We start from the raw sequence: 72,089 nt of genomic DNA, 5'->3' as shown, positions 1-72,089 counted from the left end.
TGGAAAACGCTGATTGTTTGACAGTGGTGCTTTCTGGGGTTCAAACACACCACTGCAATGTTTTTATGTTAAAATTACAACTTACAACTACTAAGATACGATTGATTTACTACGTTTTAAGAATCAAGATGCAGGGTTGAAAATGAACTATCTAGTGACCATAAAATGGTACGTGACATATTTATGTTTAACTGGGAAAGCAAAACCAGATGTTAAAAGCAAGCTTTATTGAGGACTGACTTGCCATCAATCACTTTAGACCTTTTCTCAGGTATATGTTAAAAAACAGGTCATTCAGGCCTTAAGCCAATGAAGACACTTGTTGGAGTTGTTTTACATGTAGAATAATCGTACAGTACTGAATGAAGGATAAAACATGTTATGAATGAACTAATTGTTGGTAAATAAAATACAAATAATCATACTGAATGTTTAATTACCAAAAAACTAAGCTCAATGTATTAAACTTCTATTTGTCTGTTTCTCTTACCCTGTGGGGTGTGTGTGTGTGTGTGTGTCAGTCTGTATCTCTTATCCTGTGGGGTGTGAAAAGAGGAGCTGGCCGAAAAGGTGGGGTTGAAGTTTGAAGTTACCCATAACAGACTTCAAGAAAAGACCAGATATTTGTATCCACAAGCTGTCTTTCACAAACACCTGCATTAATACATTTAGGTTTAATCATTAATAGGTCTCATTATTAAAAAGTAATAGTCATCTATTTGCATTTAGTCCATTATTTGTGCTACAGTACGTGACATAGACCTTTTCAAAGAAAGCTTGGCAACAGGTTGTTCCTTTTTTAAGATAATGCTTATTTGATTATAATTCCATTAAGAGTTATAAATGAGGTTTATGAAGACAAATTATTATTTGGAAAGGGGTTTTCTGATCTAAGCTTTGCTGTGGGTGTAATGGGGTTGCAAATATTTAGTGGTAATTATCATATGTAGAAGTGCTTGTTGAGCCTTATATAAGTTTGTATATTCTTTAATTGCAAGGTAGTTATTGAATGCTTAATAAATCTAAGTTTATGGTGTACTTAGTAATTATATCACTTATTAAAGGAAACTTAGTGGTGTGAATTTTATTGCATGTTAAGGTTTGATTTCTCTGAAGATGGCAAATTCACTTTGGGTTTTATTTGTATTGACTGTGGTAATATAGCGGCCTATAAACAGAGGAAAACAGGAGAGAAGTATTTTAAAAAAGTGTAAGTTGGGAACATATTAAGCTATTATTATGCCAAACATGGGCACTGAAGGCATTGCAAAAATATCAGAAACATTTTATAAGGGATGGCCTGACATAGACCAACCATGGCCAGTAGAGGGGACACTTAACCCAGATGTAATTAAAACGATGGAGGTACTTGTATCAACATACAGACAGAAGAAAGGGCATCAAGGAGAAAAGCGAAAGGAAAAAAAGAGAAATGGAGCTTGGTATTCTCCAGTTATTTGAACAAGAGAGTCAGAAACTGATAAAGGTGGCAAAGGAAAAGAGGGAGAAAGGTGCAGAGGCAATAAAACAGCATGAAAAACAAATGGCAGAAGTTAATGTGCCTTTTCCACATGTGGACACAGTTAAGACATCACCACCTTAGGAGAAGGAAGTGAAAACTGAGGAAGTCTACCCTCAACTTCCAGTGATCACATTCAAGATGAAGATGAATGCATCATTGAAACAGGACAAGCAGAGACAACGATAAAACTGTATCCGAGTTCCAAAAGCAAGACGAGAACTCGACGTCTGCAGACTAGAGGTGACCTGAGAATGAGAAGGAGGACCGTTGGAGATGAGGATCTGAGCGACCAGGAGGAGGCCATGGGTGGATAAGACCCAGCCATCAGACGAATACTGGCTAAAGCAGAAAAAAGAGGAGATGTGAGTAGAAGGAAAGAGGACTCAAGAGAAGTTCTGATGAAACAGAGAATGAAGACAGTGATGATGGATGGAAGAGTAAGGGATCCTCTGAAATTCTTTAAGGATGCTGAACAATCAGATGCAAAACAGTGGTTGAGTCATCAACCAAAACAAGTTGAATTACGCTCATGTTCCATAATTTTGGGACCACAAGCAGCTGCTATGAAGATAGACAAAATGATTATTTTCATAAAGAGTTTGAATCCTTTGAATGAAGAAGCAATCCAAGGGATCGAACCACAAATTGAAGGTCTTGTGAAATCCGCAGAGAAATACACCTTTGTTGCCTTCGCCGGCGGCCTGAGAGGACCCTAGAGCCCCACTCCGTGCTCGCCTGAGTCTGGCTTCGCTCTGCTTGCCTTTGGCATGCTCAGGGTGCTCTTGGCTTCGGAGAACCATTTTGAGTCTGACCCTACTCTTCTTTCGGGGGATTGGCCCCTCTGGCCTCAAAGGAGCAGAGAACTAGATAAATTTGGGCTGTCCAGTTTGCCTCACCCACTCAAAAAAGCAGAACGTGTCAACAGTGGGTAGTCCTACTGGACCCGCCCACACTGGGCAGAGCTTAGATCACGCAAGTCAGAAAACTCTCCCAAATCACACCGAGGTCCTATTTAAGACACTGAATTCAAATGGCCAACAGAGGTCGCTCTCTGGCCTGGAGTGCCTAGTCAAATTGTGGGTGTGTCTACAGGAGTCACGTGATAATGCTGAAAGGTGTTTTTTTTTTTTTTTTTCTTTTTGCCACACTGGGCGGAGCTTATATCACGCAAGTCAGAAAACTCTCCCAAATCACACTCTGAGAAAGAGACAGATTGTTTTTCGGCCAGGTTTAATATGATAACATGTCCTATGAAATGACTAAAGTTCTCAAGAATGATGAAGAACACGTGCAAGCTCTAATTCCTGCCTTTTTTATTTTATTTACCATGAATTAAAACACTGAATTCAAATGGCCAGCAGAGGTCGCTCTCTGGCCTAGAGTGTCTTGTCAAGTTGTTGGTGTGTCTACAGAAGTCATGTGATAATGCTGAGAGGTTTTTTGTTTCATTTATTAATTTATTAATTTAAATTATATTGTATTTCACAGGGTCACGGGGCCCTAGTGTCTGTGTTTCTGTGTGAGAATGGGACAGGGATTGAGGTGGAATTGGCCCTTTTTTACACCAGAGGGCATCTGAACTCCAAAACTGGGTCCATCTGGTTCTACAGGTTGGAATCCATCTTTGACACAGATCCCAGTGTTGCCATAGACCAGAACATAGCTCTTCAGAATCCAATAACATTGGATTCATGTGTGTGTGTGTGTGTGTGTGTGTGTGAGAGAGAGAGAGAGAGAGAGAGAGAGAGAGAGAGAGAGAGAGAGAGAGAGAGAGAGAATGGGACAGGGGTTGAGGTGGAATTGGCCCTTTTTTACACCAGAGGGCATCTGAACTCCAAAACTGGGTCCATCTGGTTCTACAGGTTGGAATCCATCTTTGAGACAGATCCCAGTGTTGCCATAGACCAGAACATAGCTCTTCAGAATCCAATAACATTGGATTCATGTGTGTGTGTGTGTTTATGTGCTTTACAAGGACTCAACACCAGGTTATTGACCAGCATTACAAGGACATCCCGGTATACAGGGATTCTCCAAGTGTCCCCGTAATTCCGAGAGCATGAGTGTTGTTTTCTGACTCAAATAAAATCCCCCATGAATTTTTTGGAGTTTCCAAAACATGACCTTGTATACCATAATGTGCAATGTGTGTGGAATACAATGATGTCCTCGTAAACCACTGGATGGTATGGAACATCTATACAATTTGGCGGGAATTTTACAACCCCTGTGAAAAAGTCACACGTTATTTTCCTGTGAAAGAGATTGGAGTTGTCTGTTCACAGGGCGGCAGAATCAATATTTCAAAGTAGGTCATTTATATTTGTATAACTTATATACTATTTAAGTTTAATTAACTGTTTTATTTGGAATGTGTGTATACTTTAAACAATCGTATGTGCATAACTAGACTAGCGGCTGCCTGCAAAAATCAGCTGTTTCCATCCGTCAGTATATCTGATGTATTATAGGTCTAATATAGACAGTTAAGGCGTTATATTAAAGCTTTTTATTAATTGTACAATTTTATATTTAATTCCACTCTAAAAATAAGTATTTTGGCTGAAATATACCTTGCCAGGATATTAGCGACAGTATGATTATTCTTTTTTTTTCTTTCTTTTTTTTTAAACTGAGCCATATTTGAGTCTATTACTCAAATTCTTACAATAAAAATGCATAAGAAATATACTCTGTGTACCTGAGAACATGTTCTTCAAGGCAGTGGTGGAGTGTTCTGGTAACAGTTTGATTTAACCCCTTTAAAAGCACTCAAAATATTGCAATATGCATCATATTTATGAGTTTGAAATTAAATTTCTCCAAATTCCTACAGTAAAAATGTATGAAAATTATACTGTGGGTACCTCAGAACATGTTCTTGTTCTCAGAACAAGGCAGCACTGGGGTGGTCTGGTAACAGTTTGATTTAACCATTTTATGGCCTTCAGCATTCTGTAATTTATGGAATTGGGTTGTTATTCTTATAAAGTTTGTAATGCTATTACTCCACATTTTTACAGTAACATGTATGAACATTAGAATCTGGGTACTCTAGAACATGTTCTTTAAGGCTGCAGTGGAATGGTCTGGTAACAGTTTGATTTAACCCTTTAATAGCACTCACAATTTTGCAATATGTGCAAATTAAACAAATTTTACTGACATGTGCAATGCTATTATTCCAAATTCTTACATTAAACATGTATGAATATTATACCCTGTGGACATGAGAACATGTTCTTCAAAGCTGCAGTGGAGTGGTCTGGTAACAGTTTGATTTATCCCTTTTATGGAATTTAATATCTGAGCTGTTTTAACCATATTAATCTTAATTCCTACAGTAAATACACATAAATGTTATACCCTGTGAACATAGTTTTCAAATCAACAGTGGAATCTTCTGGTAACAGTTTGATTTTTAAGTTTAATTTCAGTGAAACTTAACTCAATTTTATGGACCTTTCTGGACTTTTTAAGGGTTGCAAAACATTATTTTAGCCAGCCAGGCCTGTTTTTGTTATTAACTGTAGTGAATTTTGTGAAATTATGTTTTGATTGTCATTTCTTATGGATTTTCACTGTCTGCGCTTTTCTGAGAGTTCCCCCTCCCTCTCACACGTTCGACTATAAACTGCAATGTAGACGCACATGGGAAATCCTAGTGTAGATGGCGTGATTGCGTTTTCGCAAAGTGCTGATTGTGTGACCTCGGTCACACAAACATGTAGTTATTTAGTTAGCATCAAAGACTAACCAGCTAGCTATCATCAATTTAGTAAGCTAGCTTAACTAGCTAACTATGTATCACGATATAGATTAAGGTTACGCATTAAATCTAGATAAAATGGATATAGATTATGGTAGTTAGTCGACTTTTTAAACTGGAAAAGTGCAAAAGACTACTCAAAGATATGAGATAGACAACCTATAAATAATGAGTAGCTGATGGATATGAGATAGATAACATAAGAATAGTGAGTAACTGATAGATATTAGATAGATAACCTATAAATAGTGAGTAACAGAAACATGTGAGATTGTTAACCTATGAATAGTGAGTAGTTGATATAGAATGAATAGCAATAACAGGATGCATGTAATTAATTTATAGGTGTTTATGACTACCTAGATTGTATTCATACTGTTCACTCATGGCTTAGAAGACCAACATTTATCATACATTTGTGGATGATTTATCCTTGTGCATGACCTATGTGTGTAGATAGTTATGGTTGAAAGGGACATTATTAGGTACAGCAGGATGTATATTTAGTGCATTGGTGTATGTTCATGACATCATTTATGTGTACATTCCATTATGGTTTAGAATGACATGATTCGATATGTCAGGACATACGTATTTAGTGACTTGGTACTGGTTCGTGATTGTCATATCTGTGTATATTCAGTGATGGTTCAGAGGGACATGATTCGTTATGTCAGGACATACGTATTTAGTGTTTTGGTATTGTTTCGTAACTCTCATATCTGTGTATATTCAGTTATGGTTTAGAGGGACCTGATTCGCTATGTCAGGACATACATATTTAGTGTCTTGGTATTTGTTTGTGACTGTCATATCTGTGTATATTCAATCATGGTTTAGAGGGACATGATTCGGTATGTCAGGACATACGTATTTAGTGTCTTGGTATAGTTTCGTAACTGTCATATCTGTGTATATTCAGTTATGGTTTAGAGGGACATGATTGGCTATGTCAGGACATACGTATTTAGTGTTTTGGTATTGTTTCGTGACCCTCATATCTGTGTATATTCAGTCATGGTTTAGAGGGACATGACTCGGTATGTCAGGACATAGTTATTTAGTGTCTTGGTATTGTATCGTGACAGTCAATCATGTCCCTCTAAACCATAACTGAATATACACAGATATGACAATGTCAGGACATACGTATTTAGCGTCTTGGTATTGTTTCGTGATTGTCATATCTGTGTTTATTCAGTTATGGTTTAGAGGGACATGGTTTGGTATGTAAGGACATACGTATTTAGTGTCTTGGTATTGTTTCGTGACTGTCATATCTGTGTATATTATTCAGTTATAGTTTATTGGGACATGATTCGCTATGTCAGTACATACATATTTAGTGTCTTGGTATTTGTTCATGACTGTACTATCTGTGTATATTCAGTGATCATTCAGAGGGACATGATTCGCTATGTCAGGACATACTTATTTAGTGTCTTGGTACTGGTTCGTGACTGTCATATCTGTGTATATTCAGTTATGATTCAGAAGGACATGATTCGGTATATCAGGACGTACGTATTTATTCATTCATTCATTCATTCATTATCTGTAACCCTTATCCAGTTCAGGGTCACGGTGGGTCCAGAGCCTACCTGGAATCATTGGGCGCAAGGTGGGAATACACCCTGGAGGGGGCCATATGTATTTAGTGTCTTGGTATTTGTTCGTGATTGTCATATCTGTGTATATTCAGTTATAGTTTAGAGGGACATGATTCGCTATGTCAGGACATATGTATTTAGTGTCTTGGTATTTATTCTTGACTGTCATATCTGTGTATTTGTTCACTTCATGTCCTATCAGTGTACGTTTAGTTATGGTTTAGAGTAGTGGTCACCAACCAGTCAATCACAATCGACAGGTCGATCTACAAGTCAATCGTGATAAATCATGGCTGGTTCAGTTATGGAGTTTCAGTTAATATAGTCTCTTCATTACGCAGGTTTGTTCTAGGTTAACAGGAACAAATAAAGCTGCAGTCACATGGGGCTTTGATTCCCTGAAAAAACGTTCTACTGCTCTGTCTCTGCCCTCTCTGAGCCAACATGATGGAGGGCTGGCGGTTTCAGTTTCTAAGACATTACAGAAATATTTCACACAGATTACAAATTACACACTGTATTCTGGTGTTCTGTCGTCTTGTGTTACTTGTGGAAATGTGTGATCGTAGTGTACTTTTTTACGTGCAGCTGTCTAAATAAAAGGTAGGATATTTTGATAGGCTAAAAGAAGTTCATCAGAAAATACTCCCAAAAGAAAGAGACATGCACAGTCTAAATCCCTGTAAAAGGGCAAAAATAAGGTAATTAAAGGGAAGTTCATTGATAATGCATTGTGTATAAATGTATAATTTTGATTTTGTTAATTTGATTGAGCATGTATGTTTTTGGAATGCTGAAGCAAATTACAGTAAGCTAAGACTGTATAATGCACCTAAGAAAAACAGATTTCCCCTGAAAAAAATTTGTGTCTGAGCATGCTCAGAGCTGCTGTAGGATAGGTATCTATAGGTAGCACAACTTGTCAGAACACCTGTTTAGTTCTTACAGACAGCCTCAGAGACCACTACATCCAACACTCAGCTGTACATTAATGAAGTAAGTAAAAGTTTCATCTTATGTTATTGTTTAATTCAATAAAGTTCAAGTTTCAAAAGGTGATCTTGTATGTAAAAAGGTTGGTGACCACTGGTTTAGAGGGACATTTCCTATGTCAGGATATACGTATTTAGTGTCTTAGTATGTGTTTGTGACTGTCATATTTACAATAATTAAATAATTGTCATATTTACAATTACACATGTTTTATTATACACATGCTTATTTATTTTGTGTGTATTGGAACAACACAAAAAAAAAAGCCAAAATTGATATAAGTTCATGCAAAATTTAAAAAAAAATAGGGCGCACATAGTTATTGGTACCCTCAACATTATATTTGTTTTCACACCCTTTGAAAAAAATAACCAAAATCAATCACTTACTACAACAACAACAATAATAATATTCATTCATTCATTCATTCATTGTCTGTAACCCTTATCCAGTTCAGGGTCGCAGTGGGTCCAGAGCCTACCCAGAATCATTGGGCGCAAGGCAGGAATACACCGTGGAGGGGGCGCCAGTCCTTCACAGGGCAACACAGACACACACACACATTCACTCACACACTCACACCTACGGACACTTTTGAGTCGCCAATCCAATATGTTTTTGGACTGTGGGAGGAAACTGGAGCACCCGGAGGAAACCCTTACGGACACGGGGAGAACACACCAACTCCTCACAGAGAGTCACCCGGAGCAGGAATCGAACCCACAACTTCCAGGCTCCTGGAGCTGTGTGACTGCGACACCTACCTTCTGCGCCACTGTGCCGCCCCAATAATAATATGAATAATAAAAATTAATTTTATTTGTTGGTGCTTTTCATGACACTCAAGGTCACCTCAACTAAAACCTATAACCATCAACAAGCTTCTTACACCTCTCAACTTGAATTTTGGACCAGCAATTTTAAGATCCCTCCACAGGTGTTCAATGGGATTTAGATCCGGCCTCATTGCTGGACATTTCAGAACTCTCCATTGTTTTGCTTTTTGAAGTATGTTCAGGGTCATTGTCCTGCTGGAAGACACTTTCTGACACTGGGCCCTACATTGCGACCCAAAATCCTCCTTTAGATTTCATGATGCCCAGTGCCAGAGGCAGCAAAACAACCTCAAAATATCTTACCTCCACCATATTTGACTGTAGGTACTATGTTCCATTCCGTTTTCGGTAAACAGTAGAATAATGTGCTTTACCAAAAAGCTCTATCTTATTCTCATCTGTCCACAAGATGTTTTCCCAGAAGGATTTTGGCTTACTCACATATTTTGGCAAACTGCAGCCTAAGATTTTGATGTCTCTATCAGGAGTGGGGTCCCCTTGGGTCTTCTGCCATGCAGTTTAATTTCATTCAAATGTCAATGGATAGTTCGCGCTGACACAGATGCACCCTGAATCTGCAGGACAGCACAAATGTCTTTGGAACTTGATTGGGGCCGCTTATCCATCATCTGAACTATCCTGAGTTGCAACCTTTCATCAATTTTTCTATACTGCCCACGTCCAGAGAAATTAGCTACAGTGCCATTTGTTGTAAACTTTATATATATATATTGCCCACACCTATTACTTGCCAGAGCTGAGTTTAAACAAGCATCACATGCTTGAAACTAATTATTTACCCATGATTTTGAAAAGGTGCCAATAATTTTGTCAAGTTTTCAAGATTTGCATGAAATGATATACATTTTGGCTGATTTTTCCTCTGTTTTTTGAAGGAAAAGCAAATAAACATGTATAACAAAGCATTTGTAATTGCAAAATCAAACAATTGCAAAATTAATTTATGAAATTTACTGATTAGATAAAAACATTGGTGCAGGCTTTTGTTGCTGAGAATAAAGGTATGATTTTTATGTTCACTCTTCTTTAACTGTATTTGCATTATATATTTATTATGAATTCTGTTTCATCACAGCATTTCTTAATGATTGAATGTGCAATTTGTGAAAGTAAGAAGGTTTTCATTTGTCCCTTACATTCGCAAACTGAGTTCGCTGAGGTGAAGAAAAATGTCTGCCATTTACACTAGCTTTGGGAACCATTCCTCATCTCCTAGCTGATCTGCATATTCAGATTTCTCCATAGTTAGGAATGTCTTCAGTTCCTCTCATAGTTCATAAACACGTGACAGAAGTTTTCCATGAGATAGCCATTTGACATCTGTATGTAACAGCAAGGTTTGATGGTCTGCCCCATCTCTTCACACAGTACGGCACAAAGGCAGCTTTTCCGTGGTCTTGCCTTTACAAAGTTTACGATGCGCACTGCGCTATCCAACACATCTGAAAACGTTTTTGGCAAAGTTTTAGCAACAAGCATCTCGCAATAGGGTGGAGTTATATTACCATCAAGGCCGTCCGAATTTGAAAAAAATACAGTGTATACATAATGCATAATACATATAGGATGATGGTGATTTGAGCAGATTTCAGCCCTTTTTCCATGGAAACGTACAGTTTCATAGCACAACCTATTTTAATTATAAACGTAGAATATTTTTGTGGTGAAAAAAAAACCATGTATGTCTGAAATTTTCACAGCACACCTTCCTAAATATTATACCAATGTATAACTGATGTTATTTGTTTCTGACATAAAATTAATTTTTAAAGTTTAAAGTTACAAATAGCATATTTAAATAGTCAAAACTGATGTTGTAATAAACTTTTACATAAGCAGTCTAACTGTGATCACAAATAAATGTTCATTCATTTATTCATTTTCTGTAAACGCTCATCCAACTTAGGGTCACGGTGGGACCGGAGCCTACCCGGAATCACTGGGTGCAAAGCAGGAACACACCCTGGAGGGGGCATCAGTCCTTCACAGGGTGACACATACTCACACACATGGGCACTTTTGAGTCACTAATCCACCTAATAACATGTGGTTTTAGATGGTGGGAGGAAACCCACATGGACACAGGGAGAACACACCACACACCTCACAGACAGTCACCTGGAGTGGGAATAGAACCCACAACCTCCAGGTCCCTGGAGCTGTGACAGAGGCACTACCTGCTGCAACACCGTGCCGCCCCAAAAATAAATGTCTTCTCAAATAAAAATAGTATGTTTTAATTCCATGTGTTTCAAATACTTAGGAGGTAAACAATATTAAAATGCATAGAGGTAGTTTTTTTATTAATTAAACCAATATAAAATGGGAAAAATGATTAAAAATAACAAAAAAATAGTCTGTACATGAATTTAATTATTAAAAAACATTTTAAAGAATTCCACTATAAGGGTCAATGACGTGACACTAATTTTTTTGTGTACATTTGGGTTAGATACATTTAAAATTTAAAATAATTTGACAAATTATTTTCAAACATCATTTTCATCAAACCCTAATCTTAAAGTTTTGGATTTATTCCATTTTGAGAGTGTATTAAGTGAATTAAATAGAAATGTCAAATGGTGTAACTGGTTAAACCATTTGACTTTTTTCTGTTTGAGACCACTTTGATCATATTCAGGGTCAAGTGTAATTTATGATGCCAATTATACTATTTTTATAACTTAAATAGTGACTAACTGTTTAGCATGAACAGTTTTAATAGGGTTATATTAAGATTTTTTATTTTAAATCTAAACTTCCATAATACATTTTTTATATTTTATTATGATGCATGTAAACTATGTTTAAATTATAAATAAATAATATAAATACATTTGTTATAAATAAAGTGTACTTCTCGTCCCCGAGTCGATGCCACTTACAAGTGGCTGGCCACAGAATGCGAGTGAACGCAGATCTTGCTGCAAGGGGAAATTACCTGGCCAAAAGATGGGAAAGGTGCACATGCAACAAAATACAACAAAAGATGAGGGAAATTCGGAAGCAGTACCAAAGACAGTATATAGAGAATAAAATTGTACTGATGTTTTAAACCTTACTCTTCTATTGATTAACACTTCCGAAGATGACCAGCATATTGGCCAGTAACCCATAGTTAACCCTCATGATCATGACTATGTGCAGCCAAATGTCGAGGTACCACAGGCATCCTCAACCCCTTTAATAATTCAAGTCTTAAGGTTCTGACACGCTGTTTCCTTTATATTGTTGTGCTAATGTGAAACAATTGTTTCAGGTCTCATCAAATGACATGAACTCACACTGATGGTTGTCAGTTTTTAAAAATGTAATCAAAACAGTTTAGTGATGAAAGAAATGAAAAGTAAATGTCTGATACTCTCTCACTAACAATCTCTCTCTTCTTCATTCACTCACTCTCTCTGAAAACAGTGGCTGTCATTTTACGAACTGAAATTGTATGAGAACTGAACTGAAATCAGAATCAAACACAAGTTAATCCTGTTTCTTCATTGATGTTATGAAATTGTTTTTGAAATGGAATAAGATGAATGACATAAATATATACTGAAATATCCAATTCTGTTTACCTTAATGACTATTTCCTGTGTCAATTTCTTGTTCTTTTGCTGTAGAAGGTTTGTGGTCAGTTGGTGTAACCAGTATCTTGTCTAAAATACTAATATTGTACAAAAAAAGTCAATATGGATTATAATTTAATACTCTACTACACTGTAATAATGGGTGTTTAAACCATTTTTACTCAAATGGTCAAAGAATATAAGTAAAACAAGATGTTAACGGCACATGGTCTCACAAAATCCCATATAATCAAAATTTAGAAAAAATATAATAAAACATTATGGGATATTATAAAATAAATGACTAATTTTATGAGAGCAATTGCATGAACTCTAGGAGGTGTGAAACATTAGATATTTGTCTTACACCATTTGACAATTTATATCGTATAGTATAAATATATAGTATAGTATAATAGTATAAATATCATATTAAATAATATGTATACACTACAAAAGTACAGAAATATACAATTAGAGTATATTGTAGTACAAAATATACACTTTCACAAACATCAAAGGCATGTTTTGTTTTAAAGTTTTAAACATATTTTTGAATTGATCATCTTCCCAAACCTTATCTGTCACTGACCCATAAACACTTTTTTGACATAGTCCTAGTAAACCATGCCAGTCCTTGTAAACTACATTAAAGTTTGTGTTTGTGTGTTTTACATAAACATTCCTCAAACCTGTGTGTCCCTACAAACCATGTTTTGTTGAGTCCCCTCAAACCTGTAAAAAGTCAGATGATACTTTCCCATGATTTTTGGATCCAAATCAAAATTTAAAGTGTGATGTATCTTAATGAAACCTGAGACCTGAGAAATCTCTTCAAGAGGATCACACTGGCCACAGACTGGAACCAAGCCCTTTCAGATGTGAGTGGATTGAATGGAAAGTCTCTTTTTTAACTTCAGACGGATTCAGTTATTGCCCCTTACTGAATGGAACTGGGGCAAAATAAAAGCCCTTTCAAACAACAAAGACCTGCAAGTCTCCAAACAGAACCCAACAGATTCCACAGAATAAAACCTAACAAAAACAGCACATTTCATCATAACAGAAAACTACAAATCTCCAATGAAACTAAAAACAATTCATAAAGAGCTAATGAAGTTTACAATCTACAAACAACCCTTGTTTACAGCATTCATTGTGTCAAGCTGGTAAATCAATCAAGCAATGAATAAAACAGAAAACTCTAAAACGCATTTACCCAAGAGAACCCAAATTCAGCCTCATCTAAAGACAACCGCCAAAATAACAACAAAATAAAGTCCTATTTTCAGAAAGCAACAAGACTGCTGGGAAATCTGCTGAACTGAACCAAACCAAGACAACACGGCTGACTCCAATTAGTACTCATTCAAGTCCCAGACAGGTGGAGGCTGTTTTGAAGCTTCATCCTGATTGGCCAGAAGATTTAAAGGCTTAAAACAGTGACATCTGGTGGTTTGCAGAAATCACAACAGCCATACTCTCCAGACTGAGCACACACAGACCCAGGATCAGTGTTTACCATTTAGCTGTGAGACAAAGAATAGTAAATTTTTCATAACGTATTTCAGTTTTTCTTTGAAAAACAAGACATAAAATCATTTTCAAGAGCTAAGGAAAGTATTAAATGCTTTCAAACGTCTTTGTACACCTTTGTTTAACGTGTAATTAAAAATTCAAACACTCCTGAATTCAGTGATGAATTCTTCTCGCTCACCATTTTCAAACTACTCAATTTTTGTTGAAAAAAATGACAAAGGAGCAGGAGAATGTTTAAACTTTGAATTAAGATTATATGCTGCACACACACACATATACACACACACACACACACACACACACACACACACACAAAACCACACAAAGAAAACACTTTAAAACCTCTAATACATGTCTAATCCGTATTTAACTGAAATACACCTACTGTAGAAGTACACCTACGACCCCATGACCTCATTTGTTTCTACCGCCACCCGAATCATACCTGCTCTCTGGTGGGCCTGACCGCTGGAGAATAAGATAACGTAACTAAGTATGTAGAGCAATAGATGGACTACAACCTGTGATTGTTGAACTACTAAGTGCTCTTGTGTGGTCAGTGGAGCTGATAAAATGGACACAGTGTAGAAACAATGATGTCATAATGTTGTGGCTGGTGCAGAAATAAATCATTACACATTTGTCTAGATTTCTCCATCAAATATAAAGTAAAATCAGGGAAAGTGCACATCAGAGTCTCTGTGAACCAGCTGCAGATAAACTGCCAATAAGAGGCTCTATAGGCGTTTGGACCACTAGAGGGCATCTGAACTCCAAAACTGGGTCCAGCTGGTTCTACAGGTTGGAATCCATCTTTGAGACAGATCCCAGTGTTGCCACAGACCAAAACATAGCCCTTCAGAATTCAATAATATTGGATTTGTGTGTGTGTGTGTGTGTGTGTGTGTGTGTGTGTGTGTGTATGCGAGTGTGTGTGTATGGGAATGGGACGGGGATTGGGATAGAATTTGCCCTTTTTTTTACACTGGGGCCATCTGAACTCCAAAACTGGATATCTGTCGGGAACCGAAGGTCGTCCTACCATTGCTCCATTTACCAAGCCAAGTCTGAGCCTCTCTGCAATCTGTCAGTGACCTTTCTTTTTTTTAATTGTTGGTTGTTTTTGTGTGTGTTTCACTTAGATTGCTTCTGTTTCACCCTAAGGCAGAAAGACATATTCCAGTCAGAGTAAGCACTCTGATTTGGACAGTCCTAGGCCATCGGTTGGTAGGGGAAGGGGCACATTAACACCCATACCATTTTCTGTTGATGGCTCAGTTAGTAATATTGATCCACTCGATCTTGAAGAAGTGCCTGTGGCAGACAGTAAAGGTATACTTCCTGCATCTCACCAAATTTGTGTCTCTCAAACTTCACATCCTGTCACTGCATCTACGCCGAATTGCACACATGATCCATCTAGTTTGGTTGATCAAATGAGCAGCATAGTACAAACCGGATTCCAACAAAAGTTGGGACACTAAACAAACTGTGAATAAATTGATAAGTGGCCAGTATCATGCTGAAACAAGCTTCACATCCTCTGCTCCTGTGTAGACTGAGAAAAAAAAGCGGAATCACTGTGAACAAAGCAGAGGTGTGTCCTAGCCCAGTTGCTACTTCCAGCAGTCAAGTGGCGCAGCTACCGTCTAGCTCTGACCATAGTAGTTTAGCTTGTGTTGTGGAGATGCTGGAGAAAATATTGCTGCGTGATGCTGGAGCAGTACAGTCTGGCTTTCGGAGAGGAACTTCTAATAAGCTGTGCAGAATTGAAAGCTTTGACAACACACCTTGCTCTATCTGAAATAATGTCGCTCAGTCTGCTCTTTCTCACTGCCGTGAGAAGAAACTGTGTTTTCAGTGCCATTCAGCTGGTCACATGCCACAACTGCACTGAGAGGACAAATCTTTCCCCTTAGCACCAGGGAAACTAGCCAGTCTGCACTTTGGGGAGGGCAGCGCAGATGAGCATGCTGAGCCTCCCAACGAGAAAATAGGAGATGACATTCACAATAGTGAGTCCTTTTATGAATCTTACACTTCCCGTATGTCTTTGTCCAAAACATTAATTTTTCTTGGTTCTCAGAGAATCGCAACAGCTGACAGCTTGTTCTATGCCTCAGTAGATGTCCATGATGGTCTTACTCTCAGAGCAATGATAGACAATGTATTGATGGCTTGCACCCTAAGTGAAGCTGCAGAAGAAAGCATTTTGCTGCACTGTCGTGGCTATATGAGGAAAGAAGTTGAAAACATTGTTATTGTTGGATGTGGTGGTAATCATATTACTCCTAAGGGCTTGTATGACCTTAATGTCACGGTCTATGGGTGTAAGATGATCATTCCAGCACTGGTTGTGCCAGGCCAAACAGAGCAGATGATCTTGGGGAGTAATGCAATCACGCACCTGTTAGCGTCGCTGAAAAGCATCGACAATTATTGGAAGTTGATGTCCTTACCTTGCAGGGCTCAGCATGATGAGCTCCATCAATTCATGTCACTGTTGTCCAATACTGAGAGATGGAAAGGTGAATCTGTTCCTGATAAAGTGGGCACAGGTTAAAGGGTTAAAAGAAAAGGTTACAGAGTACAGGTTAAAAGATGTGTGATTCTTGAGCCAAGATTCTTGTATGGGGCAAGTTACCTGATTCGTCATCTATGTCAGCAGGCAGCACAATGCTTGTGAAGCCTACACAATCAAGAGCCAGGTCAAAGCACATCCTTGTTGGAAGAGTCATCGCTCTTTTGTGGAGTAATGGGTGGGTGCCAGTCAAAGTAATCAATCCCTCCAGTCATGCTGTTGTATTGAAAAAGAATGCAAAGATCGCGGATGTTTCTCTCTGCATTGCGGTGGAGGATCTGTCCACTCCTAATGTGGTCCATTGTGCCATGCAATGCACTCAAATTGCACGATCACAGTCCAGATCAGATGAAGACATGACACAGGTCTTAGAGACTCTAGGATTAATGGATCTAGACTTAAAATCTTGTGAGGTGTCACTGGAATGGAAGGACAAGCTGTTGCGACTTATTGAGCAGTATGAGTCTGTGTTTTCTCGACACAAAATGGACTGTGGTGAAGCTAAAGGCTTTGTGCTTCGCATTCACTTAGTCAACAGTAAGCCTTTCCGGTTACCCTACTGGCGTATTTGTCCAAATCATTATAAGCAACTGAGGACTGCTTTGAATGAAATGGAAGAAAAGGCCATTATACAGAAGTCATGCAGTGAATATGCATCACCGCTTGTGTTGTGTGGAAGAAAAACGGTGATCTTAGGATTTGCACCGACTTTAGATGGCTCAATGCTAGAACCGTGAATGATGCATATCCATTACCTCACCAAGCTGATACTCTGGCAGCACTTGGTGGCAATACATTCTTCTCCACCATGGACCTCACGTCAGATTTTTATAACATCCCTCTCCATGAGGAAGACAGGAAATACACTGCCTTTTCATCACTTTTTGGGCTTCATAAATATACTCATCTTCCTCGGGGGTTATGTAACAGTCCTGCCACGTTCATGCGTATGAAAATGTCTATATTTGGTGACCAGAACTTTTCAAGCCTACTTTGCTACTTGGATGATCTTCTGGTATTCGCTCCTACTGAAGAGGTCGCCCTTCTGTGGATGGAAATGGTGTTCTCCTGACTTGCAGAAAACAATCTTAAGCTCTCACCTAAAAAATGCTCCTTCGTTCAGAGGTCTGTGAAGTTTCTTGGCCACATCATATGTGAGGAAGGTTTTCAAATTGATCCAGAGAATCAAAGTCATCAGTGACATCCAGGCGACAGACCTCAGGGAGGATGACAAAAAGTCACCATGTGCAATGAAGATCAGGTCATTTTTAGGTATGATCATGTATTATCAGCATTTTCATTGAGAGGTGCTCTGCAAAGGCCAAACCCCTATTTAAGCTCACTGCTGAGCCTGGCATACGGCAATTTGGGAAGAGAGGAAGCAGAACCCCCAAGAGGGCAGCACATACCAAACTGTCTCCATCTGACTGGTCCGCTGAATTCCAACAACTGTCATGAGGTTCAGAACCAGAGTGATAATTAAGTTAGAAGAGGGGTGTCAAACCAAATCCACGGAGGGCCATGTGGGTGCAGGTGTTCTTTTCAACCACGCAAAAGCCCCACACTACTGAAAGTCAAGATCCTATGGAGCCTATGGAACTTGTCTGCATCGTAGATGTCCTTGTCATCAGAGATCACTTTACAAAGATGGCACACGCTTTTCCTAGTAAAGACCAATCTGCTAAGCACGTAGCACAGCGTCTTTGGAATGACTTCTTTCTTATTTACGGATTTCCAAAGCATATCCATTTGGACCAGGGTGCTAGTTTCGAAAGCAGACTCATCAAAGAACTTCTTCAGATGGTTGGAGTGCAAAAGTCACATACCACCCCCTATCATCCAATGGGGAATGGTGTCACAGAAATATTTAACAGAACTCTTGGCAACATTATTAGATCATTGCCTCCACAGTCCAAGCAAAGTGGCCTAACATGCTATGGTTTTTGACCTTTTGTTATAATTGTACAGAACATGAGACCACTGGATTTGTGCCTTTATATCTCATGTTTGGGAGAATTCCAATAGGCTCCCTATAGATGACCTGTTCCAGCATGCTGTCAACAATGAGGCCAATGTGGTCAGTCATGGGGTGGTAAGGGGGCGCAGCAGGTAGTGTCGCAGTCACACAGCTCCAGGCACCTGGAGGTTGTGGGTTTGTTTCCCGCTCTGGGTGACTGTCTGTGAGGAGTTTGTGTGTTCTCCCCGTGTCCACGTGGGTTTCCACCGGGTGACTGTCTGTGAGGAGTTTGTGTGTTCTCCCCGTGTCCGCGTAGTTTCCTCTGGGTGACTGTCTGTGAGGAGTTTGTGTGTTCTCCCCGTGTCCGCGTGGGTTTCCTCCAGGTGACTGTCTGTGAAGAGTGCGGTGTGTTGGTGTTTTTTTGTAACATTCCATATTATAACATTGTGAGTGTTTGTGTCTGTCCTATATTTCTGCGTGAATATAATTTAATCTAACATCTGAACTCAACTGAAACAATCCAATAATAAAAAAAACTCTAATACGCTCCTAGAATTATTGAATTATGGTAAAAAGCTGTGGCCAAATTTTGTAAAATGATTAATGTGTTACATTTTTCAGATTAAACACATGCTTTAACGTGTTAATGTTGACAGCAGCATAACACTGACTACAACTAACACAGAGGCCTAAACTTTATCAACAGGTAGCATTAATAAACGGTGATGTCATGTAATACGTTAAATAACGTAAATGATGAACAATCTTTGAAGTGATTATTATATATATTTGTTATTCACATAAATCTGTATTTTTCCTTGAATAATAGTCACACCATTTCACTTTATTGCCTGTACTAATGTGTATATATAAAAAAAGAATAAGAAATGCAGTAATATCCGTCAATATGCTTTATTTCTTCTATATTTGAATTAAACAATTTACTTAAAAAAAAAAGTTTAGACAAAATCCTATGCGACTGACTGCTGTATATTTGGCTGCTCCCTGGAAATGGCCTCCTTCAAACAGACCATGGTTTACAACATGTTCAGTAACTGAGCCCTTTCACTGAAGAACCACATTTAGTAGCTCTACTTGCTCATCCAGTCGTAGCAGTGGAGATGGACAGTTTTTCAGAATTAGCCTATGTTTAAATGGAAAACTATGGTTTGGTTATTTGGCTCTTACATCATCAGAGACTAGCACTCTGGGTTTATGTCTCGTTTGTCCTCCATGCATGGTGTCTCATCCTGGCACTTGTTCTTCTTCCTTAATCCATGTTTCCAAGCAAAACCATTTTTAAGGGTTTCCCTTTTTCATGTTTTGTAAAAAGAGTTTAAAATAAGACACCTTCAGCTGTGTTTGGAAAGATTATAATCCCACCAAGGGTGGCACAGCAGCGACCTGGAGGTTGTGGGTTCGATTCCCGCTCCGGGTGGCTTTCTGTGAGGAGTGTGGTGTGTTCTCCCTGTGTCTGCGTGGGTTTCCTCCGGGTGACTGTCTGTGAGGAGTGTGGTGTGTTCTCCCCGTGTCTGCGTGGGTTTCTTCCAGGTGACTGTGAGGAGTGTGGTGTGTTCTACCCGTGTCTGCATGGGTTTTCTCTGGGTGACTGTCTGTGAGGAGTGTGGTGTGTTCTCCCCGTGTCTGCGTGGGTTTCTTCCAGGTGACTGTGAGGAGTGTGGTGTGTTCTACCCGTGTCTGCATGGGTTTTCTCTGGGTGACTGTCTGTGAGGAGTGTGGTGTGTTCACCCTGTGCCTGCGTGGGTTTCCTCCGGGTGACTGTCTGTGAGGAGTGTCGTGTGTTCTCCCCGTGTCTGCGTGGGTTTCCTCCGGGTGACTGTCTGTGAGGAGTGTGGTGTGTTCTCCCCGTGTCTGTGTGGGTTTCCTCTGGGTGACTGTCTGTGAGGAGTGTGGTGTGTTCTCCCCGTGTCTGCGTGGGTTTCCTCCGGGTGACTGTCTGTGAGGAGTGTGGTGTGTTCTCCCTGTGTCCGCGTGGGTTTCCTCCGAGTGATCCGGTTTCCTCCCACAGTCCAAAAACACACGTTGGTAGGTGGATTGGCGACTCAAAAGTGTCCATAGGTGTGAGTGTGTGTGTCTATGTTGCCCTGTGAAGGACTGGCGCCCCCTCCAGGGTGTATCCTGGGCTTCCTGACTGGGAGACCTCAGTCAGTCCGGATTGGTAGGAACAGCTCCAGCACCATCACACTGAACACTGGAGCCCCCCAGGGCTGCGTGCTCAGTCCACTGCTGTTCACATTGCTGACCCATGACTGTGCAGCGATGCACAGCTCAAATCATATCATCAAGTTCGCTGATGACACGACTGTGGTGGGTCCCATCAGTAAGAACGACGAGACAGCATACAGAGAGGAGGTGCAGTGGCTAACTGACGTCTCTGAACGTGGACAAAACCAAAGAGATGGTTGTAGACTTCAGAAAAACAAGGGGTGAGCACTCGCCGCTGAACATCAACAACTCTGCTTAGGAGATTGTCAGGAATACCAAATTCCTTGGTGTTCACCTAGCGGATGATCTCACCTGGTCCACTAACACCAGTAACATCAAAAAGAAAGCCCAGCAACGCCTCTACTTTCTGCAAAGGCTGAAGAAGGCTCATCTCCCCCCTCCAATTCTCACCACTTTCTACAGAGGAGTCATGGAGAGCATCATGACCAGCTGCATCACTGTCTGGTTTGGAAACTGCACTGCGGCAGATCGCAAGTCCCTCCAGCGGATCGTGAGGACAGCTGAGAAGATTATCGGTGTGTCTCTTCCCTCCATTACAGACATCTACACCACTCGCTGCACCCGCAAAGCACTCAGCATTGTGGGAGATCACACAGACCCTTCACACACACTCTTCATCCTACTGCCGTCTGGAAAAAGGTATCGAAGCATTCGAGCCCTCACATCCAGACTCCGTAACAGCTTCTTCCCACATGCTATCAGACTCTTAAACACCTAGAGACTGAGACTGGACTGAAGAAACACACACACACACACACACTTCTTCACACAAACACTGGTCTGTTGGACTGAAAATGAGTGAACTGTTTACACATATCCTGTTTACGTCATGGTTACATCCAGTTACCGTTTACAGCACAAATACACTTTAAATTGCAGTGTCTCTCTTCCTCAACCCCTCCGTACTTATGGTTTTGTATTGTCTTGTATTGCATTGTATTGTACTGTATGGACAGTTTTGTATTTTCTTAGCTAATCTTTTGCACTTTAATATGTGTGCACTGTTTTATGTTGCACTAGATTTGTACTAGTTGCACTTTAATGTTGTGTATTGTTTTGTGTTCTATGTCTTTTGCACTTTAATGTGTGTGCACTGTTTTATGTTTGCACTAGTGGCACTTTAATGTTGTGTATTGTCTTATGTAGCACCTTGGTCCTGGAGGAACGCTGTTTCGTTTCACTGTGTACTGTAAACACTGTATACTGCTGAAATGACAAACTTCTTGAACTTGAACTTGTATTCCCGCCTTGCGCCCAATGATTCCAGGTAGGCTCTAGACCCACCGCTACCCTGAACTGGATAAGCACTTACAGAAAATGAATGAATGAAAACCAAAGCATTAAAGCATTCATACTTCAGTCAGAAGAAGCTTTTATTGAATCTGCATCTGGAAGTGTACAATGTCCCTCTTTGGATTAATAATAAACCACTGTCATGGTCTTTCCGTCAAAACAAAAGAAAAAACAAAGGTAAATTAGCATAGATGTAACATCATTCTCAACAATAATAACAAAGGAAAAGCATAACTTAAAAGTGTGTTATGCAAAAAGTGATAAATATCCACACACTATACACTTCCCTGTGTTTGTGAAAAAGAAAACAAGAAAACGAAGAGGATTTCCCTTCACACTTACATATACATGAATGTGCAAAGCCTCTTCCTTTTTACTACATTGCATAGCTACGTTTCACCATCATAGATAGCATAACGAATCTTAAAACACCAGCGAGAACAGCTTTCTCTTAAATCAGATAAAGGTTAATGCTGTGACTCTTTCAAAGTATTTACTGATGACATGCAGACACCAACAAAAGTATTTATGAATGTCAGCAAATGGTCAGTACCCTGGGGGAAAATTTATATTATTATAATCTTATATTATTATCATAGCTATAATGATTATTTATAATTATTGCTCACATATTTTAAAGTCAATGTGTACAAAATTGAAGAAAAAAAAACAAGTTAATGTCAAACACAAATCTGAAAGTGTGAATTCTTTAATATTTATCATTCTGGCAAAAATTTATATGGGCAGGGCATGGTCAAGGGCATCTGTGGACACTGTCCCACAGCCAGCTCACATGTTTTTGAACTGTTGTAGGACAACAGGGCAATTTAGATATAGTGATGTTGTTAGGATACATTTGTAGATATGAATTTTTGGTGACTGTAAGTAAACTACATTAAATACAATGAAAATCATAGAAGTATTAGTTACATGGCCTACATTTATTGCATTTTTCAAGGTTTGGCAAATTTTTGAGGTAGCACTTTTGGTTTTCAACAAAACGAAGCCACAATTTTCAGCCTTGAAAATATTCTTCATTTTGCAGTAACGTTTAACATACCACCGTCAATGCATTCTAACACGCACTGTAAGATGTGCAGTATTATTGTCGTTGTCACCTCCAGGAGTGCTACAGTCACAGAGGAGAACAACATTTACTATGACCTACAAACCACAGTACAGTTTAGTGATAACAGAAAATAACATGCTGCATTCTAAGGTGCTCTTCTCCATATTTAATTCTTTAATATTAAAGATATAATTTGACATTCTTTCATTCATATCTTACCTCTGACAACGATATAAAACGCTACGCTCATTTTATATCAAAACATACTTGGTTCTCGATTGTTCTCTGTAATATTGTTGTAACATGGTTTTATCCAATTACTTTCAAAAGACAAACATTTAAGTGCAAAAAAAAAGGAGTTATATCAAAGGTGCATATGTAAGGTAAACCGGCTTATGCAGGGAAGCACGACATGCTAAAACAGGCTACAGACAGCCACAAGTCGGTTAACAGCCTATTTAAGGTAGCAATAAAGAAAATAACAATATTATGAGAGAGTTTTTACAATAACATACGTAAATCTAGGTCTAAGCTGGGAATATCAACATCATGGCGAATTTAGAAGCTTTCTCTTTTTACAGAAGCGCTTCACACACAAGGTTTAAACGCATTAGCATTAGAAGGGGTTTAAGTGGGAAAAGAGTGAACGTGACCCCAGTCTGGATCAGTGCGCTCTGAACGCTGATGGTCCCAATACTCAGTCCTTAAACTTGCTCTCAATGAAGTCCTGGATCTTATTTATCTTCTCCTCCTGCTGGTCCAGTAGATCCAGTATGACTCCCATCGGTGTCTTCTTTAGTCCCACGCCTTCAATCTTATTCTCCAACTTGTTCTTCATGCTGCGCAGTCTCAGGGAGGCGTGTATCAGGATTACTTTAGAAAAAAACAAAAACAAACAAGGGTTAATCATCTATGCTTTATTCTCTCAGGTACAACAGCTATAACAGCTACAGTGTCTATGATAGTGCTGTCAGTGCCCCCTTGTGGAGGATCTTCACCCAGCTAAATGTGAGTTAAACATGACAGGAAAGTATGTACATGTTTAATAAAGACGTAGCCTGTGAAAAAACAAAATGCCCAAACAGTGAGTGCTGAAGAGGCACTGGGGATCTGTGAAAAGGCTGCAGCAGTGTCTGCTATATTTCACATCACTGGCATATTACTCTACAGTATTTTTTTAAATTGTTTTTCGATCCACGGATTGTTGGTTCTGTGCATGCAGAACCTGTGGAAATGGAGGGTTGACAGTATAATTATTTTCTGTTTCAAGAAACTGAATTTAAAAAAATCCTTGTAGAGAACAAAAATGCATGGTAAGCTGCATATGTCGACTTAAATTACGCCTCATCACAAAACTTCAGTGCCAATTCCTCAGAAAGCCCAGTAAACGGAGTAGTATCGAGTAATGCTAGCAGCCTTAAATGTGATTCTATTCCATGTAATCATGTTTTATTTAAATGCTCATTTTAAAGTCAATGGTGGAATGAACAGATGGCTGTATCAGAAAGACAGAAAGCCTGCCCCTTTAACTCTGAGCATGAGGTTTTTCATTTTAACTGCAGGCCCTGCCAGGTGTCAGTTGAGCTTTTGCCAGAAAATTCTAAAAACGGATGTAGTGAAACGATAGATCCTTTTCAACCACCGTACACTGGCCGCGGTTTCTCACCCATAGCAACGTCAAACAAACACACACAAACGTCTGAGGAATGCGTTTGCTTGGAGGAAACCCACAGTTTTGAATAGTCCCGATGTGACTCATTCTTTCTCTACAGTGTTTTTGAGGGCTGCGTATGTTACAGGCAGCTTGTAAATTTATCACATTAAAACAACCAAATATTTGATAACTGAATGAAAAATGAAAGGGTTAGGCATTAAAAAAAATGCAGAAATGTATGTTCTTTCACCATTTGTACCGCTTCATGTCATTCAGGAGTGTCCATATTTGAAGAGGTCACTGTACACCACCACTTGAATGGACCAAAGATACAGTTACAATTTTGTAACGTTGATGAAAGTTGTGTTTTTTCAGCCATTTAAGCCTTTCAGGATAAGACAAGACTTAAGACTTACATTACAGTTTTTTTTTCTATTGCTAACATTCATTGGTCAAAATACTTCACACAGTGAACGAAGCGGAAGTCTGTGCAACCAAACTGTGAATCACTTTTGTCTGTTTCATGCAAAATGCATTTAGTGATCAGGGGAAATGTTTTTCTCATTTGTTTTCCACCACCTTCACAACATCATATATTTACAAAACATGCTCCAAATGCTAGAACGTAGTTTTCAAAACTGTTGGTGCCAATGTCGTACATCTATACAGAAAGCATAATGTAACATATAATCTAAACAAAATATTTGTGGTGGGATTATTCATTCATTCATTGTCTGTAACCCTTATCCAGTTCAGACAGGGAGAACACACCACACTCCTCACAGACAGTCACCCAGAGGAAACCCACGCAGACACTGGGAGAACACACCACACTCCTCACAGACAGTCACCCAGAGGAAACCCACGCAGACACAGGGAGAACACACCACACTCCTCACAGACAGTCACCCAGAGGAAACCCACGCAGACACAGGGAGAACACACCACACTCCTCACAGACAGTCACCCGGAGTAAACCCACGCAGACACAGGGAGAACACACCACACTCCTCACAGACAATCACCCGGAGGAAACCCACGCAGACACAGGGAGAACACACCACACTCCTCACAGACAGTCACCTGGAGGAAACCCACGCAGACACAGGGAGAACACACCACACTCCTCACAGACAGTCACCCGGAGGAAACCCACGCAGACACAGGGAGAACACACCACACTCCTCACAGACAGTCACCCGGAGGAAACCCACGCACACACAGGGAGAACACACCACACTCCTCACAGACAGTCACCCGGAGGAAACCCACGCACACACAGGGAGAACACACCACACTCCTCACAGACAGTCACCCGGAGCGGGAATCGAACCCACAACCTCCAGGACCCTGCCGTGCCACCCTTGGTGGGATTATAATCTTTCCAAATACAGCTTAAGGTGTCTTTTTTTAAACTCTTGTTACAAAACAGGAAAAAGGGAAACCCTTAAAAATGGTTTTGCTTGGAAACATGGATTAAGGAAGAAGAAAAAGTGCCAGGATGAGACACCATGCATGGAGGACAAACGAGACATAAACCCAGAGCGCTAGTCTCTGATGATGTAAGAGCCAAATAACCAAACCATAGTTTTCCATTTAAACATAGGCTAATTCTGAAAAACTGTCTATCTCCACTGCTACGACTGGATGAGCAAGTAGAGCTACTAAATGTGGTTCTTCAGTGAAAGGGCTCAGTTACTGAACATGTTGTAAACCATGGTCTGGTTGAAGGAGGCCATTTCCAGGGAGCAACCAAATTTACAGCAGTCAGTCGCATAGGATTTTGTCTAAACTTTTTTTTTTAAGTAAATTGTTTAATTCAAATATAGAAGAAATAAAGCATATTGACGGATATTACTGCATTTCTTATTCTTTTTTTATATATACACATTAGTACAGGCAATAAAGTGAAATGGTGTGACTATTATTCAAGGAAAAATAAAGATTTATGTAAATAACAAAGATATATAATAATCACTTCAAAGATTGTTCATCATTTACGTTATTTAACGTATTACATGACATCACCGTTTATTAACGCTACCTGTTGTTAAAGTTTAGGTCTCTGTGTTAGTTGTAGTCAGTGTTATGCTGCTGTCAACATTAACACGTTAAAGCATGTGTTTAATCTGAAAAATGTAACACATTAATCATTTTACAAAATTTGGCCACAGCTTTTTACCATAATTCAATAATTCTAGGGGCGTATTAGAGTTTTTTTTTATTATTGGATTGTTACAGTTGAGTTCAGAAGTTAGATTAAATTATATTCACGCAGAAATATAGCACAGACACAAACACAAACACTCACAATGCTATAATATGGAATGTTACAAAAAAACAAAATGGCTTCCTTTAAATAGTTTATCATGCAGACAACTCTACACAATTGTTTTATTTATTCAGTCATTCATTCATTCATCTGTAACCTCTCGTCCAGTTCAGGGTTGAGGTACATTTGCTTAATCTCTTCCAAAAAACAAAAAAGTAAATAGTATCATTTTAATTTGTGATTAATCATCATTAATCACAGCATGTCTGTTAATGACATTAACTCGAGTGCATTTTTTAATCAATTAACATCACTAATATAAACATAAACAAACACACACACACACACACACACACACACACACACACACGTGTTGTCTATTGATAAAAAATATTATAATGTAAATCACAACAATATTCCGTGATTAATCACAAGCTAAAATGCTTGTACGTCCATCTAGTTTTGGGCGGGAGATAAAACAAAAATGTAGAGTGGTGTTCGTGACAACTTGGCTCTACAGGAAGTAGATTTAATGGATATTTTAATTAAAATTAGCTGAGTAAATGATTCAGGGAAACTTTACCAGAGAAGATGAAGGCTACTGCTGCACAGTTCACGACTCAAACAGTAAAAACCTCACTATTCAAGCTTCAAAATGTTCTTAAGAGATGAATGTGTAGATTAAGTGAGATAGGTGTGTGTGTGTGTGTGTGTGTGTGTGTGTGTGTGTGTGTGTGTGAGAGAGAGAGAATGTGACAGAGAGAGAGAGAGAGAGAGAGAGAGAGGAGTGAGAGTGCAAGTGTAAATTGTGCGATTTAAAACATTTTAAGAAAAAAACTATTATAAAACATACGTACATATCGAGTAGCAATAAAGTGTTCACAGCACAGAATGAAACCACAACGAGTACTCACAGAGCAAAGGGAAGGTGATGCCAAAAATAAAAACCATCACTCCTCCACACAGAGAGAGCAGGAAGTAGCTGGTCCCCAACACAGCAATAACAAACAGGCTGGGGTTCTTCTTCTTGAAGTTCTTAATCACGGCCTTGTTCTCTCCGGCCCACACAGAGCCCATGAAGACCAGGGTGACCACCGCCCCACCGAGGAACATCCCCAGAGGATTCATAAATCTGAAATACACAGTATATGCATTTACATTACACAATACAGTACAGGGCGTTTATTCTGCACATCTCTCCAAGCAAAGATGTTTCTCCGGTTTCGACCCGAGGAGGATGGGTTCCCCGTATGAGTCTTGGTTTCTTCCAAGGTTTCTTCCTCGTGTACTGAGGGAGTTTTTCCTTGCCACTGTTGCCCCTGGCTCGCTCACAGGAGGCTTGGACCCGGATTTCTGTAAAGCTGCTTTGTGACGACTTTTTGTTGTGAAAAGCGCTATATAAATAAAATTTGATTGATTGATTGAAAAGAAAATATCATGTTTAATGTGTAATGAGCGAAAAATCCACATAAATTACAACAGTAACGCTTCCACAACACCTGCACACATAGATCCACTGAAGCTAAGCAAGTTTGGGCCAGGCCAAGGTGTTGGGGCCAACAGGAGGCAGTGTCACAGTTTTCAGTGTGTATCCCGACTCCCGATTGCAGGAACGGTAACGGGATACTGTACTGAATAAATGGTGCCGTCCTTTGCATGAGATGAACTGGCTTGGTCACACATTAGCCGGCGTGTGGTGAGTGGACTGGAGTGGATTTTCAAGGAGGAGGCTGCACATCGGTGGAGATTGAGCCAACTGCTTATTGTCCTAAAGAATGTAAAGCGTTTGGGGGTCTAGAAAACACTGTATAATTTTAACTAATAGTCATTCATTCAGCACAGCGTCACCGAACAGCTCCAAACGCTTGGAGGAGAACACTAACTGTGGATGGCTGTGGCGTCTCCAGGAGTCAGACTCACTCTAGCACTATTTGGACAGGGTTAGTTTTACTTGGGGAGTTGGGATTATTGTCATTTTACCACAAACTATCCACATGAGTGACTGTGTGAGCGACTGGGTGAGTGTGTGATGTCCTGTGATGGACTGACACACTGTCCAGGGCGTAATGAGTCGGTTGTAATCAGGTCAAAAGGGTCACAGAGCATGAATGAACAAATGAATGAATTAGTGAATCGAGTCTCATCCATGCATCTGTAATGTTTATCCTCACACTCCACAGCCTAGACCTCCTTCTGGATTGTATCTAGATTAATACAATACTGTGGAGATGTGGCTGCAGCCCGAGACACTGGGGGCTCCACTCAGATAATAATGTACCATCAGTTTGGAGTTGCCCTTCAGATCTAAACATAGTGCAAATGACTCAGTGACTCCGCACGGCTGAGACAGCTGCTGAAGCTTAATGACCACTAGTCTGCATTGAATCAAACAGAGATGATCAGAAAACTATTTCACACAGACTGATTCATCCATGTGGTGTTCCCTAAGAATATATTTTCCATTTCACATCACGGCAGCTGGCTGTAGCTCTTCACTGAGAGGTGGACAGTGAGAAGACAATCTGACCCTTTCGTGTTTAACTCCTACTTTAAGTAGAATAGACATAAATGTCACTGAACTTGTTCTGTCTGGTCTAAATTATAAAGACTCGTTTGGTTACACCTTGGACAAACATCACTGCAGTGTCCATGTTTTTGAATGTTTTAGTGACTTGTAAATCTAGAATTAATAATATATATAAAAAACGATATATGTCTGAGCTTTCTGACCCATCAATCAACATTTGATATTAAAATGACCTCCTTGTCTCTACGTTTATTGTAAAATATTATCAGATCCATTCACCACAGAAATGCACTCTACTCAAGCGGATCAGACACAGCAGCTCTAGGGACCTGGAGGTTGCGGGTTCGATTCCCGCTCCGGGTGACTGTCTGTGAGGAGTGTGGTGTGTTCTCCCTGTGTCTGCGTGGGTTTCCTCCGGGTGACTGTCTGTGAGGAGTGTGGTGTGTTCTCCCTGTGTCTGCGTGGGTTTCCTCCGGGTGACTGTCTGTGAGGAGTGTGGTGTGTTCTCCCTGTGTCTGCGTGGGTTTCTTCCAGGTGACTGTCTGTGAGGAGTGTGGTGTGTTCTCCCTGTGTCTGCGTGGGTTTCCTCCGGGCTTACAGATAATGAATGAATGTTCAACTTGTAATATGTAAAGTCAAATGCAGTAGCTCATCTGTTGCTGCACAGTTTGTGTTGGTCGTCTTCTAGTCTTTGAGTAGTGAACAAAGGACTGTAAGGGGTTTATCAATTCTAGCAGCCACTGCTGTGTCTGATCCACTCATACCAGTGCAACACACACTAACACACCACCATGTCAGTCACTGCATCACTGAGAATGATCCACCCAAAAATCATATCTGCTCTGTGCTGGTTCTGACCCCTGAAGACACTGAGGGCAGAAACTAGGAGGTGGCTTTAATGTTATAGTTTTATAAACTGCACTGTCATTAAAACGGATAGTAACCCAAACCATTACTACGAGTTACTAAAGTTACTGATTATTATGAATGACTAAAGATATATTAACCACTCACCCCACTATGAGGAAGACCACTACGGCCAGGGCGAAGTAGTTGGTCTGGTAGTAGAGCAGGTTACTGATTACTCTATTATTCCACTTGTTTAAATCCTGGAACTCTGGTTTAGAAAAGCGTTCAGCTTCGGGAAGAAAATCTTCCCACGGCCGCAGAGGAGCCAGCTCCACACCCGCCATCAGAAACTATATAAGAGGACACTAGAGAAAACCAGAAACCTCTGACCGTACCACCACCCAACACATCAACACACTGAGGCCAGCACAGAGCACTGCGTACAAAACCGTTACAGAGAAAACAGGGAGGGTCCGTCCCAAACCGCCCTCTCTCTCTCCCCCTACATAGTGCACTATTCAAGTCATTCAGTTCTGATTATTACAAATAAATGTACAATATTTGCATAACAGGGAGATGTATTGTGTCTAAAATGGTTTCATTTTGGAAAATTAATGAATTATTTGCGTGGAGCCGCTGTTTCATGACCTAGTTAGTGCAGTTTGAAGGGAGCACGGAGCCTTCTGAGATGCACCCGGAGAGAGAAGCACACAGAAACCAAAGCAGAACAAAGGCAATATAAAAGTCCTTAAAAGGCCTACAATTCGCCTACGGTATGATGACGATGATGGGGAATAATTCAAACAATTACTACAAATAATACAATATTTAAATAAATAATTTGCTAATAAATTATAATTAAATAACAAATTATAAAATAAAATTGTGTAGAAGAAACTATAATATTATAATTATATCTTATAAATATCACAATATTATATGTAAAAATCATCCGAATTGTAAATAAGGACATGAATGAATTATATTAACAATAGGACAATACATAATTTTACTAAAATAACTGACAGTAATGTAGACAACTTTCCAAATTATCGTAAAATATATATTATATATGCTGTGTGTGTAATTTAAATATGAAATAATGTTATGAATAATGTTAGCATTCTATATACTGATAAGAAATATATTTTATGTATTATGCAACAGTTTTATATATTTTTCTTCAATATGTTTTAATATAACAGGATCAATTATAATAATGTTCATAATCATATAAGCACAGTATTAATAACAACAACAAATAATAATACAGTCCCTGTAGGTGAAATATGATCAAACAATTTATTGACTGCAAAATAAATCACTTACACACGTGGTCATTTTCAATATTTTTATTAGGAATAAAATAAAATCCAATTTTAAAAGATTCTAAGAAAATAAATTTAAATAAAATCTAGGAGTTGGTTAATTTTTTTGTACAATTATTGCACTACGATGTTGCAGCATGTCACATGAGAATATTTACAAACAATAGTTACTTTATAATCTTACAGTAATTTAAATATTTACATTCAATTACATTGTGTGTGTGAGTGTGTGTGTGTGTGTGTGTGTTTGTGAATGTGTGTGTGTGTGTGTGTGTGTGTGAGAGAGAGAGAGAGAGAGAGAGAGAGAGAGAGAGAGAACTGTAATAAAGGTAACATTTGCACAGAATTAAACTGAAAAATGTGATTTACCTTTTAATTATGTATATTATTTATTTAGTCTGAGTAGAGTTTGTATTCATGCATTTTATTGTCCACGGATTATATATGGACGTACAACCTGTATCAGAGTGAAGGCGTTGATGACAGGGGAGAAGTAGAGCCTCCAGTAGAAGAGGCAGTTCCAAACAAACTGGGGAATCACAAACCATAGTATCCTCAGGAAAAAACAAATAGCGAGTGTTTCCAGCACTTGCCAGACGCCCAGAATGACCACTACCCTGAAATGAAAGCACAGAGATCACAAGAATCGGGTTAGTGTTAAAGATAATAACTCCCATAATCCCATGAATTCCATAATACATTTTACAAAAGAAAACTGTTTAAAAAAATAATAAGAAGTGGCACAGTGGCGCAGCAGGTATTTGTCGCAGTCACACATCTCCAGGGGCCTGGAGGTTGTGGGTTCGATTCCCACTGTGACAGGGTGACTGTCTGTGAGGAGTGTGGTGTGTTCTCCCTGTGTCCGCATGGGTTTCCTCCGGGTGACTGTCTGTGAGGAGTGTGGTGTGTTCTCCCTGTGTCCGCGTGGGTTTCCTCCGGGTGACTGTCTGTGAGGAGTGTGGTGTGTTCTCGCTGTGTCCGCGTGGGTTTCCTCCGGGTGACTGTCTGTGAGGAGTGTGGTGTGTTCTCCCTGTGTCCGCGTGGGTTTCCTCCGGGTGCTCCAGTTTCCTCCCACAGTCCAAAAACACACGTTGGTAGGTGGGTTTGCATCTCTAAAGTGTCCATAGGTGTGAGTGTGTGAGTGAATGTGTGAGTGTGTGTGTGTATGTGTGTGTTGCCCTGTGAAGGACTGGTGCCCCCTCCAGGGTGCATTCCTGCCTTGCGCCCAATGGTTCCAGGTAGGCTCTGGACCCACTGTGACCCTGAACTGGATAAGGGTTACAGATAATGGATGGATGGATGGAAAATAATAAGAAATAATTCTTAGTCCTCTGTTACAAGCTGAAATGTCCAGACAATGTGTGTTCTTTTTGTCTGGGCTTGATCTTTGCCTCTGTTCTATACACTCCTTTTCTCCACCCTATACTCCTCAATATGGTTATAACTCCTCCCCCTTATTTAGATGTGAAGCACCTTGTGTTGCAGACTTGTAACTCACTCACACACTCCTCGTACCAAAGTCTGAATTTGTGAATGAATGTTCATATGGAAACATCTTCATGGTTGTAACGTCCCACAGAAATTCCAAGCTTACTTAGAGTTGAGGCTTTTTTTTTTTTTTTGGCTTACCTTACGTTAAGGCGGCTCCAGTGATTTCGTAGCAGAGAGGCCTCTCTCACGGTCAGCAGCAAAGCGTTCAACAGGACACACCACACTGTCCAGTAGTGAACGTCTAGCCAAGCCCTTGCAAAGTACGCCAGTAGGTCATAGGGCAGGAGACAGTACTTGACCACAAACTCTGTCCACTGCTTCCAGTCTGGAGTCTCCTGCTGTGAAGGTGGGGGGGGGGATTACTGACAAATAATGACCATAAGAGGGCAGACAAGTCTCACTCACACACACACACACACACACACACACACACTCTTCCTTACCAGGTTCCTGAAGGGTAGCCCCTCCTCTGAGCTCTTTGTGGACGATGGGCAGCTGATGTGAATGAAGGGAAGGAAGGAGTCGTAGTAGTCGAAGAAGTAAATGTAGAGGATGGAGAGACGTGGAAAGTCAGTCATGGAGAGGAGGAGGAACAGAGACTTCCCTTCGTTTACAGCCTTCAGAGTCAGATAAAGAAGAAATATCACCTTTATTTATTATCCCTTTAAGAAAATGATTTATCTGCATTTAACACATCCATGGATTTGAAAACACAAGCACACCCTAGTGAGCAATTCTTGACACACACACACACACACACACACACAGTGATCACACACAGTGATCACACACACACATACACACTGACACACACACACACACAGTGGTCACACACACATCAGTGGCGGATGCTGGTCTTTCAAGGAGGGGAAGCTCAATTTCGGCCTACATCATAAAATGTGTCGGTTTATTTATACGTAAATTCTACCCTCCGTTCCTTTTTAAGAAAATGCTCTGTGACCCTGTCGTACCAACAAGGCGTCTTTTCCAGGGACTTGACTAGTGTCCTCTCAATGGCCAGCAGAGCTAGGCTTAAACGGCCTTGTCCCATGTGAAGTGTGTCCGCCTGTGAGGGCTTTGTGACGGTGGAGGGGCTCAGCAGCACCCGCTGGACAGAAACTGAGATAGAAGTCAAAAAGAGTGATAGAAGTCAGTCTCCAAACACAAGCAGCTACAAAAAACCCACCAGAAATAGAAGCTCAATTTGTCGCTAGTCGTTTTTAACAAAGAAAATGCCGCTAAGAGGTTTAACAAGTCTCCGGTTCAACTCAGAACAGAATGAAAATGTAATGCTCCCATGGATCTTTACACCAAAGGATCGCTGATTCGCTCATTTCGCTGTCAATCAAAAAGGGATTCAGCCTCAGACAGATCATCCAATCATCATGCAGAAGCTGAGCGTCCGGGCCAGCCGAGGCCAGCCCACTGCCCCATAGACCCCCAGAGACGCTGAGCGTCCGATGGGCGGGACAAAGCCCAGCATTTATCCAATGACTCTTCTCGTTTCGCTGCACTTCGCTGCTTTGCTATTGAACTCTGTTTAAAGCACTGTGAAGCTGCGGGAATGATTGAGAGGAAAGCCGCGTCTTTACCAGTGATAAGAAGCTGATTCTGAAAAAAAGTTGAGCGCGTTGTAGTGCATATTTATTCAACGACATGTACACACAACAGTATATATTTGATTACTTATTTTTTGACATTTTAGGGGAAGCTGAGCTTCCCTTGCAGTCTTAGAGCAATCGCCTCTGACACACACACACACACAGTGATCACACACACACACACACAGTGATCACTCACACACAGTGAACACACACAAAGCAGCGGGCTGCTAACCACCTCGACACCCAGGGAGCAGATTTTCCTGCCAGTCCTGGGAACTGAACCAGCAACCCTCTGGTCTCAAGCTTGCCTCTCTAACCTTAAGCCCATTCCTTCCACTAAAAGGAATCAGTTATCATTCATTCATTCATCCATCCTCTGTAACTGCTTCATCCTGTTCAGGGTTGTGGAGGGTACTGGAATCAGTGGGTGTAAGACAGGAACCCACCCTGGATAGAGCTCCAGTCCATTTCAGAAGGATATAATATGTCAAGAAATATTTGTAAAAATGACCCTATTATATTCTCCACTGGATCAAACATCTGAGATAAAGTCTAATCTCAGCACATTTACTAGACGGCTGTGGTCTGCTTCTTTCTGTAATTTCTGCCGAGTGATCAAGTTTCTGTCGACTTCTGTTGAGGTCAGATGACCGATTTTTTCCCACTGAATAATTCATCTAGGCATTTAGATTTATTTATTCATTTATGTGTAAAACTAAGACACAACACAAATTGAATAATATTTTAATTAGTGAATTTAGAAATGTATATGAATTATTATTAATGTACAGCATGGTTTCCCTGGGTTTTACTGTCAACAAACTGCCCACAGACAATTAAATAAGCATTTAATTAGCAGGCAAACATTTACCAAAGTATCTGTTATCCATGTACGATAATGCACACCAAAACGTAGTAATATAAATATATACTGATGCTGGAGATGAGTTGTTAAGGGTTAAGGGTTACAGACATTGAATGAATGGAGATGAGTCTAAATTTGAAATTAGATCCTAGGCAGAGTTTAAACATGTGGTGCACTTACACTAAGTATTTTGTACTTTCCAATCCCTTAAAGAATCTTCATTAATCAGTGTTTTATAATGGTATATAAATCTCATTATAAATCTGTGTCCAAAAGTGACCTGACTTCATTCACATGTTTCCCCAGGTGTTATCCAACACAAACTGAAAGTGTGAAACAGCCAGAATGAGTCCAGGCCTGCGGTGAAAATACATTCCATTGTGCATTCAGCTCAAACCGAAAGCACAATCGTCTTTTTTTTTTGCCCACCTCAGATGCCCTGTGGTATGAGGTCTGCCAGGAAACAGCCAAGAACTCTGAGATGCTAAGGCTAATTATTTTGCACAATCATCACTGTCATCAATTCTACCTGACACTTAGGATTCCCCTAATCAGCAGCCACTGAGAGCGAAGGAATGCAAGTGTTACTCTGAGACATTTGAGCCTAGGGCTGTGTGATATCGTCTCGTCCACGATAATATCGTGATAATTTTTAAAACAATAAAAAAATCTATATCGTGATAATAGTGATATTCTGACTTGTTTATGTAATGGTGTCATGCAGTCACACAAAATACAGCATACGTTCATTACAGCAGTCATTTAGGCTCAGTGAAGTACGGTGGAAAGTGGCTCTGAGGTGGAGGAATTTGCCACAGAAAAAGGGCTGTAACCTCAGTCATATGGAAGTTGTTTGGTTACAAAAAATCAGATGTAAAATAAACCATGGTAAGAAATGAAAGAAGCCTGTAACAAAAGACATGCAACTGAACTGTTTCACCCCCTCGAGCAGAAGCACCTGGCTGAGGATGAGGAAAATCAAAAATGCAGTGAGAAGAGTTCAACATCCAATGAGCTTTAACCCTCAGATAGACGCCACTGACTCAGCACAGCAAAAACCATTTAATACTATTAATATATATTAAATTTATTTACATTTTATTTTGTGAAGTCACTACGTGACGTAGTTTTGGGAGCTAGACCACGCCCCAATTACCTCTCCACAACCCTTATACCCCTTCACTCTCACTCCATCCCCGTGTCGAACAACATCGCATTGCATTTTGTCTCTCACCCATGCGGCTTTTTTCTGCCACCATGGACATCGCTCTCGTTACCACCGATGACAAATTATTTTCCGCATCCCCAGCCCCTCAACTACCAGTTCACAACCCACCCCAGGCTTCGCTCGGTGGTCGAGGTTCCAGCCATTCCTGCTTTGACCGCTTCAGGCTCCCGATCCAGCCGCCTCCGAGCTCGCACTCCAGCTCTAGGTGTTCCCGCCACTCCTCCCCAACCTCTCCTCCTCCTTCTCGTCGCTCTCTTCGCTCCAGTCGCCGGACTACTCCTCCCGCCAATTCCGCCGCTCACGGCAGGCCCCACGTTTCTCCTCCCACTGCTCACGCTGCTGTGGATTGGACAGTGGCCGGACTCCAGAAGGCCTTACGGGATCGCAGCATTTCGATTTCCCACTCAGCCAACAAGAAAACACAATTTTCTCTGCTCCAGGCTTCCTCCACCGGCCCCAGGCCCACTGCAGCCCAACCCACCCCTCTCGATCACGACACGCCGGCTCCGCGTCCTCGCTGCAAAGGCCCCCCGGAGCTTCCATTTTACCTCCCAATCCAGCGATCCCAGCCTCGGACCCTGCAGACGCCGTCATACCATCGGGCCATACCATCGGGTTCAATCCACGCCTCAGGTCCAAGCCTGCCCGCTGCTACTTCTGCCTCTGGCCGCACGGTAGCCGGCGCTGCCCCAACCCCACTGGCTTCAGCTCCGGCCCAGGCCCAGGCCCCGCCTCTCCTACCTGGACCCGCCCATTCCGGGGTTTAAGTGTTTTCTCGACTTTCTCCTCCTCTCCCTGTCACCTTTGTTTCAGATTCTCTCTCTCTCGCCCTCCTTCTACTTTACCTGCCTTTGTCTCTTTTCTTCCTCTTCCGCTGCTCTCCTCTTCCGTTCTTCCCGCTTTCTCGACATCTCGACCCCCTCCCCCTTCATCCCATCCCGTCCCTATTCATCCATCCCCTGCTCCCCATTCATCCCACCCCGACCCTATTTAGTCATCTCAACCATTTCCATTTCCGGCTGCACCTTCTCAGGCCCCTCACCTTCTCTCACACTCTCTGCCTACAGGTGCTGCTGCTGAACCATATCAGCTCCCCGTGCATCGGCCTCAGGACACGTCCTTCTCCTTGGTTTCAGCTCCATTGGCTCCGCCCCCTCCCAATGCTCAGCTGTTCAATCCACCGCTCGTGCCCCCAGTCTCAGAGAAAGGATCTTGCAAGGTGCAGACATTGACCTTTCAGCCTTACTACGCCCTTCTTCAGCCCCTGTGGCCCCGGGGGTTCCGCCTTTTATGAGTATCATCAGCAATTCTCTGCCCGGGCCACTGCCTGCCTGCAGCAATGGAACATTGCTTGCTACTGGGGCGCTCTGGATCTAGAACTGTACTGCCACGTCTTTGCAGGTCGCATCGCCCTTTCGTGCAATGTGTGCGGCAACCCATCCCATCCCACCGCATCATGTTCAATTTTCTCACAAACTCCCATTGCTGCTACCGGCATTGCCCACTTCATCCACAGCCACCATCGCACAACGCATCACATCTCGCAATAGTCGCGGACGACGCCTGTCCTACCTCAACAGCCAGGTGATTTGCAACAACTTTAACTCAGGTGGATGTTTTGCACCCTCATGCAGATTCCTGCACATACTGTGGCCGGGCTCACACCCGACCCAGCTGTCCACTTAGACCACCTAGATTCGGCAGCAGCTGACCGCTTCAGTTCCTTTCCACTCCCATTAACGTGCCGGAATTTGCCACCTGCCTCTCCCGTCATCCCGACTCCACTTTCGCCTGTTTCCTTCTTGATGGCCTTCTCTTCGGCTTTTCTCCCAATCTGGTAATCCTCCCTAACTCCTCCTTCTCCGCTCCGCCGAACCTGACGTCGTTTCTCGATGGTCTCAGACGGTTTCATGATTGGCCCCTTCTCCACGCCTTCCCTTCTCTTCCTTCCGCATCAACCGCATCGACATCCCTTCCTCCCCGCCAGCACACTGCATTATCCAACTCGACTCCGCCTTCCACTGAGTCTTCTGGCTCCTCCTCCACCGCCATTGGAATGGCATCTCATTCTTCTACAACGATGCTCTTTCCAATCCCGAAGACCCCTCCATATTTACGGATGCTGCTCCTTCTACAGGTTTTGGCGGCTACTACGATGGTCACTGGTTCGCATCCCAGTGGCCCTCAGAACTCTCCTCCTTCTCAATCGACTCAGGCGACTCAATCGCGTTGTGTGAGTTGTACCCCATCGTGGCCGCTGCCATTCTTTGGGGGCACGAATGGGCCAGTCTCGCCATTATCATTCATTCAGACAACGCATCAGTCGTAAACATAATTAACATAGGGCGTTCAAAGTCACTGCCACTCATGTTCTTTCTATGCCGTCTCGTTTGGCAACCCTGGCCATTCCAATCCAATAGCAGATTCACTCTCTCGTTTTCAATTTCAGAGATTCAGAGCATTGGCACCTCAATTGGACATTAATCCCACGCAGACGCCTCCATTTTCAGAAATCATCTTCCCACTTCATCCCCGCTCCGCCATCTTTCAATCATCTCGCAAGGCCATAGCACCCAACACCCTCTCTACTTACTGGACCGGCTGGCTAACCTTCAGACATTTCCATCAACTTTATAACTTTCCTTTTCCATGCTTTGACTTCCAAACTACTCCTTCGCCACCTTCAGACCCGTCACACGCAAGCCTCTTCCAGACACAAACCGCTTTTCACAACCGAACTTGGATCCGTCGCCACTCGCCATTGGTTCCACATCCATCTCCGTCGCATCCTTTCTCTCAGTGGTTTCAATCCCACGTACTTCTCTGGTCACTCCTTTAGGATCTGTGCGGCTTCCTCAGCCTCCCACCAAGGAATTCCTGACCACACCGTCCAAGTCCTCGGCCGCTGGTCCTCACAAGCCTACCACAGATACATCTGTACACACGCCCACGATCTGCTCGTGGCCCATGAACGATTGGCAACCATCTAATTTTGGGGGCACGGCTTTTACGCACATTCCTCCGAGCCACCTCGAACTCCAGCCCAAACCTTCTGAGTTCGCCTCCCTCTCTGATGCGTCTCTGGGCGTGGTCTATGCTAGTAAAAGCATTATTGAAATTAATAGTTATTTAATAATTAATAACTAATATAATATACATTTTTAAATAATACATTTTTAATAATTATTTTTCTGTGCTTTTTCATATTACCAAAAATATCGTTATTGCCAAAATACCCTGAAATATCGTGATATTATATTAGGGCATTATCGCCCACCCCTACTTGAGCCTTCACCTGCTTATGAACTGCCACTTACACTATGTCAATGAACAGTTCAATAATTTACCTGCTAATAATTTAACCTTTCATTTATTTATTTACTTATATTTGTTAATAATTTAAACACAATCGGTCTGAAGTTGGTGAGCAGTTACAGATAATGAATGAATGAAAATGGCGAGAGAGAAGGATTTATTCTTCCCTGTGTTTCTTACGAGCGCCATCAGAAAAAAGCGCTGCAAAACCATAGATTTGGCGCCCCCTCCAGGGTGTGTTCCTGCCTTGTGCCCAGTGATTCCGCATAGGCTCCGGACCCACCGCGACCCTGAACTGGATACGTGTTACAGATAATGAATGAATGAAAAACCATTGATACTATTGGGGATAATATTGTATCCAGTAGTACGTGTGAGTTTGTTTTGGACGATTTAAAGATGGTGATTTCGATGTTAGTGATCGTGAATGTAGTATATTACTATTTCTTTTGTCATATGTCAGTGACAATGGTCATTTGTAATATTACTCAACAGTTCCCATAACTGGCGCCCCCTCCAGGGTGTATTCCCGCCTTGCGCACAATGATTCCAGAACCCACCGTGACCCTGAATTGGATAAGCGGTTACAGATAATGAATGAATGAATGAATGAATGAGAATAAAATGAAATAAAGAGCAGGAGAATGTTTGAATTAAGTTCAATTCTTCATTACAGAGTAACACTTTAACGCTTATTTGTTCTCTGCAGTAAGAGTGCTGCCAAATGTCACGTAAATGTAAATATCTAAAGGTCTCTACTGCTACAGTCCCCCAGTTACACTCCCACGGACCCCACAGCTGCATTTACCTTGTATTCCCACAGGGTCTGAGGGCATTTAAAGCCCAGCTCCTGCACTGTCTGCACTTCTTTCAGCATGGCACGGAGATGGAGCTCATTCTCTACACTGTAGGGAGGCTTCAGTAAATCCTGCTCTGAAAGGACATTCAGCAGTCTAACACACACACACACACACACAATGGGTTAAACCTTCCTATTTGGATATTATATAAATAAAATTTGAAGTAGTGGACAGGTCACACAGTCACATACACACACACATACACACACACAGATATATCATGCTGGTGTTATACCTTCCGTTGACCTGGTGCTTGTGGAAGGTCTCTCTGTAAGGAGAAGCCCATGACCCCAGACTCTCCATCCACACAGACACTTCCTCCACTGTCCACAAACCCAGTGGCTTCCTCACCAGCAGCTCCACCTTCGAGTCCCCGCTGCCCCAGTGATACACCAGGAGCACTACCTAACATTCACACACACACACACACACGCACACACACACACACACACACACACACAGTCAAATTTTTGTTATTGGTTTATCTGTTATTTATTCCATTCACCGGCCACTTTATCAGAAACTTCTGACTTATACATATTCTCTCGCTGGCTGCTGTTTAAATTTTACTCCAGGGTTCTGGAGTTGTGGGTTCAATCCCTGCATCGGGTCGCTGTGTGTGAGGAGTGAGAATCCTGTATGTGCCAGTATCCTCTGGGTGCTACTGTTTCCTCCCACGATCCAAACACAAGTGGGTAGGTGGACTGGTTATTGAGAACTGTCCACAGGTGTGAGTGTGTGTGTGTGGCATTGCTACTGCTGATATCAGAAGGTAGATTACATTATGTTTATGCTGAAATATGGACTGAATCTCAAATCTCTGAATCTCTCTCTCTCTCTCTCTCTCTCTCTCTCTCTCTCTCTCTCTCTCTCTCTCTCTTTCTCTCTCTCTCTTCCAATCTCTCACTCTCTCTCTCACTCACACACACACACACACACACATGAACAAACAGCTGCTGTAAGAAGTTCAGTATGTACTTTTGTCCCATGCCTGTCTTAATCCACACATTTATCTCTTAAAAATATGTTGAAAGTGAATAGAAGGTGTGTTATTGTATGAGCTGTGAGCTGCGAGCTGGAGTTTTCTCGATTAAAGCCTGTGTCAGAGCTTTGTTTTTTGATGTTAACTCTCTCCCTGAAATTTTACTCAGAAAATTAGGAGATTCTAATTCAAATATCAAAAAAAGCTACATTGGAATAAAATAAAAGAACTGCTTCCTCTAACTACGATTATTTTATTTCACACACAAAAGAATCTACTAGCTTCTTGATTGTGATTAGTCTTGATTAATCACAGAACGTTAATTCTGAGTTAATTAACAGAGTTACTTTTTTAAATCAGTTGACACCACTAATTTCCACTCATCTTTAAACAAGTTATAATCTCTGCAGGACACCACATGGTCGGATTTCTAATAAAGCGGCAGCTGAGGGTTTTTCTTTTACAAGCACTCAGACTTTCCTGTTAAAGGTGTTGCAGTTCCTCTCTGGGTTTTTCCAGATTATGATGAATACTTGAAATGCATTATCCCTTTGTTTAATTTATCACTCAGGTGTGGCCTAGTGCAGGTGAATCTAAAGAAAGCAAGTACAGGGGTTAGACAATGAAAGTGAAACACCTGTCATTGTAGTGTGGGAGGTGTCAGGGCTAAATTGGAGCAGCCTGGTGGACAATCTTCATTAACTCCACACTGCACCAGTAAGACCATGTGCATCCAATGGTTCAAACACTGTGCCCTGAAGGCAGTGCCATGTATCAGGACGACAACGCACCAATACACACAGCAAGACTGGTGAAAGACTGGTTTGATGAACATGAAAGTGAAGTTGAACATCTCCCATGGCCTGCACAGTCACCAGATCTAAATATTATTGAGACACTTTGGGGTGTTTTGGAGGAGCGAGTCAGGAAACGTTTTCCTCCACCAGCATCACGTAGAGACCTGGCCACTATCCTGCAAGAAGAACGGCTTCAAATCCCTCTGACCACTGTGCAGGACTTGTGTATGTCATTCCCAAGACGAACTGACGCTGTATCGGCCGCAAAAGGAGGCCCTACACATCACTAATAAATTATTGTGGTCTAAAAATTATTGTTAAATATCTGTTAACATTCATACACTTCCAAATCCTCTTTTTACACCTGTCATAGCAGGAAGGAAACACCAATGATTCGTAACTGTGTCTCATATTTGTATAATATAATCTACACCAAATCTGTTTACATGACTTTGCAGCTATGCAGATACATATAGATATATAGGTACAGTATAAGTGACATTGTTAAACCATAAAATTGCACATATATATGTTTGAATGTGTATGTTCCTCAGATTACTTTTTCACTGGAATTGATTTTATTTCAGCTAATTATTTTTAGTTCCACCCTGTGAAGGACTGGCGCCCCCTCCAGGGTGTGTTCCTGCCTTGTGCCCAATGATTCCAGGTAGGCTCTGGACCCACCGCGACCCTGAACTGGATAAGGGTCACAGATAAAGAATGAATGAATGAATCTTTAATCCCACAGTTTAAGAAGACGGCTTCTGTGTGATATTTTTGACCAAAGGTCATTATATTTTAGTATAAAAGAAAACTAGTGCAGAGAAATATGAGCAAAAACTGAGCAAAAAGTGAAAAAAATACAGCAAAGAAATAAGAGAACAGACAAAATATATTGAGAAAATATGTTGAAAACAAGAACAGAGAAATCAGAAAAAAAGATTAGCAAAAAATAGAGAAATAAGAGAACTGAGAAAATCTGAGAAAAATAAAGAGGACAAACAAGAGATCTGAGCATAGAAATGTTAAAGTGAGGGACCATGTGCCTCACTTCTCACTGCTGCACATTTCGTGGTGGAGGGTGAGCTGTGGCTCATTTTCATTTTAAGGAAAAGGGGCTGAAACCAACAGGCTGTTTAGACGGGGGAGAACACTGCTGTGGGGGTTGATCAAAGCAGATCACAGACATTTGATTAAGACCCAGAACTATGTGGAAAAAGGGTAACTTTTTATCTATTCTGAAAGATGCTAGACCTATTAAGAAATACCAGCGCAGTTCTGTTTACATCTACTGACTTTTACATATTTCCCTGAAGATTTACATATTTCCCTGAAGATTTACATATTTCCCTGTCACGGTGCTCTACACACTCCAGGTGTGTTAATATAGGTGTGTTATCACAGGTGTTTTTATAGGTGTATGTCTCACTGTGACAGCGGTGAGGGCGATGAGGACTCCAGAAAAGAAGCTGCCAGTTCCCAGCCACGGACGCCATTGAACTTGATAAGTGACCCGGTGCTGGACCTCTCGCTCAGAGCGCTGAAAGGCCTGCAGAGCTTGGGCGATTTTGGGGTCAGCTGAGATACTCTTTTTCCTCTCCTCTACATCAGCTGCACAATGCTGCTCCACCAAATCCCTGTGTACGGATCGCACACATTAACTTCAGTGTACAACAGTATGCAACTGCACTAGATTTACATAATATATGTAATCACACATGTGCATTATTTTTACAGAAATCAAACAGTTATGGCTAAAAGTAAATAAATAATAATACTTGTGAAAGGCTGAGAAGCTCATGGGGGAGCTCCCAGCATCCTCAGTGATCACCCTTTTGTTAGCTTCGGGGATATTTTGGGGGTTGTTTTTAAGGTGAGGGGATTTTGTATTTTTGTTTGTGTGTGTGTTGGACTTGTGTTGGACCCCATGATTTTACACAATATGAGCCAGCGCTGGAATCTCCTCCAAGCGTGTAGACCTCTGATATTGCTGCATTAACGACTAAAAAACAACTAAAAAGCTGTGATGTTTCTTGGCATATGTCTGTGGGAACTTCCATTAGTCTTCACCCTTTCACCCTCAAAGTCCTTGTACTAATGTACCCAGTTGTACCTGAATGACAGGTTGATTTTGGGGAACCCTCTCCAGATCTGCCTGCACTCTGGGCACTCGTTCTTGTGAGCAGACAGACGCCACTGAGCCAGACAGTGACGACAGAAGTTGTGTCCACAGTTGAGAGTGGTGGGATCCACCAGGACCTGATAGCAGCAGGGACAGGTGAACTCCTGAGGAGGGAGAGATTCATCCTTATCCAGATATCCAAGTTCTATAGCCACATCCTCTGGATTATGGGGGTTGGCCATTCAGCTGGAGGTCAAAGAGAGAATATGTTAGTTTTGGGCATTAATTATTTATTAATTAATGATTCATTTAAATAACACGACAACAAGACCTTATTGACCATGTAACACTGACAGTGTTAACCCAACATCTGATTCAGTATGTTCCCGGATAAACAATTTGGAAATATATATAAATGACTACACTGACAATATTAATTTTTTTTAATATAATATTAGCATTCGGGCGGCAAGGTGGCGCAGCAATGTTGCAGTCACACAGCTCTAGGGACCTGGAGGTTGTGGGTTTGAGTCCCGCTCTGCGTGACTGTCTGTGAGGAGTGTGGTGTGTTCTCCCTGTGTCTGCGTGGGTTTCCTCCAGATGACTGTGGGTGAGGAGTGTGGAGTGTTCTCTCTGTGTCTGCGTGGGTTTCCTCCGGGTGACCGTCTGTGAGGAGTGTGGTGTGTTCTCTCTGTGTCTGCGTGGGTTTCCTTCGGGTGACTGTCTGTGAGGAGTGTGGTGTGTTCTCCCTGTGTCTGTGGGTTTTCTCCGGGTGACTGTCTGTGAGGAGTTGGTGTGTTCTCCCTGTGTCTGCATGGGTTTCCTCTGGGTGACGGTCTGTGAGGAGTGTGGTGTGTTCTCTCTGTGTCTGCGTGGGTTTCCTCCGGGTGACTGTCTGTGAGGAGTATGGTGTGTTCTCCCTGTGTCTGCGTGGGTTTCCTCCGGGTGACTGTGTGTGAGGAGTGTGGAGTGTTCTCCCTGTGTCTTCGTGGGTTTCCTCCGGGTGACTGTCTGTGAGGAGTGTGGTGTGTTCTCCCTGTGTCTGCGTGGGTTTCCTCCGGGTGACTGTGTGTGAGGAGTGTGGAGTGTTCTCCCTGTGTCTTCGTGGGTTTCCTCCGGGTGACTGTCTGTGAGGAGTGTGGTGTGTTCTCCCTGTGTCTGTGTAGGTTTCCTCCGGGTGCTCCGGTTTCCTCCCACAGTCCAAAAACACACGTTGGTACGTGGATTGGAGACTCAGAAGGATCCATAGGTGTGAGTGCCATGTGAAGGACTGGTGCTCTCTCAAGGGTGTGTTCCTGCCTTGCACCCAATGATTCCAGGTAGGCCTTGGACCCACCGCGACCCTGAGCTGGATTACCGGTTACAGATAATGGATGGATGGGTAGATATTATCACTCATCAGAGCACCAAATAAATCAGTAACAGCTATGAGACTAATGTGTAATTGCTGTACATGTGACAGAGAGGAATTAAAATACAAGCCCCATACAGATCTTGAGATTTTAACGTGTTAATTCAGTAATGTAAGAGTTAGTTTTACATTAAAGAAAGTCATTCAACGTTAAGAGATATTAACTGTAGGTGTAAATCCAGCACTGGACTTCTCTTGTGTTCCAGCGGTACGTAATGTAGAGTACATGAAATATTCACACAGTGCAAAGGACAGCTGCTGTGTTCAAATGACGAAGTAAACTAAAAATCCACAAAAATGGACGTACATGTTTTTAATTGGACTGCGATGATATTCATTCATTTGTTAATTGTAACTGCTTGTCCAGTCCAGGGTTCCAGTACCCAGAATCACTGGCAGGTGGCAGGAACCCATCACCGGGCATATTATATAGACCTGTTCTTTGCGATCATGTGTTGAGAAATGTTCTGTATTAGAATTGCTAATGCTAGAGTTGATTGATCGTATTTGCCCACATTACAGATTCACATTTTTACATTACTGTCCGTATACCAACAATAAAGCACATATCTTTAGTGGGCTGTTCTTAATTTAATAAAGCAACAGCTGCTCTATATCACATTTAATTTCTGACAAATTAAGGTAACATTTTAAAATAAGACAACACTTATAGAGGTTTATAAATGGTTTAAAATGTATTTTATAATATGATTATGTTTTACAAATATCTTTAAGATAATTAATAATAATTTGTAAAACATATAATAAAAAGGCAACTTACATCTGAGTGTAGTTGAGTGGAGATGTGAGGAAGTACTTGAATATGTAAGTATAATTCAGCTTTAAACACCACAGAGCCAGCAATAAACGAAAGTAACGCCCACAACAACAGGCAGTGCCCAAACCTGTTCTCCTTTATAAGCTTCTGGCCTCTTCATCTGCCCATTTTTAAAATACAAACACATCAATCCAAATATCACACATTCGTTCATTTTCTATCCTGAACACTTTCACACACTCACCCAGTCACTCACACACTCACACCTGTGGACAGTGTCACACACTCACCCAGTCACTCACACACTCACATCTTTGGACAGTTTCACACACTCACCCAGTCACTAACACACTCACACCTGTGGACAGTTTCACACACTCACCCAGTCACACACACACTCACACCTGTGGACACTTTCACACACTCACCCAGTCACTCACACCTGTGAACACTTTCACACACTCACCCAGTCACTCACACCTGTGGACAGTTTCACACACTCACCCAGTCACTCACACACTCACACCTGTCCTCGCTAGGCGTTTTTTTTTTTTTTTTCCGTTGCTCAAAAGCTTTGCTCCGAGGCTGCTAGCTGGCTAGGCTAGTTATAGCTGGGCAGCGGCACTGTATGCTCTACCGAAGATATGTTCAGCACCGCTGAATGGTTGAACTGTGCTTGGTAAACCGTCGTATTTATGAGCAGGACGCTTAATTGACTGTCAAAGGTGCGGCTGGTTATGAGTGTGGCCAGGACTTTGGTGTTTCGGAGGGAAGTGCAGCAGAGGACTACAAGACTAAAGTTTCTGTCGAGTTCCAAATAGAGTGAGGCCTCCGGGATAAGTGGCTGACTTAACTCACAGAGAGAGTGGACCTCAGGTTCTGATCATCTATTTCAGGTACTGCCTTTGAGTTTATTTTTTTGGCTCTTTGAGTGAAGCGGTCAGTGTTTTTTTTTTTTTAGTTTTTTGACCACAACGCACCCCAGCAACGCTCAGGCCTGCAACGTTTGTTTTGGGATACTTCTGAGTTGGAATATCTTAAGGGCCCTTTGAGTTTAAGGAAGGGGGCATACTTTAAGGTTATTAACCAACAAGGGACTCAAGACATTTATGCAATTTCTGTACGAATTCTATTGTTTTTGATTCAAATTTAGTTTATTGGATATTATTAATTTAGTAAAGTGGTTTGTTCTTTTACTCATCTTTGGGTTTCTTGTTTTGATTAATAAAAAGGGACATTAATTTTGCATCTGTAGCCTTGGTGTAGTATACCATAAAGAAAACTTGGGAAAACACTTACATGGGATGTTGAAAGAACCTAACGCTAGTCGATGATAGTTTTATATTGTGACAGGAGCGTTACAGCTGCATTTCTCTTCCTCTTCATTTCTTGTTAAAATTCCCTCCCTCTGTAGTGCTCGTGCTGACCTCCAGGTGACCACTCAGAAGAACAGCTCAAGTGGAAAATGAATGTCTGCTTTTTGCATGTTTTTTTTTTGCTGCCTGTCGTTACCCTCTGTTTGAAAAAGCCTTTACAGAATTGCTGCAAAGGAAAATGTAACGGCAAAGGGCAGTGTATTACTATTCTACATAAAATGTAGAATTAAATATACAAATTTAGCTTTTTATCCATAATAATCATCTCTTAATGATGCTGTACACGAGCAGGGAACTAAACCCTAGTCATAATTTCTTACAGAGCTGTGCATCATCGATTTTTACAGATTTGTTCATTCATTCATTCATTATCTCTTAGCACTTATCCAGTTCAGGGCTGCGGTGGGTCTGGAGTCTACCCGGAATCATTGAGCGCAAGGCGGAAACACACCCTGGAGACACACGTTCACTCACACAATTACACACACCTATGGACACTTTTGAGTAGACAATCCATTTTTTAAAGATATCCTCTTTACCAAATTAAGAAATCGGGTGGGTGTCTGTTAGCTAGCGCAACATATATGGAGAGTTAGGACTCAACTCGCTTATAGAAGTTTGTACAAGCAAGTTGAGGGGTATCCTAGCTAACAGACGGAACTGGCAATGGCCAAATTAAAGAAGTTTGATATGTTGGTTTTAATGTTAATATTAGCATTTGTGAGTTTCTAAGGAGTATTTCTAATCACAGCACTAGACCATCATTTATGTGAGAGTGCAAAGACCAGGTCAAATGCCGCGGAACAGACACAAGTGTGGAGAAATAAGTGCACTGAGTAAAAACAGAGAAAACAAGAGCGGTGAAGAAAGATAACTGAGCGAAAACATCTAAAATCCAGAGCTTCTGCTCCTCACTCCTGTGCACTTGGGGTCAGGGTGAACAGAGCGGCTCATTATTTTTTAAAGAACCAGGTGCTGAAACCTGGTGTTTAGAACACTGCTGTGAGGTTTGATCCTTGTGGTATAATGACCAAAGCAGTTCACATGTGTTCATTAAGAACTGTGTTCCCTTGTGGAAAATGAGGAGATGGGGATGTCTCTGAGCTACATTTTTACACAGCGCTCAATTAATTCAAAGGCCTTTCACTGATCTTTCAAATTCAAATTGATTTTCAGTTATAAAAACTGTGGATTTCACCCTGATGTCTTCCACCTTGTTCCACCAGGTTCTGGGCACAAGTGTGTGAGCCTTTGCCCATCTGCACCCCACACCACCGGGAAGCTTTGTGTTGCCGCCTTGAAATCCGGCCTGACTCAATAGGAGATCCACCAAGTCAGATCCCTCACTTTGAGGAGGAGGAAACTGAGCCCGTGGTGGCCACACCAGAGACCACAGTCTCTTCTTGGCCCCCTAATGCCATGTTAGAACAGCGGAGCACATTTCTGTGCACTTTCACTAAACCTTCCACAACAGACACTCCCGGCCTTCCCATCATGAACGGCCTCACAATGCAGGACCATCATGTTGACAGTGCCGTTCTGGCTCTGTGGGCTGACAAGTCCGCCATAAGCCAAAACCTCTTTGAGACCCTGCGCCTCACTTAACCAAATATTCCTTTGGTGAGCAGTCCTTGTCGCTTTCCTCTCGACCCAACATCAAAAGTAATGTCACCCACTGATGGAATTTGTGCTCTAACCATCCAGTGGAACAAAAGGGTACTCACCCATTATTTCTTGGTCGTCCCTAACTTGCCACATGACACTTACATTGGAAGTGACTTCTTGGTGCGCCTTGATGTCCACGTAGACACCCTCAATAATGTGCTGTGGTCCTTGACTGATGTTTCGACAGATCCCAGCGACCTAGGCTCAGGGCAAACTATTCCTGAGGTATGTCAGGTTACTAACCAAGGTTCCCTGGTGGTACCTGCGAACACCGCAAATGTACCCATCCGCTTGGTCATGCGACCTGGCCAACAATTAAGCCATGCTCATGCGCTTTCCAACCGTCACCTCAGTTTTTTGAACTAGGTCTCACTTTAAAAGCCATACCTTTGGTGGAAACACGAGCAAGGTCCACCTACCTGTTCATACGAAATGAAACCACTCAACCCTTGACTATTCCTCATTCATCTCCTCTGGGTTGGTTGGTCAGTACGAAATTCCATGACTTCGAGTTGCGAATCCCTATTATAGGACTAATGCCTGAATCCCTACTTCTTGATCACCCAGAATCAAAGGTGTTTTATACTCAACTGACACGAGCCGTTGCTCTCTTCTTGGCTCTGGACATGGGCAAAGACGCCATTTGCAGAATAGATCTTGCTGATGATGATCAAATGACAGTCATGGTCCTTTCTTTAGATTCATCCCTGGAATCCTCCTGGGAGCCATCTCTTCTCCCAGAAATGGGAGAAGCCACTTTGAGTCCACCCAATTCAAAAGAACTATCTGACTCTGAATTTATGAATCAAGTCAATGCCCTCCAATGCGAAGAGAAACTGCTTTGAAGAAGTGCTTCTTAAATACCAAAAATCTTTTGCCAATGATTCAATGGACTGTGGTCTCACTGACATTCACTCAGTGCGCATTCTCACTTGTCCAGGAGCACCACCCACGTTTGTCCGGCAATACAAAATCCTGTTGGCATCCTATCGACTGGTACAAGAAATCATTGATGACTTGCTGGAAAAGGACATAATTCGACCCTGCAACAGCACGTACTCTGCACCATTATGGCCTGTCATAAAACCCAATGGTAAATGGCACCTGACCATTGACTATCGGAAACTAAATGAACAGGTTCCATTGTCTCGGTGGCCAATGACACAATTAGAGCAAGAACTTCCCTTGGTCCGAAACGCTAAATACTTTTCCACCATCGATGTAGCCTCTGGATTCTGGATCATCCCGGTGCAAGCAGAAGACCAACACAAGCTAGTATAGCTTGTATACCGACAGTATACATTCACTCGGTGCCCCTTTGGGTATGCCAACTCTCCAGCTGAGTTCAACATTTTCTTTAATAAAGCATGCCCTGATGCCCGCGAGCGAGGCACCCGCATATATGTGGATGACATACTCATGCGTAACCACTCCCTACAGGCACACATTGATGAGATTCATCATGTTCTTGACCAGCTCACAACAGCAGGTGCGAAAATATCACTCTCCCAATGTCAGTGGTGCAGAACAAAGCTGAATTACGTCGGTCTGCTCGTAAGCACTGATGGCGTTGAACCACAAGTGAGTCGAGTGCAAGGGGTAACAGACCTCGCAGCACCCACCAATCTTAAGGAATCCTGTAGTTTCTTAGGAGTATGCAACTACTCACGCCAGTTCATTGAAAACTATGCAGACCTAGCCCGTCCACTTTATGACCTACTAAAAAAGGTTACTCCATTCACCTGGGGCGAAGCCCAGGAACAAGCCATGCAGGCACTGAAATCGAAACTGTGCATGGCCCAATGCCTTGCCTACCCTGACAGTAGCAAAGAATTCTACCTAGAAATGGGGTTCTCTGACCACTGTCTCAGCTCTGGTCTGTATCAGTTACATGACAAAGACAAACGTGCCATAGCCTATGCTAGTAAAACTATGCTGGCTGCTGAACACAAATATAGTGACTGTGAAAAAGCACTACTAGCAACATTGTGGGCAGTCAAACATTTCTCCAACTACTTAGGTGGTCAGAAAGTGATTGTTGAGACTCATCATCAGCCAGTCACTTTCCTGAACAGCCAACGAATTCGAGGGGGTGTAGTAACTAACGCTCAAGTAGCCTCCTGGCTAATGACTCTCCAAAGCTTTGACTTGGAGGTACGTTACGCACAAAACTACAAGAGCCCTCTAGGCAAAGGCCTTGCCTCCTGCAGGCGATGCGATGGAGACATTCCTTCCCAAGTGCCACAGACTCTGGAAACCCTTGTACCTACTGTGGCTAACCACCACTATTTCGACCCTAACACATGCAAAGACCTTGTCACTGCATACGTAGATGGTTGTTCGTTCCGCCAAGAACACACCCTGTCGGAATAAACGGGTGGCCTCACGAACCCCAAATTGGGTTCAAATTGGGTGCTCAGTCCTCCCAATATGCTGAAATAGCAGGAATTCTCTTCACAATTCAGTCTGCGGTCCAGAAAAGCATAAAAACGTTTGTGATCTGCACAGACTCCAACTATGCACGCCTAAGCTTCACATGCAACTTGAAACTGTGGAAAACCAACAACTACACCGCATCAAACAAAAAAGCCAGTCAAACACAAAGAGCTTTTTGCGGCGTGTGAACACTTGGTAGACACACATGACCTGCATATCTACTGGAAGAAAGTGAGGGGTCACTCCCGGGAGATGACAAATAATTCAATGACCAGGCAGATAGCTTAGCCAAACAAGGGGCCCGTGAAGGCACATCATAGATATTCAATCCCTCCCTTTATCCAAACCCACCCGACATCGATGTCCTAGCTATTACACGGTCTCGAACTGTAGCAACAGCGTCACCTGACAATGCTAAAAGTACCATTGTCTCCATTAACCCTGCTTTTTCTGACGCCGACTTAGTTACTCTCCAAGCTCGGGACCCGTCCATTTCTAAAATGTTTATGCATGTCTCATGAGCCATCTCGGCTCAAGATCTTGACACCATACCAGGCCTTAAAGACCTATACGGCGCAAGAGCGTCCCTCCAAGTCATCAAAGGCTTGCTTATTCATGCCACTGACTTGCACACTTCACCTGCGTTCATGGTTCCTCAATGCCACAGGGAGGTGATACTGATGTACGCTCATGACTCCCCATCTGCGGGACACAAATGGGGTCAAAGCAACACACCATGCGCTCTGGCAGGTGGCATATTGGCCCCACATGGTAAAAGATGTGGCTGATTACATTAAAGGCTGTTTAGTATGTTGCCAATTTCAACCCTCAAATCCTCTTCATAGAGCCCCCTTACAAAAGAAAGGGTTATCGTTTCCTTGGTCAAACCTCCAGATAGACTGGGTTGGATCACTCACTCGAACAGTAAGAGGTAACAAGTACTTCCTCACAGTCACATGTGCAATCACTAAATGGGTAGAATGCCTCCCCGCACCAAAGGACACAGTGCTAACCACTGCCTACTTACTGATGAACCATGTCTTTTCACGGTTTGGCCTACCCAGCGGTGTCGACTCTGACAGAGGGACACATTTCACAGCAGAGGTCATGCAGCAGCTCTGGCAACTCTTAGGAGTGAAAGCCAGCCTTCACATTAGCTACCATCCTCATAGCTCAGGTCAGATAGAGCGAGCCAACAGAACTGTCGTTAGCATACTGAAAAAGTATGTAGAATCAAACCAGCGAGACTGGGATGTTAAGCTACCCCTTGTACTGATGGCCATACGTGCGACACCACATGATGCGGTCGGGGTCTCACCCTTTGAGTAGATGACAGGGAGACAGATGACTCTGCCTCTACACCTGTTATATCAGCCAGGTGAAACTAGCATAGCAGTAGCCTACACCACTCATCAGTATATGGAGGATCTGCAGAAACACCTCAAAGCCACTTTCGCATTTGCCCAGCAAAAACTGGAAAAAAGTGAAGAAGGTCGCAAAGCGTACTATGATCACAAGGCATCCCATGACGAACTCCAAATAGGGGACAAGGTGCGGTACTACATATTTGTCCAACCCGTTGGAAGGTCACGAAAAACAGAGGGGAATCTCGCCCGCAAATTCCTACCCCGATGGTTCAGTAATGTCCCCCGTTGTGTACCATATCAAAATCAACAAAGTTCGGGGCAGTGCTGAGCTCAAGTGGGTCCACCGCAACCAAATCAGACCACACAAAACCCCCATGGGACTTGTAGGGGATACTAACATTTGTGTTAAGTCATAAACAATAGAGGGCGGCACGGTGGCGCAGCAGGTAGTGTCGCAGTCACACAGCTCCAGGGGCCTGGAGGTTGTGGGTTCGATTCCAGCTCCGGGTGACTGTCTGTGAGGAGTTGGTGTGTTCTCCCCGTGTCCGCGTGGGTTTCCTCCGGGTGCTCCGGTTTCCTCCCACAGTCAAAAAACACACGTTGCAGGTGGATTGGTGACTCGAAAGTGTCCGTAGGTGTGAGTGAATGTGTGTGTGTCTGTGTTGCCCTGTGAAGGACTGGCGTCCCCTCCGGGGTGTGTTCCCGCCTTGCGCCCGATGATTCCAGGTAGGCTCTGGACCCCCCGCGACCCTTAATTGGATAAGCGGTTACAGATAATGGATGGATGGATAAACAATAGAACAAAAGGCAAGAAGGGTGTTGGTTAAAAACAACTACAGCCTTCTACTCACACCTTAGTTCTTCTATCCCTTTTCCCCTCTTCCTCTAACTCTTCAGCAGGCAACAAGATTCTAACCAGACTGAGGACACTCAGAGTGCAAGATCCTAGTCCCTTATCATCAATTATTGTAGAGTGTTTATCCTAGATGTAAAACTTTTATCAAAAGGGGGGCATAGTGGAAATTTTTTCTAAAAAAAAAAAAAAAGCGACTTGCCGTAAATACCCTAAATCTAATCATGAGCATTTCTCCCGGTAGGATGGCCTCGCTGCTCATTCTCCTGATTGTCAGCTCCCTAGGAACCGTCGTGCTCCCTGAAGTGATTGAACTGGGTCCTGACTCCGGAATAATACTGAAAGACCAGCCAGAACTGCTAATCCCTAATTGCGGCCTCCATATCCAAAAAGTATTCGTACGGTTGAATACCGCCGAAGCATGTAGGAAAAACCTACCGATAACCGCCTTGCAAACTGGCCAGAATAGAGCTAGATGGACCGAGGAAGCTATCAGCCATGCCGAAGCTGACGTAACTCATATGCTCCACCAGCTACAAAAGTTTACCATAACGCAATCAGAATTAAGTGGTTTTAACAAACGATCTAAACGATTCATAGGGGGATTGCTAATGGCAGCTGCAACTGTGGGATCACTACTGAGCCTCGGAACGTCTGCCATCAACGCTGTCAACGTAGCCACTGTCAAGCGCCACGTAGGGGAATGGCAGGCTGAAATTCCAAACATTAAAACCCAATTAAACAAGCAGCAATAACACCTGCAACCAATTGGGCAAACCCTACGTGGCACTGTCGTAGTACTCAATGCTCACAGTGTTGCTTTGAACAAAACGCTTCAGACAGTTAACTCTTTGCTTTCAGTAGAACAACTTGACCTTGCCCACATCCAGCTTGTGAATATGCTATTGTCTGATATGCTACAAGAAATCAGCTCCTGTGTGGATAGCCTAGACATGGGGAGGATTCCTCCCTATCTGGTACCTCTATCCTTAGTACAGGAGATTCTGTCTACAGCAACTCGAGAAGCAGTCACGGATCTCCAGGCCCACCTAGCCTATACCTTAGGTAGCGCCATCCCAATTTATGTCAATCCTCAAGACAGAGAATTGCATTCATCATTAACCTTCCCATAATGGCACCTGAAAACATCTACCGTTTGAAAGATGTTGTTAACGTTGGTTTCTGGCAAGATTCTGCCTATTTTCGTGTAAAGACAACACCTCTTGTAGCATACCAAGATAATAACCCTGATCTATACTTGGTACCTAACTTGCTTATGTGCACACTCACTAAAGACATCCACTACTTGTGCCCTAGCAAACCTTTTATTATTGACAGCGCAAATGAGATTTGTAGCCTTAACACTAGAACTACCAAAACGCTGCCATTTGGCAATTATACCTTTAAATCCCAAAGAACTGCCATTTGGCAGGTGTGAACAGCTCTTCTTGCCTCCACTGTTATGTAAATGAGGCCATTACATTTGAAAGGAGACACTCTACTGCACTACACACTCTCCTCTGCAACAAATTGGTGAACCCCCACCCCCCCCAGAAAAGTCAACATTACCAGAAATTTAGATTCAAGGTAGTTTTATTGGTATATGCACAGGAAAGAAACGTTTTGCTTGGTTTCCCTGTACAATGAAACAGTAATAAAGGAAATAATAAAAGATAAAATAAGCATGCAACAATATGATGACAAAAGTATTCATGAATAGAAATGTAAACTATACAGAAATTTAAACTATGCTGTGATGCAGAGGTCTTCCAATCTGTTCTTCATGTCACACTGTGCCATCTTTTGCCGTCTCTGTCAGCCACTTGTGTGTGTCCATTTGACTTCTTTTTCCTGGAGGTGGTGACGTCTCCTCATCTACAGGACCATATGTTTGAGATTTGATTAGTGAAAGGTTGAAATAATGTGAAATTGACACAAACATGGTATTTGAATTATAATTCCAAAACATCTGAAGTATTCCTCCTTTGTACTAATGTAGGATTGTTTTCACAGTGCAAAAAGTGGCATATTGATTAGTCAAAATAGCTCTGATATTTTGTAACCTTATTTTAAGTAGTTTTTGTCTTTTGAAAAACTGCCAATAGGTAAAGATATTTTTACATACATTTATACAAAAAACAACACTCAGCTACTTGTAAAAAGGACATTTTTACTTAAACTTTTTAAAACCCAAGTAAAAAAATCTTATCAGGACATTTTTTCTTGTTTTAAGTCAAAATATCTCACCCCATTGGCAATTCTTTTCTCTTGACAAGTAAATATGACTCAATTTAAGATTAAATACTATTTTTGAGCAATTTTTACTTAACTGATTTTTTTTATTTATATTTCTCAAGGTTTTTGTAAGTTTCACATCAAATAATATTGCATTAGATCAACAAATATAAACTAAAAAGCTTAAATAATTCTTTATTGTGTGTATTCTAAATAAACAAGTATAATTTCATCATATTTTTGAAAGATTATAATAATAATTATTATTATTATTATTACTGAATTAACTGACAAAAATATTAATAATTTATCAGAGATTGAAATACTGTCAACACTAGGGATGAGATCTCAGGATTTTCAGACTCTTAAGCAACAAACTACACACACTGTATTATTTCAAATAATGGAAATACTTTATTAAAAGGAATGATAATAGGTTGATACATATAGCACAATCATCAAAATCTCATGGAATCAATGCAGGTGAAACCAGTTCGAATTTAATAATTGGCTAGGCTATATAACTTGTTTGGGCGGCACAGTGGTGCAGCAGGTAGTGTCACACAGCTCCAGGGGCCTGGAGGTTGTGGGTTCGATTCCCGCTCCGGGTGACTGTCTGTGAGGAGATGGTGTGTTCTCCCCGTGTCCGCGTGAGTTTCCTCCGGGTGCTCCGGTTTCTTCCCACAGTCCAAAAACACACATTGGTAGGTGGATTGGCAACTCAAAAATGTCAGAGTGTGAATGTGTGTCTGTGTTGCCCTGTGAAGGACTGACGCCCCCTCCAGGGTGTATTCCCACCTTGCGCCCAATGATTCCAGGTAGGTTCTGGATCCACCGCGACCTTGAATTGGATAAGTGGTTACAGAGAATGAATGAATATGACTTGTGAATAATGTGTTGCTAAATAATTTAATTAGTGTATAAATTTATCAAGAGACTTAATTCGGCATCAGCTTCTGAAGATGAGGAATTTACTTGCTTACTCTTGTTATTATGATCACCGAGCCATTGGGTCCAGCAGATTTTCAATCTGTTCTTCCGGTGTTTGACTTGTCACGGCTGAAGGTAGGCTGGTTAGTGGGGGAAGTCCCTCCAGGATGAGTTAGCCACTTTCGGCGGCCTTTAGACGGTGTGACATCAGTCGGAGATTCCCTTCACAGAGAACTGCTGGCCTGGCTGGTTTTCCCGGAGTGAGGGAGAACGTTCTTCAATGAAGCGCACTGTTTCCGCCAATCTTCAGAAGCTATTTTCCAAATCAATTAGCTAATACTAATTTTACAATTTTCACTTGATTTCAGCAGTGGCCCTTTCTAGCCAAACTAAGTTTCACCTGCTTTGATTTGTCGTAAAATTAAACTTGAATCGGGCTACAAACAATGAACATAAATTTTTTTAGTTTCTGTATTGCAATGCTAACTGACACAAGGCGTACCCTACTAGTTCACATGAAGGTCTGTCTTCTTTAAGAGTCTTTGAGGAGAGTCGGCTTGTCAGCGTAGAGAGAAAACAAAGAGCGTAAAGAGCATAAGGGAGAGCGTAAGAAGCAAAAGGAAGTGTAAGAAACGTAAGTGAGAAGAGAAAATACGCCCATTTGGGAGGTCTCCGTCCTCTGATAGGTTCCTGGGTTTGGGGAGTCCACGTGACCGTCTCCAGTTCCAGGGAAAGAAAAAGATCACATTTTCTGGGCGAATAAATAACCTCAATGAATAAAATTACACACATAGATATCGAGTATATTATCAACTATTCTAGATGTTAGAGATTGATTTATTTTTCTAAATTGAGACGGGAATTTTTCCTCATGATTAAAACAGTAATTCACATCACTTGGTTAGTTAGTAGACAGTCACCTGAGAATAACAACAGAGGATAACATTAATAATACATTGCATAATACATGTTTAGTAACAAAGAAACATAGGCATCCGATATGATCCTTTGTTAGAGGGAGAGAGGGCGAAAAATTATTTCACAACTGTCCACTTGGGGGCACTGTGGGTCCATGCTGTTGGTCTGGTTTGAACTCGGGTTGCGAGAGGTCACCATCAGGCAGTCCTGAATCATCTGTTGATTTTTGCTAAGATAAGGGTCGCCAGTCTGATGCTGACGATAATAAACACTGGGGTTCTTTAATCCTGGTCTCTAAGTCTCTGGTTGATCTTTTAGGCTTAATGGGGTCATAAAATTGGGGGGGGGGGGGTTTCTACTTAAAGTCCATCCTGGGAGTCACTGAAAAGTGTTCTGCTTAGCCTTCGCTATCAGATATAGGTGTGTGCGTGAGTTTGTGTGTGTGTGTGTGTTTGTGGGTGGGGTTGCGTAGTCTTTCAGCACACACACACTGTGGAATGCAGGTCCCGTCCCCTCCTTTTTATGAAACAGAATGAAGAGTCATAGTCTTAATTTTTCATTTCTTGATCTGGATCCATACTCCACTACATTCCCCCCTTTTTTCAGTTGTATGGCCCAGCAGGGAGCATGGAACTGAAAAGAACTTTTGCTGTGGAGGGAGGTGAGATCAGCAAGCATATTCAAACACATTTTCAGAGCTGATATCTTCCTATCAGTGTATGAGTGCATATGGAGTGTTGATGTTTGCATGCTGAAGGGATTCTAATTACTTATGGGTAGGTCTTGTTCAAACGCAACCTCGAGAGCTGGTTCTTCAACATTGCCTTCGGCTTCATATCTAAAACTTGGAGGTTCACCTCTCTGGGCTCTCTTATGTCTAACAAACTTAACCATTTTATTAGACCAAGTTTCTAACCTGCTCTGTAGGGCTCGAGTGCGTTTGAAATAGAACCAAGCTATACCAAAGGTCAAAAGATATCATAATCCTACCAGTGTAACTAGTAATGTGTCTGGAGTGGACCATGCATATGTGACAGGCTGTACTGGCCAGAGGGGTTGAGACGACAGTTAAGAGTGTTATCAATAGAGGTTAGGTCAATGACTTGGGTTCCCTCATATTCTAGGCGAGTTACTGTTTTAGTATCTAGCTTGATGGTGTGTTTGGAGAAGAAATCTGAAATTTCTTTGTCTATGCTCTCATATTGGTCAGGGTTCAGGTGATACAGAGCCAGGTCTCCTACATGTAGAATTGCGTTTACGCGGACATCTACCCAGAAAGTCTGGCAAGGAAGGGGTACACTTTCTGAGGTGTCATGTTGATCATAGGTTAGTAGGGCCTCTCTAAAGTGGGTGTTAACCAACCAATGGTTTCCAACAATCTCAGCTTGGGTACTGGTTACCAAACCTCGAGGTGTGATGACCACCGGGCACTGAGTATTACTCATCATAGGCTTAACACTAGAACTACCAGGATTTTCATATAATCCCTTTTTCTACCAGAGGCTTCCAAATGGCAGGGCTGGGATAATTTGCATCCCATTAGGCCATCTTTTGTTATGTACATTAAGCCACTACTAGGTGCTAAACTGGGGGATGAGTGATAGTGTGAACTATGTTGACTGATAAAGCTCTGAGATTCACAGGAGGCATAGACTTTCAGGAGTTTAGTTCAGGGCAACAATCTCAACAAATAAAAAAATATTTTGGTACTTTGGCAGTTTTCTCAGCTGCTGATAATAATAATTATTATAAGTGATAATCACCATTAAACATAACCAACTCAAATACTGTTACTACGCTACACTAGGTACCCCTCCTCTCACTCCTCTTCTTCCTCCTGCTCCTCCCCCCAAATCTCAAAGTATATATGAACTTCCTAAAATGTATTTGGGCAGGCTGAGATCATCCAGCTGTACTCATACATGGTCTCATACATATGTGTAAATAAACTCGGCAACTCACCAAATAATCAGTTGGTGCCGTGACCAGGATGGCATACTGAATCCTTCTTGGTGAGTAATGCCATCATGAACTAAAGACAAATTCTGGCAGAACTTTCTCCTATGCAGACTAGGATATAAGGAATAAGAATCAGTAAAATTATCCTGAAATTGTAACTGTGTTGTTAATGTTATCCCCTCAGGTGAGAGAAGACCAGTAGGTTGTAACTGTTGTTACTGTTATTCCCTCTATATGAGGGAAGATTGGTATTTTATAAGTATTTAGATTTTCTGATCAAAAGAGGCCTGTTTGTGTTTCGTTGAAACACTGGCATGTCACTGGTAAAAAAAAAACCTAGTGTTTTGTGGCTGTTTTATATTCTTTGATCAAGAAAGGTCTGTTTGTGTTTGTTGAAACACCAGTGTGCCACTGGTAAAAACAGTTTTGTGGCTGTTCTTATATACTTTGATTGGGGAAAAACAGTAAAGTTACTGTTAGCTACTGAGGGAAGCTTTTGTTTTGTTTGTTTGCTTGCTTGTTTTGTTGTGTTGCCTCACCATGACTTCAAATGACCAAAATGTTCAAGTGTGTGATAAAACAACCTGGAAACCTACTAACTATAGAAACAGCACACTAGTTAAGGGTGGGACTGAAATGCCTCAATGGACAGAGGCAGATATTGAAAGGGTAATTGACAACATTGTAAAAAAAAACACATCAATAAGCAAAAGAGAACTCAGTACTTTTCATCTAAATGTACTTTCCTCTGATACTGAATGGACTTTTGAAGAATGTAAATCAGCCTTAGATATTGATATATAGACAAGATAGACAAGATATTTATACAGGATGGAAAGTCTTAAATGTTGAAAGACCACTGACTGGGGTCAGATAACTGGTTGCAGACAAAGGAAAGGAGGATCAGCTGCTGAATACTGTGAACGGTTTGAAAGAGTTTTTTGTGCCACTGTGGAATTGAGTACTATAACAGTGATAACATTGATGATACTACTGACGGTCCTCATTTTACACAGCTGGTTGAATATTTGCAACCAGATATTAAACAAGCCCTGATAACATCTGTCCCAAACTGGTGTAATGTTAAATGGGGTAAAATTAAAACTGAACTTGACAGGCTGGATCTTAACTTAGAATTAGACCATGTGAAAGCCTCCATACATGTGCTAGCAGACAACAGCTCCAATTCAGGTTCCAACCAGAAGTTCCCTAGCCATAAAATAGAGTGTCACTATTGCCATAAAAATGGTCATTTTGCAAGAGATTGCTGTAAGAAGCAAGCAGATAAAAGATACACAAAAATGAGGGATGATATGGTGGGTTAATCTTCTGAGGAGTTGTCACAGGGGAAAATGGAACAGGGAATGGGAAAACCATTGCAGGGTATTTCACAAGACCATTTGTCCATGCTTATCAAAGCAATGCAAGGCGTCTCACAGGGGTCAACAACTCCATCTGCTCAGTCTTTAACCCTAACTCCAGGGGGTTAACTAATTTGCCCAGCCGCTTCCGCCCATCTGTGTGCTATCAGTAAAATCATTGAGAACCATCTTTTTGTTGATATTCAAATCAAGGAACAGGATTATTAATTTCTTGTAGACACAGGGGCTCAAGTAACCTTTTCAGAAACAGTATGACACATTACAGCTGAGGGTCTGGGTAATGCCGGTATTTCTTTAACTCTATCCGAAACCATAGATGTTAATCTAGGACCTAAAACAGTTTCTTGGCAATTTTGGGTTGGTAAAGTTGAAAATATACTTGGGATGGATTTTCTGAGAAAACTGAACTGCTCATTGCCTATTAATGCTGACGCTTGTGTTTGGAGCATTGCTTCTTTAAAACAATCTGATTTGAATGATCACACCATTTGATCACACGATAAAGATGACTGTGGTCTTTTAGATTTGGAACCAGTTGTTCTTACAGGTCACCAACCACCTTGCACAAGGCAATATCCCATTAATAAAGAAGCCTTGCTGGGTATAATGCCTATCATAGACCAACTTGAGAAAAGAGGTATCTTGGTCAAAACACATAGCGTATCCAACAGCCCTGTATGGCCAGTTCGAAAGACTAATGGGTCTTGGCGACTTACAGTGGACTACAGAGTAGCCAATCAGGATTGCAGTCCTCTATTATTATTCAGTATGTTGATGATGTTTTGCTGAGTAATGAATGAGTAAAGAAACACATAGGAAAGATGTGAGGTCACTTCTAGATTTCCTAGCTAACAAAGGACACAAGGCCAGTCGTGACAAAGCCCAGTTATGCTGTTCTGGTGTGCAATATTTGGGACAATGGGTTACTCAGGGATCTAGAGGAATCTTGCCTGCTAGAAGTTCTGCAATTAATGCAATGACATTGCCAACTACAGTGCACAATTTGAGAGCTTTCTTAGGCTTATGTAACTACTGTAGACCTTGGATAGACTCTTATGCTGCAATTTCACAACCACTGTATGATCTGCTTAAAGGTAACCCTGGTCAACATGACCCTGTTGATCAAACAGATGATACCACTTCTGCTTTTGTAAAGCTCAAATTGGCTTTGAAATCTGCACCAGCTCTTGGCCGTTGTGATCCAAACAAACCTTTTACTATTTTTGTACATGAAGACTGTGGCTTTATGACATCCTGTTTGACCCAGGAACATGGCAGTATGCAGCGTCCAGTAGCCTATCATTCTGCTAAATTAGATGCCGTAGCATGTGGAATGGGTCCATGTCTAAGAGCAGTACAAGCTACATATCTTGCACTGTTAGCATTTGCACCATGGATGCTAGAACAAACTGTTGCCGTCAGATGTCCACATTCTGTGTCAGCACTGCTCAATAATGGCCGTGTACTATCAGTGACAGCCTCCAGATGGGGTAACTGGCTTGCAGTGTTGACAGCTCCAATGTTCTGATTCAGAGTGCACCTATAAACAACCCTTCCTCCTTTATGATGTCTTCACTGACTGATGCTAACAAGGAAGGGGATGATCATGATTGTGTTGAGTTATCTGAACCTCATCCTGTTTTTAAAGATATTTCTCTTGATAATCCCGATTTTATTCTTTTTACTGACAGTTCCTCAACACACACTGATGGTCAGCGAAGATTCGGTTGAGCAGTAACTAACAGCTTTCAGACTTTAGCTAGTGGTAGTCTCCCTCCATCTTATTCAGCCCTGCAAGCTGAGTTAGTAGCTTTAACTGAGGCATGTAAACTTGCATCAGGCAAGAGTGCTAACATCTACACAGATTCTCGCTATGCGTTTGGGGTGGCTCATGACTTTGGACACTTGTGGAGTCATAGGGGCTTTCTGACAGCTGCAGGTACCCCAGTTAAAAATGCTGATTTAGTACATAATCTGTTAGACGCAGTTAAACTATCCGCGGATCTAGCCATTATCAAAGTTAAAGCATACACTGGAACCTTTTCTTTTGAAGCCCAAGGCAACAAAACTGCAGATGAAGTGGCTAAAAGGGCAAGCTTGTTAGCTCCAGCAAGTATTGCTCCATTCACTAACACAGAATGTAACTCTAACAACATTTCTTCCATTCACAAGCTACAGTCCGATTCCCCAAACTGGGAATTATGGACATGGTTTGATTCAGGTGCAAAAATTGCTCCAAATGGTGTTTGGGACAAAGGGGGGGGGGGGGGATTGTAGTGCCTGAATCACTACTGCCTTACTTTGCCACACAGATACATTCTTTAGGCTATGTTGGTGTTGAAAAGATGGTCAATCCATTTTCACACTCTTGGTGGAATCCCGAGTTCAGGGAACAAGCCAAAACAATTGTACGAAATTGTGTTGCCTGTAATCAAGTTAAGGCTACACCTCAGATGCCAACCCCTGCTGTTAAAACAGTGGCACCCCTAGGTCCATTTCGCCACTTACATGTAGATTACATAACACTACCTAAATGTGAGGGAAAACAAGATCATAGTAGACAAATTTTCCCGCTGGATTGAAGTTTATCCAACCTCTAAAGGTACTGCTATACACACTGCTAAAATGTTAGCACAGGATTTTATTCCTAGATGGGGACTCCCTGAGCAAATTGAGTCAGATCAAGGCACTCACTTCACTGGGCAAGTAGTACAGGCAGTCTGTAAACTTCTGAAGGTGAACTGGAAGCTCCACTGTCCATACAGACCACAAGCCTCGGGACAAGTAGAACGTGTAAACCGTGTCATCAAATATCGACTGACTAAACTCCATAGCCAGGGATTAAAATGGACTTCTGCCTTGTCTGCGGTACTTTGTAGTATAAGGGCAACTACCAACAAAACAGTTGGGCTTAGCCCTTATAAAGTGGTGACGGGTAGACCAATGCTGGTCCCAGGTGTGATTGATCTTCCTAAAGCAGATGTACCTCTATTATCAGACACTCTTCTTAACTACTGTCAAACACTAACACAAGCAGTACAGGCCGCTCAGTGTCAGGTCAGAAATGCATGGGGTAAACCAGCTGAAGGTGGCCATACAATAATTCCAGGTCAATGGGTCATGGTGAGGAAACATGACAAGCAGTCCCTAGAACCCAGATGGGATGGCCCATACCAGGTTCTTCTCATTACTAACTCAGCAGTAAAATGTGTAAATAAGAAAATGTGGACTCACGTTTCTAACTGTAAGGTTGTATCTGTTCCCCAGAATTAATGGTTAGGGTCAGAAAAGGGGGAGGTGGGTGAAGCACAGAGCCTCAGGGAAGATCCATGGTTTTTAGGCTATGGTGGCCACCCCTGTAGGTGAAGATTCCAACATACTGTGCCTAACCAAAATAGCCTCCTCTAAGGGTCAGACAGCAGGGAGCAGTACATTACCTTAAACAAACTTCTCCAAAACTGTAATGATGAACATATCACTGGCATTGTGGAGACCACCAAAATATGTATACACCACTAGCTCAAACACTGTGCCTAATCTTTACATCCATTTTTGGTACAAAAGCATGGGATTGCATTTGCATGCCTAATGAAGGTTTGACATTTCACCATGCAAAAACAAATCACCCAAGCTACCTGAACTGTATCCCTCACAGACTTACCTGAAAACATCTTATGTTTATGGTACTTGTGCAACAGAAAAGACTCAGAAATGGTAGGACCCCGGGAAGCTACGCTAATGGCAAATTTTAAAGTAATAAACACAAACTTAGTGGAGGCGAAACGAAGAACAGACATCCCATTCATTCTCCAATGGAATGGAACCATATTTTTTAACAGAACAAGGTATGGAAAGAAGGGTTATACAGATGCAAATGTAGTGATCATATTCAAGACCACCAACTTTATGTAGATACCACATTGAGAACAAGCCAAGGGGGAAACCATGTTCCTAGCATTTCCTAAGATAACCCAAGTGAGAATGTGTTTTCTCATCTCTTCTCAATAACAAAAGAACATCTTTTTTGGGAACCAATCTGTGTGCATCCCTCAACCTATGAGTGTGAGTGGAGGAATCTCATGGACAACACATCCGATCTCAAACTGTGACACATGCTCCATTTTATGAGCTCATACTAGTAAACCAATAAAAACATCTTAAGTAGCTGTTGTGTTCCTGGTGAGAAGACATGTAACACTACCTCACTTCCTACTAGCAAAATTTCCTTTCCTTGGTGTATTGAAAACAGAGACGAATCGTCTTTTAACCAATGGGAATTATGTTTTAATTAAAGTTAAACTGATCCTCAGGAGTGTCTCTCTGCATCCTGCTTTTGAGAAGAGTTCCATGATCCCCCAAGACCCGGTCATAAACTTTCCTTGAAAAGACCTATAGTGTCAGTTTTATGACTCTCTGACACAAACAGCCAGGCACCAATTTGGGGCCAGTTCTTTCTGAAAAGCTTATCCTTAAATTCCAATCTTGCTTGGTGTGTCTCTGAAGCGAGCTAAAGTTTGGGTATATCAAATACTCTCTGAAAGTCACAATTTCGTATTAGAAATGAATACACATTCATCATATCATACTACACATCCATTTCTCCAAACTGTAAACACAAAACCCAATTCACACACTAAACTCACAAAACCTCTGACTCTTCCTGCAAAACCAAACTATTGCCTCAAAACAGTCCAAGTGCTCAAAACCAAACAATGACGTCAAATCAGGCCTCAAGTCAATCAAAATGATAAACAGCACTGAACAGTCATTACACACAACACTGAAAAAAGGAAAACACAGTGATCAGATCATAAAGCTGTAGAAATAATCTTTATTGTCCACAAAGGAAAATGCAGTTTCAAAACTTGTTTAGCAAAAATGAGTAATTATGTAGTGTGTAAAAATAAATTTACACACTACATAATTCATATATATATGAAGAAATACATTACGTACAGCATTATGTTGATGTGCTGGATCAGGCCATAGGACAGTGAAAACTCACATTGTCCTACACAACGACATGGACAGGATGTCCTGTCTGTTCATGATACTGCTGTTCATGTCCTAACACAATATTTCGAAGATCACTCATAAAAGCCAAGAGATGTTGAGTGTTGTATGGCCCCGATGTGGCATGATGGTGGTGAACCCCATGATTGCTGATGGAAGCACATAACATGATATTGCCAACACTCTGGCCAGGGACTTCAGCTTCATCCATGTAAATATATTCATGTGGATGGTCTGAGGAATCCAGTTGAAACATTCTCTGCTGTATTTCACGCAGTATGATTACACTTGTCTTTGAGGGACCATGTCAACAATGAGGGTCTCTTGGTGTGAGTTCAACATAGACAGGTAATGAAACACATTTGAAACACATTTTTACAGATCTGTACTGAGTCATACTGTAAACATATATGAAATGAATAAGGCAATTACCTGTTTTCCTCGCTGAATGTTTGGATTATGGTGGACATTGTGAATCTACTCAGGTTGGGCTGAATTTGAAGTCCTGCTTCCCTCATAGTCAATCCATGGACAAGAACGTGGTCAATGATGGTTGTCCGTATTTCATCTGAAATCATCATTCTTCGTCTCGTCCCTCATATTTTTCCACCTCTTCCCCTTACTCTGCCTCTCTGTTTCTATCCACAGTGAAACTTATATGTCCGGGACACTTGTACAGGCTTATATTGGTTTCTTCACATCATTTGTCACATGTGTGATCAGTTTAGAGGCTGTGTTTAAGTTGTGACACCGGTGCTTTATTTGAGTTTCACTTTTGCTACCTGTGCTTACCATTATGCAACACACGTGCATCACAATGCAAAATGTATTTTAGTGGGTGAAAATATGTTTGCAAATTGTGTCTTAATCTTAATAGGTGAAAAGTGCTTAAGGTTCTGACAAAAACCTGTTGTGACTAACTAGGTGAAATGTGCTCATGGTTCTGCCAAATGGGTGACAATTTCAATAAATGGGTTTAGGACTTTGAGAGTTTGATTCAGACAACAGAGTTTTGTGTTTTAGCAATTGAGAAAAACTGTAATATAACAGGATCAATTATAATAATATTCATAGTCATATAAGCACACTATTAATAATAACAACAAGAAATAATACAGTCCCTGAAAGTGAAATATGATAAAACAATTTATTTACTGCAAAATAAATCACCTACATATGTGGTTATTTCCAATAATTGTATTAGGAAAAAAAGAAAATACAATTTTAAAAGAAAGTTTAAAATGAAATGAAAATAAGTTTAAATGAAATCTGGGATTTGATTAATTTTTTTTTGTACAATTATTGCACTATGATATTGCAGCATATCACATGAGAATATTTACAAACATTATTTACTTTATAAACTTTAAGAGAGAGAGAGAGAGAGAGACAGAGACATAGAGAGAGAAAGAGAGAGAGAGACAGAGAGAGAGAGTCCTGCAGGTCAGGGGCCAAGATGAGGGCAGGGAAGGGGTCATCCTCCACAGGTCTAGTTACCCCTGCACCGTAGTCTTTCACCATCCTGAGTTCCTCAGGGGTCAGCGCTGTCACAACGCGCAAGGACTTCAGCCCTAACCATGCAGCCAGGCTCTCTGCACCGGAAAGGTCAGGTCCTGCAATGTCCACCAGGTGACGCAGTGTGGTGACCCCCGAAGAAAACAGGACTCTGGTCAGTGCAGGAGTCGACACGCCTGATACGTCCAGCAGGGCGCCGTGAAGCAGAGGTTCCTCCAGCAGCCAGTGCAGCGTTGTACTCTCCGGTCCTTTAACCTTAAAAACGTCACATCTTGTTTTCCCCCTTCCCTTGGCCTCTCTTCTTCCTCTTATGAGGAATTTTAAAAACAAACTCAACCTCCATAAGAATTTCCCCTCCAGCCTCCCGTTGTACTTCCCGGGCTAGAGCCAGTTCAGAACAGCTGGCCTGCACCCCTCTGTCCCTTTCCTCCATGTAATGGTGCTCAAAATCAACACCACCAGAGCCCCCACCGAAGAGGGCCCCACCTTGGCCGACGTGGCCCCGGCAGCCACGCCAACAGCAGGCCCCACTGAAGAGGGCTCCACTGCGGCCGACACGGCCCTGACAGCCACCCCAACAGCAGGTCCTGCCGAAGAGGGCTCCACCACGGCCGACGCAGCCCCAGCAGCCACCCCAACAGCTGGCCCCGCTGAAGAGGACCGCACCACGGCTGACATGGCCCCGGCAGCCACCCCCACAGAGGGCTCTGCCGAATATGGCTCCACCATGACCACCACAGCCCCGGCAGCCACCCTAGCAGAGGGCCCCGCCGAAGAGTGCTCCACCGCAGCCAACACGGCCCCGGTAGCAACCCCAACAGAGGGCCCCGCCAAAGAGGGCTTCACCGCGGCCAACACGGCCCCGGCAGCCACCCCAACAGCGGACCCACCCGGCGGTGACATTGTGTTGTTCGGGGTCCGTGCAGCCGGCCAACCAGCAGTCGCAGGGGAAACGACCACCGCAGGCATGGTCACTACAGGCCCCGACTGCTCAGCACCTCCCATCCCCTCAGTGCCTGTATTAACTGTATTAACCTGTCCACACCCAAAACACCTCAAAGTACTGTCAGTAGATGCAAACATTGAGTACACAAAACCGTCAACTTTAAATTTCAAAACCAAGTCTAACATTTCAGCTCCTCCGTTCAGCACCATGAAAACCACTCTCCTAAAGGACACCAAGTGTTTAATTAGGAGCGACTAACAGATTAAGGGGATCTTCTTGATCAGGGAGACGAGCTTCCCAAAGCGGGAAAGCTCCTGAGCGATCTGTTCATCCTTAAAGAAGGGACGTTGGACAAAATAATCCTTTTAGACGGGATATTCAGGGGCAGCACAGGTGTGAACTGGTCATTTATCACCACACCTCTTTCCACCAAATCAACCGCGAACTGCTCACTTCTCAAAAACAAAACAATCGCGCTGTTCATTCGCGAGACGAGGCCATGTTTCGGCAAAAACGCCAACTGCTCGCACTCAAGCTCACAACGCCGCGCTCACTCCAACGCTCACGCTCGCACATGTGCACAGAGAGAGAGAGAGAGAGAGAGAGAGAGAGAGAGAGAGAGAGATCATCCCTGAGATTTCTGTGAAAACTGTAATAAAGGTAAAATTTGCACAGAATAAAACTGAAAAATGTGATTTACCTTTTAATAATGTGCATTATTGATTTAGTCTGAGTAGAGTTTGTATTCATGTATTTTATTGTCCACGGATTATATATGGACGTATAAGCTGTATCAGATTGAAGGTGAGCATGACAGGGGAGAAGTAGAGCACCCAGTAGAAGATGCAGTTACAAACAAACTGGGGAATCAGAAACCATAGTATCCTCTGGAAAAACCAAACAGCGAGTGTTTTCAGCACTTGCCAGAAGCACAAAATGACCACTACCCTGAAATTAAAGCACAGAGATCACAAGAATCAGGTCAGCATTAAAGATAATAACTCCCATAATCCCATGAATTCCATAATAAATTTTACAAAAGAAAACAATTTAAAAATAATAAGAAATAATTCTTAGTCCTCTGTTACAAGCTGAAATGTCCAGACAATGTCTGTTCTTTTTGTCTAAGCTTGATCTTTGCCTCTGTTCTATACGCTCCTTTTCTCCACCCTATGCTCCTCAATATGGTTATAACTCCTCCCCCTTATTTAGATGTGAAGCACCTTGTGTTGCAGACTTGTAACTCACTCACACACTCCTCGTCATCAAAGTCTGAATTTGTGAATGAACGTTCATATGGAAATGTCTTCATGGTTGTAACGTCCCACAGAAATTCCAAGCTTAGAGTTGAGGGGTTTTTTTTTTTTGGCTTACCTGACGTTAAGGCGGCTCCAGTAATGTAGTAGGTCAGAGGCCTCTCTCACGGTCAGCAGCAAAGCGCTCAACGGGAAACACCACACTGTCCAGTAGTGAACGTCTAGCCAAGCTCTTGCAAAGTCCGCCAGCAGGCTATAGGGCAGGAGACAGTACTTGACCACAAACTCTGTCCACTGCTTCCAGTCTGGAGTCTCCTCCTGTGAAGAGGGGGGGGATTACTGACAAATAATGACCATAAGAGGGCAGACAAATCTCACTCACACACACACACACACACACACACACACACACACACACACAAACACACACACACACACACACACACCCACACACACACACACACACACTCTTCCTTACCAGGTTCCTGAAGGGTAGCCCCTCCTCTGAGCTCTTTGTGGACGATGGGCAGCTGATGTGAATGAAGGGAAGGAAGGAGTCGTAGTAGTCGAAGAAGTAAATGTAGAGGATGGAGAGACGTGGAAATTCACCCATGGAGAAAAGGAAGAACAGAGACTTCCCTTCGTTTACAGCCTTTAGAATCAGATAAAGAAGAAATATCACCTTTATTTATTATCCCTTTAAGAAAATATTTCTCTGCATTTAACACATCCATGGATTTAAAAACACAAGCACACACTAGTGAGCAATTCTTCATACACACACGCACACACAGTGATCACACACACAGTAATCACACACTGATCACACACACACACACACAGTGATCACACACACACACACACAGTGACCTCTCTCACACAAACACACACACACACACACAGTGATCACACACATACACACACTCACAGTGATCATACACACAGAGCCACCTCTGCACCCAGGGAGCAGATTTTCCTGCCAGTCCTGGGAACTGAACCAGCAACCCTCTGGTCTCAAGCTTGCTTCTCTAACCTTAAGCCCATTCCTTCCCCTAAAAGGAATCAGTTATCATTCATTCATTCATCCATCCTCTGTAACTGCTTCATCCTGTTCAGGGTTGTGGAGTGTCCTGGAATCAGTGGGTGTAAGACAGG

The 72,089-nt window shown here is 41.9% G+C and overlaps 3 protein-coding genes across 3 annotated transcripts in view; all 3 read right to left on the bottom strand.

Annotated features, from left to right (window-relative positions):
- Nucleotides 1–22,003: 22,003 nt before the first annotated feature.
- Nucleotides 22,004–30,726, bottom strand: arl6ip5b (ADP-ribosylation factor-like 6 interacting protein 5b). Its single transcript, XM_066671352.1, has 3 exons — nucleotides 30,468–30,726; nucleotides 27,841–28,058; nucleotides 22,004–23,873 (listed from the first exon to the last, which is right to left on the bottom strand). The coding sequence occupies exons 1-3, from the start codon at nucleotides 30,644–30,646 to the stop codon at nucleotides 23,698–23,700; spliced, it is 573 nt and encodes a 190-aa protein (XP_066527449.1). The 5' UTR covers nucleotides 30,647–30,726; the 3' UTR covers nucleotides 22,004–23,697.
- Nucleotides 30,727–32,054: 1,328 nt separating this feature from the next.
- LOC136697345 (bifunctional apoptosis regulator-like) lies at nucleotides 32,055–45,136 on the bottom strand. Its single transcript, XM_066672381.1, has 7 exons — nucleotides 44,886–45,136; nucleotides 44,202–44,409; nucleotides 41,229–41,398; nucleotides 40,942–41,086; nucleotides 33,565–33,738; nucleotides 33,260–33,459; nucleotides 32,055–32,247 (listed from the first exon to the last, which is right to left on the bottom strand). Exons 1-7 carry the CDS (start codon nucleotides 45,134–45,136, stop codon nucleotides 32,055–32,057), a joined length of 1,341 nt encoding a protein of 446 aa, XP_066528478.1.
- Nucleotides 45,137–70,433: 25,297 nt separating this feature from the next.
- The window catches only part of LOC136697344 (bifunctional apoptosis regulator-like), a 17,173-nt gene continuing 15,517 nt past the window's right edge, over nucleotides 70,434–72,089 (bottom strand). Inside the window, exons 5-7 of the mRNA XM_066672380.1 lie at nucleotides 71,413–71,586; nucleotides 71,053–71,252; nucleotides 70,434–70,626 (exon numbers count right to left, since the gene is read on the bottom strand). Coding sequence (XP_066528477.1) covers nucleotides 70,434–70,626; nucleotides 71,053–71,252; nucleotides 71,413–71,586 — 567 coding nt within the window. The remainder of the gene's footprint in view (nucleotides 70,627–71,052; nucleotides 71,253–71,412; nucleotides 71,587–72,089) is intronic.

The sequence above is a fragment of the Hoplias malabaricus genome, chromosome 5, assembly GCF_029633855.1.
Source record: "Hoplias malabaricus isolate fHopMal1 chromosome 5, fHopMal1.hap1, whole genome shotgun sequence".
Taxonomy (NCBI): Eukaryota; Metazoa; Chordata; class Actinopteri; order Characiformes; family Erythrinidae; genus Hoplias; species Hoplias malabaricus.
Note: the sequence above shows the minus strand (reverse complement) of the source record. Positions and strands in the feature narration are given on the sequence as shown.

Excerpts from the sequence above, each read along its gene's own strand:
- LOC136697345 (XM_066672381.1), bottom strand. The coding sequence starts at position 45,136 with ATGGCCAACCCCCATAATCCAGAGGATGTGGCTATAGAACTTGGATAT. Across the intron at positions 41,399-44,201 it reads TCGCCCTCACCGCTGTCACA|GTAGTGCTCCTGGTGTATCA; the intron begins GTGAGACATACA and ends TGTGAATGTTAG. Across the intron at positions 33,460-33,564 it reads GGCTACCCTTCAGGAACCTG|CAGGAGACTCCAGACTGGAA; the intron begins GTAAGGAAGAGT and ends CCACCTTCACAG.
- arl6ip5b (XM_066671352.1), bottom strand. The coding sequence starts at position 30,646 with ATGGCGGGTGTGGAGCTGGCTCCTCTGCGGCCGTGGGAAGATTTTCTT. Across the intron at positions 28,059-30,467 it reads GTGGTCTTCCTCATAGTGGG|ATTTATGAATCCTCTGGGGA; the intron begins GTGAGTGGTTAA and ends TGTGTATTTCAG. Across the intron at positions 23,874-27,840 it reads CATCACCTTCCCTTTGCTCT|TAATCCTGATACACGCCTCC; the intron begins GTGAGTACTCGT and ends TTTTTTCTAAAG.